Source organism: Puntigrus tetrazona, chromosome 7 (genome assembly GCF_018831695.1).
Source record: "Puntigrus tetrazona isolate hp1 chromosome 7, ASM1883169v1, whole genome shotgun sequence".
Classification (NCBI taxonomy): Eukaryota; Metazoa; Chordata; class Actinopteri; order Cypriniformes; family Cyprinidae; genus Puntigrus; species Puntigrus tetrazona.
In genome coordinates this window covers 36286803-36358891 of record NC_056705.1, presented here as the reverse complement: position 1 = coordinate 36358891, position 72089 = coordinate 36286803, and the positions used below count along the sequence as shown (strand labels likewise).

At 37.2% G+C, this 72089-nt stretch overlaps 3 protein-coding genes across 3 annotated transcripts; 2 read left to right on the top strand and 1 right to left on the bottom strand.

The window, feature by feature from the left end:
* Positions 1-19744: 19744 nt before the first annotated feature.
* Positions 19745-26410, bottom strand: dhcr7 (7-dehydrocholesterol reductase). The gene is made up of 8 exons (XM_043245563.1): positions 26271-26410; positions 24773-24884; positions 23693-23915; positions 23524-23614; positions 23232-23445; positions 22542-22746; positions 22271-22402; positions 19745-21103 (listed from the first exon to the last, which is right to left on the bottom strand). Exons 2-8 carry the CDS (start codon positions 24877-24879, stop codon positions 20639-20641), a joined length of 1437 nt encoding a protein of 478 aa, XP_043101498.1. The 5' UTR covers positions 24880-24884; positions 26271-26410; the 3' UTR covers positions 19745-20638.
* A 717-nt stretch (positions 26411-27127) lies between these two features.
* nadsyn1 (NAD synthetase 1) lies at positions 27128-37422 on the top strand. Its single transcript, XM_043244705.1, has 21 exons — positions 27128-27317; positions 27422-27482; positions 27701-27817; positions 27919-27972; positions 28117-28206; positions 28299-28350; positions 28870-28958; positions 29107-29224; positions 29460-29591; positions 29667-29738; positions 29810-29934; positions 31299-31347; positions 32283-32385; positions 32488-32656; positions 33279-33414; positions 34844-34950; positions 35042-35173; positions 35447-35516; positions 36419-36547; positions 36677-36853; positions 37042-37422. The coding sequence occupies exons 1-21, from the start codon at positions 27233-27235 to the stop codon at positions 37057-37059; spliced, it is 2085 nt and encodes a 694-aa protein (XP_043100640.1). The 5' UTR covers positions 27128-27232; the 3' UTR covers positions 37060-37422.
* A 196-nt stretch (positions 37423-37618) lies between these two features.
* On the top strand, positions 37619-52637 carry tpcn2 (two pore segment channel 2). The gene is made up of 25 exons (XM_043244704.1): positions 37619-38856; positions 40812-40870; positions 40958-41034; positions 41899-42076; positions 42272-42388; positions 43358-43464; positions 43617-43689; positions 44019-44118; positions 44424-44489; positions 44838-44902; positions 45582-45691; positions 45810-45891; positions 45976-46062; positions 46729-46848; positions 47246-47305; positions 47470-47598; positions 47698-47747; positions 47831-47930; positions 48143-48214; positions 48300-48373; positions 48648-48756; positions 49070-49152; positions 49258-49339; positions 49561-49652; positions 51591-52637. The coding sequence occupies exons 1-25, from the start codon at positions 38703-38705 to the stop codon at positions 51667-51669; spliced, it is 2325 nt and encodes a 774-aa protein (XP_043100639.1). The 5' UTR covers positions 37619-38702; the 3' UTR covers positions 51670-52637.
* Positions 52638-72089: the final 19452 nt, after the last annotated feature.

Sequence of the window (72089 nt, the reverse complement as noted above, 5' to 3'; positions counted from 1 at the left end):
GATCAGATTCATCGGTTTTACTAACTAATGGAAAATTGAGGGAGTGTTCAGAAAATGTGAAATGGTCATGTTTTAGGTTTAGTGCTGTTAAACCAGAAACCTTAAAGGAATAGTTCACCCAAAAATGAAAATTCTGTCATCATTTACTTCATTTACTCCTCAAGTAGTTTCAAATCTGAGTGATTTTCTTTGTTATGCCGAACACAAAGGAAGACATTTTGAAGAAAGTTTGTAACCAGGCTGTTCTGGGTCACCATTGGTTTCCATAGTAGGAAAAAAAAATACTATGAGAGTCAATGGTGACCCAAACCAGGCTGGTTACAAACTTTCTTCAAAATATCTTCCTTTGTGTTTGGCTATTCCTTTAATCTTTATGGGATTTATCGCAGGCAAAATTGATTACATGTAATATTTTTAAGATAGACATTTGAATTTTACATATCAACTACAAACTCTAAATAGTTACAAACTCTCAATGAATAGGTTATGTGCTGTTTAATAAAAAAATAAATCCAGCGTTATTTAAATACCAGTAAAATGAGGTATATATTTGAATAAGTTTTATTTTTATAAACTTGACACAATGATACAAATAAATATTATTATTCTAAAAGTTATTTGTGAGCTTAAGTGGCATCAAAGTAAGCATTGCACAATATATAAATGTTTGCATTTTGTTAGCAGTAAAATCTAAAATAATCTAGGAACACAACAGTAGCTCCTGAATAGTTATAATGAAAAGGTCAAAGGTCATGCACAACCGCCACCTTTTCCTTGGTCAACAGAATGTTATCAAATTGCGACGTGTGCTTTTCAGCAACAGGGCTGATCTGTTATGCTGAAGTGTGACGATATCTTAAGTTCTTTTCAGACTGGAAGGACACTGAAACCCGATGAATAGATAAATGATTAGAAAACAAAGGTGCGTTCTGCGTTAGTGCATACAGGCTCGGAGGTCAGGGTTGGGTGGGTTTTTCTTGGCTAACCTTGGCTTGCTGACATCAATACTTTGGTTACTAGGGTAATTTGGCTTAAGTGTGTGAAGCAGCCAGAACAATGGACTTCCTGTGCCTGTTAGAATGGTCACTCATCTCATGCCCTCAAGGAAGGGGGAGAGGAAAGGGGATTGCAATCCACAGATTCGCATTTCCTGGCGGAAGACTTGTGGATGACATCACTTCTGGTGTGGCAGCCTGGGTGTGAGGAGGCGGTGTGTCGAAGAGAGAAAAATAGGGTCTGGATAGAAGGTGTGCTTTCCTGTTATGTGAAGCATTTTTATTTTATTTTTATTTCTTCACTCAAAAAAAAGTGATGAGAAGAGTTTGAGTTCATGTCAAATCCTACAATGCCTGTATCATATTTGATTAGAATATTTCTAAATGATTAAAATGAAACATCTGTTGTACATAATCTACTACAGACATTTTTTTAAGTAGTTTGTTATACTGTTATAAAGATCTCATAAGTTTACATTACAAGCTATTATAATTTAATTGTTCAACTTTTTGGCTTTATAAATATCATTAACTGCACTAAGCTGCACATTTCACTTCATTTGAGCCTCTGAATAAAGCAGATTTGTTTGAACAGTTTTTCCTCCTTGCGTACACCATGCTATATGCTAAAAGCCTGATATATCAAATATAATACTCCAAATAAATAAATAACAAACATTTAAAAAATGTATATATATATAGTGTAAAAAAAAGTTCAAATAACCGTTCCTTCTGGCAAAAATACGAGACCTTTATCCTTAATCCATCATCAACATCTACTGACGTTTTTGTTTTTGGAATGATTTTGCTTGGAATATCATTGCTTGGTGATCTACATCCACCACGAGAATCCCTGCTTTATAAAGCTGCCATCTCTTTCTTTCTCCAAAGGACGTTGTAAACTATAAAGACTGAGGTGAGAAGAACACTTAGGTTTTAATGCGAGTGTTTTTGACCTTCGGCCTGTCGGCAGTAACAGATTGCGTGTGAGCACTAGTGCAATGCGATGGAGCAATAACACAGATTCCATGCTTTGCCTATGAGGTCAGGACCATTGTAATAGATCTTAATGCCTTCACTCAGGCCTGCTGTCTCTCTCTCTCTCTCTGATCCTTTCTTCAAAAAGGTCAGTCCTCCCTGAGATCCCTATCACTACAAGCCAAAGCTAACCCACCCATTGTAAAACAGCCGTAGTAAACCGTGCTGAAACTAAAAAATTCACCCGGTGGTTAATGAATAACCCACGAGTTCCCCGTTGTGATGGCCTGCTCTGTTTGCATGAACTTGCTCTGGTAATGTTTACAGGCTTCTACGCATCTTAGTGACCATGAACTCACCATAAAAAAAAAAAGATGAAAGGATCAAAAGTGCAGGAGAGGGGTTCAAGAGGACAGCTCTTCAAGGTCTGATCCCCATAAGTTACATGATGTGGGTTCACCTTGACTCTTGGATTAAAATATAGATATTGATGATATTCCAATAAGAGGCTCAAGCAGGCTGTGTTTTAAAGAATGCTGTTATGAGAAGATGAATAGGTTTTTTGCTGTGCACACCCAATTGTGAGATACAACCTATAAATCTTTGATTGGCCACTCCTATAGATTCATTAAGCCTCCCTTTTCAACAGTATTCCCAGAGGAAAGCTTTATTGCTCAGTGGTAGCTCTGTCATAGCTCAAGAGACTCAATCGAAGTCTCATTTCATTTCAGTAACAGCTTTTGACTCACAGGCTTATATAAAATAACATACTTGTGCAAACGTAATGTAATGTTAATGCTATATGTGTTACTACATATAGGTAACTGACAGGCATATTTAGCAATCTAAAATACTTTAAAGACATTTATACAGTTAATGAAATTGCAATTAAGTATGTTTATGATATATTACGTATAAATATCAATATTGAATACGGTTACAATTACAATAAATAAATGCGCTTTTATCTGTCAACACAGCAAAATACGTATACTTCTTTAAAGCACAACTAAATATTAATAAAACTATTTAACATATAGTTTAAAGTAGATTTTTTTATATGACATCAATGAAAATTGCACATTTACATTGCCTGAAATCGAAGGTTTATTTAATTTATTATGTATTTATTTGATTGTTTGCTTAGTTTACTTTTCCCCATAAGGTTTGTTTTGGAAAAAAAAATGGCTCCACTGCTGTCTAGAAAAAACGACTGAGATAATTAAGCTTAATAAAAAAAGATCTGTATACATGTAGTCTGTGAATAAGGCACGTGAACTTGGACAGAAATGTAGAAAAGTAGTCTTTTACGGCCCGCTGGCTCTAATATGGACCACAGACGCCAGCATCAGTCTGTTTGTAAGAGAGGGTATCATTATTAGTCTGATGTTACTCTTCCTGCTGCTTTGTTGTCTGTTTTGATGGAATAGGGTTGTCCAAAAGAGGTCTTATTTGCAGACTCACTTCATTCTCCTCTATTGCACAGCCTCATGCAAACCACACTCATAATACATTTTTTTTTGTCAAAAACGTTGATGATTTACCTGAAGTAACCTTACATTCCAGAGTGCTTGTGTCGGAGCCAGCTGTTTTCTCTCAGACTAATTGTCTCTCCTCTTCTTGCTCTCTGTTTACAAAGTGTTCATTATATTGGTTCTCCCGGTCGAGCATCTCTTTTCAAAACAACACCTGTAAAAAATAAGTGGATTGCTGAGTGGTGGTTCTTAAACGCATTGCGTGTTTGAGGATGGAAAGAGTCTCATAAAAAGAGCCCACTTTCAGATTTCGTCTTTTGACATTTGATGGCGTAGATACAAAGACAGTTTGAACTGGAATAATAGCTTACTGCATCTGTATTTTAGGCCTATTTTGCATATACTTTAAGGTTAAACATCTGTAGGGAAAAGGTACTGGTACTACATTTTTTGTTGAGTTTAGGTACCTTAAAACACGTACGTAAAGAATATGTTTGTAGTCCAACTTGGAAGTTAGCATCAGCCTTGTTGCCTTGACAAAAAGATTTATTTTAGAGAATATTCAAAATTTCAAAATTTATGAATCTTATGCATTTTGTAACAAATCACAAAGTGTGTTTTGATGTATTTCATGTTGTAGAATAAAATGTGGAAACGTCTTGTGTTTGTGACGCAGACCTTTTTTTAAGGGTTTAACCAAAAACAGTTGGCTTTAGCATAAGGAAACTGGAAGTGCTGAAATACTACAGTTTTTGGTCTAAAAAAAATATAACATCCCTACAGCACTCTATACAATAGTGAAAACATCTGTGAAAAATTAATACAAAAAATTCTACATGGGACTCTTTACTGATTTTTTTACATGCTGGGCTAAATGTGTACTTTTAAATGTAAATAAAACACTAACACATAAAGAAATGTAAATAAAACACTAATGCAATAGGCATTATTTAATAAAATTAAAAAAAAAAATTTAATTGCAATGTTATTTGTAAATATGTCTTGCTGTATGAATCAAAAATAAAATACATCTGATATTGCAATATAATTTGGAATGGGAGCTCAAGATGTATTGCTTTGTGGGATATAATGCCTAGTGCACTGGAAAATAATAGGTATTCCATGTATTTTACGCATACAGAAAATGTGCATACTGTGTGCAGCATACATACCATGCTAAAAATGGAGTAAGAGTACGGTGTCATGCTATTCTGCACATAGCCAAACTCACAACTCACACCTGCTGACAACAATATGGAGTTCAGAATGAATTCATCTAATTTAGAAATTCCTTTTGGCAGGCAGCAAACTGTAGCATGCTGTCACTCTGCCACATGGCGATAAATTGCCGCCCTTGCCACCCGTCCCTTCCACCCCTTCAGTGCTTTTCTTCATCTCCTCTATATGTCCCTATTTATGAGGCCTTGTCTTTTCTCGCCCATAGCGGAGTGACCCTCCCCGTCTGCTTTCGCAAATGAAATAAGTACTCTAATGTGATTGAGTGAGCTGCTCTCTCTCTCTCCCTCTCTTTCTCGCTATCTCTCTCTCTCGTCATGTTCTGGTGGAAGAGGAGGCATCCATAGACTGCCTTAGCTAATTTAATAAAAACTCCATCAGGCTAATGGAACCATGTGGTCTGAGCACATTCCCTTCCCCCTTCTCTCCACTTTGCTCTACTAGCTCCAGTGCATTGTGGGAATCCACATATTTATCATTTTTTACTCTCTGCTAACTTATCAAACAGTGGGACATAGAGGGTAAGCTGAGAAAATGCACACGGAAAGGCCGTGCATGGCACCGTACTCTGCAACGAATAATCAATCAGCATACACAAATAATTACATATTACAACTTTAAGGCTGAATATTACTGAACTGTAACAATGAAAAGCTTATGCACCCCTAAAGAGAACCATTTTTCTATTATAATTTTGTATTTGGCTCGGATTTTCTCTCTGACAGTATTGTTCACTTCCAAAGTTTACCAGCTAAACATTCACTCAAAATAAAAGTTTTTAATCGGCAACTAGGGTTTCATGAAGAAACTTTAATGGGTTTAATGGGTTTTTTGAACTGAAATGTATCTTGGTAATGTGTGCACACAACCACCCCCTAATGATTTAAATCCACCTCGTGTTTTAAATTTTAAAATCATTAGCACTTTCTGAGATCGAGCTGTTCTCCGATTTAGGCCACGGTTGTTGACTGACACTGGTGTTTTACCTTTAATGGCTGTCCACACCAAGGAAACTATAGGCTAAAGACAGGTATATTGACATATTGAATGTTTATTCTAAGTGTGCACTCATCTGCTGCTTTAAATTCTCAAACTTGTTATAGCATGGTGGATTCTGATTGGCTGTCAATGTTTCTTTGATTCATCAGCTGGAAAAAAATCTCTCTGAAAGTGATTCCAATGATATTGTTTGCTGAACTAAAATAAAATTGAATGAATTAAAATGAATAATAAAAAAAAATACATTTTTTTACATTTTAAGTCCTCTATCCATAATATTGCGTTCTCATAATTTTTAAAAGTTGAGTTAATATTAAGTGCATACTACACAGTATGCAAATTAGGGAAAAACAGCTTAAACTGAACTTCAATTTATCCAATGATATTAAATTCATAGTTTTCTCATGAGAAAATATATCCATTTTGGGGTGAATTTATATAACCTGCGTCATACTCACAAATCTTTTATATTTCTGTGTTGTACACAGTAAAAAGATGTGGTGAAATTTGAGCAACTGCCAAGATGTGAATTGAGGACATACAGCTTTATGCTGTTGTTTCAGGTTTCAGTTTTTCTCTGTAGAGTCTCTCAACTTGCAAGAACGTTTATCTTATTTTGGTTTCCTTTCTCGGCCTATGCCCTTTGTACCTAACAGTTTCTGCAGTTCTCGAATATCATTTTGCTATCTTTACTGTATCTAGGCTATTATGACAATTATGTTAGGTAAATGATCTTAATCGATCACTGACTGAATCATTATGAGATAAGAAAATGCAGTCCAGTCAGTGCAAATGTTATAGTTGTCATGAAGAGCAGGAAGGGGCAGTGAAGTGCTCTGATTTGCTGGTCTGTTTAGCCACTGAGTGGGGCCTCTGTGATTTTTCCACTAGATGAAGAGCGGAAGGTTAATTCTGTCCGTTAAAGAGGTCATGTCCCAAATTTTATGTCATTTTATTGTTTCCCTGAAGTTCACTTACAATAAGTCATGGTTTCATGCTCAAAGAACTGTCATAAATTAGTTTTATAACACTCCGAACCCCCATCTGAGCCTAAGATTTAAAGGGCCAGTTTACCTAAAAATTAAAATATGTAAAAGATATTTCTCCATACTTGGCACAGTGTTGTTGTTGTTATTATTAACTGCTGAAACTAAAACCTTAAATAATGATGATGATGATGCCAAATAGCTTGTTGCCAAACTGAATAAAAGCAAAAAAAGAGACAAAACTTGCAAAAAATGTGCAAAATATAAAATATAAATTCTAATTCTAAATTTTAACAAAAACTGCATTTTAATAACACAAGATTGATTGATTGATCAGTGCCCATTAAATGTGAATGGATGAGCTATGAATAATACGCTATTTATTAAGTTATTCTTTATCAAGCTTATATTTCAAAAGGAGCGCCACTCTTGGACACGGCACCACTAACACATGCAGTTTCACTGAAACCACAATCAAAATGACCTTCCGCTGTCCCTGACATTTTGGAGTGACCAAATCGTACTCAGCTGTTACACACAGCTTGAATTCATTTCTTGTTGGTCTCATGAAATTAAACCCACTGTTTAAGATTATGTGGAAAGAGCTGAGTGAGCAATACTTTACAAGGATTATATGCAGCTGAATAAAGGGAACGCAAATCAACATGGAGACAGTGAACGCGGGCCACACAGAGGTGACAGACAGACAGCCTCCCCTGCTGCTGGTTACCAGAGCAACATACGACTGTATCTCCACCCTGCAGTCCATTTCCATTGCCTTTTTGTGCCTGAGAGTCTTAAGAGCCTCTTCGCTGGTCATTATGGCACAGATGTATTTGTTAGGATGTGAGTGACCCTGGTAACAATCTGTCCTGGTTACAGCAAACTTGCTGCTAGGATTTCAGCGAACCAAGCAGCCCACAGGCAGATACTTAGCATATGACATGCTATTCCCATGAAATGTCCTAGATTTTATCTAGGACATGTCAGATGGCTTTATATACCCTTGCAAAATGTAAGTTTTTATCAGGGAAACAATACTAATGTGTTAACTGTATATGTAACGTCTTCAGATGCATTGCACACTAATTGCAACATGTGTTATGTGTTTCTGTGTTAAATTCAGTTAGCTGAACTTTTGAGTGCTTTTTGATTTACTTAGGGCTTAAGTACATATTTATATTACTTATATTTGTGATTAACTTAAAATGTAATAAATGTAAAATGAATAACACACTAGATTTAATATTTAAGCTTTATATTTGCGTTAGTATGCCAGTTGACATCAAAATAAGTGTACTTCTTTAAAGCATTACATTTAAAAAGCATTTTAAACATTGCTTAAGTGGCCTTTAATTTAATTGTTTCTTTATAATATCGGCATGTACAATTTTATTAACTTTAAGACACTATAAGTGCACGTTCAATATAGTTAATTAGAATTAGTGTAAAGCTATTATGATATGCAATTACTATAGGCTAAAATAAATAACACTTGTTTTTTTCCAAATGAGGATGTGCCTGGATTTTATGCAAAGTATAGCTAAATATAGGGCCTAAAACAAAGACGCATGCACACTCCCCATCCTCCCGGGCTTATTGTTGGTGTTAATAGAGGTAACTAGTAAACAGACTGAGAGATGCCACAATAGCAACTGTCAGAGCCTCACGTGGATCACATTTTAGAGCAATAAAAATACTCCAGTGGAACTCAGAGTGATGAAACATACAGATTATATCTCCCACACTGCTTGCCGCTTGCGTGCAACTTTTGCCCCAAGCCCATATGCACAAGTAAGGGTGCACTTAACCCTGGGTTATCATTGTTCTTTATCTCACTTTTATCCCTTTCATGCTTGTCATTTATTTGTTACCCCACCACTTTTGGTTGTATAAACAGTTTTTTTCAGCAATTCAAATGTCAAATAGTGACAGAAAACACTTGAATTGTTTCTGAAAAAGTCCATTCAGAAAAACTTGACAGTACAGTATGCAATATACTGTACATGTGGCATACACACAGTGATATGCAATACTGGATGGAGCCTTTATGTAAACAGGTTGCATGCACTCTCAAAAATAAAGGTACAACAGCTGTCACTGGGGCAGTACCATTTCAAAAGTCACACTTTTGTACCTATTACACTATAATATATGCCTTTTAAGTACTAATATGTACTTTCAGGGTACCAAAAAGGGCTTTTATGTAAAAAAAAAAATGCATGCAACAATGGATCAAAAATTCACTGCATTGATTATGGGATTTCATATCAACATATGAATTTGACCTCTTTGTTCAAAAGTAATTTTTTAATCAAATTAAATGGTTTAATTAGTTCCGAAATGTCACTATTCATTATGGTTGCTTACTATCACAGCAAATATTTGCACCTCTAATATAAAAAGCTGCTTATCTTAACCTGTCAGGTTCCATTCTGCACATTCTGTTTGTGGCTACTTGTTATCTATAAAATGATTATAGAATTTTAACTTTAGCTTTAGCCGGTTTTTCATTTATTACATTTTATTACTATTGATTCAAACCAGAGTAAGGAGCGAGATGGCTAAGCAAATCATTTTGACTGCGTCATAATGTGATTAAGACCAGTGAACACATCTACAAATGAGAGTTGTGGGTCTTCTGTTTGGTGTCAGTAATTCCATTCATAAATCAGACTCACAGCAGCGTTCCACATCACACGCAAGCCGAGAGCGTGAGAGGTATTGAGGCGTAGGCTCTGAACCCACATTAATGCTTCCACTTAAAGGAGTACTTATGTAAAGTCTCAGGGGTCCAGCAAAGTGTATGTTCTTTATGGAGGCCACACCTTTCCTGTATGTCACTGAGACTCTCATGTGGCACGTGGTTTGAATACTTGTTAATTGCTATGAAGCCATACTCTGCTCCATGATCTTAAAATTCTCTTATGAAAAAGGTCAATATATTTCCTGTGTGGCTCCCTCGCGTGGCTTGCATTCGTGTTTAAAAAAAAAAGATATGACAAAAATATGTAGTGTATATGTGTAGGCTTAGCTAAAACCCCATTTTAATGCGTCATAAAAACATCTGAATAGTATTAACATACTGCTGCATTGGCTTTAACAAAGGTACTGCACGTTTTTGACTGTACTAAAGCATAAAAATGCCATAATACTTTTGCAGATATTTGTTTTTATGAAAAACAATGGTCACTGCAATACCTACACTGAGTTGATTTTTAAAACACATTCATTGTGACAAAAGTGCAATTAATTATACTGAATATGCATGTTTGGTGTACTTCAAATCTTAAAAGCGGACAGTAGACAATATATAGACAATATATTAATGAAAAAAGGACACCTTATCATGTTTCTTGACACACTTAAATGCTTTCTTTAAAAGTGCACTTTGTAATAATGCCAAATTAAACATTGTATTTTAAGTACATTTGAAATCATTGTTTTACTCATCTATTATTATTAATAGATTAATAAAACATTGATTTTGACTTTTATTATCTTGACAATTATTTTCAACAAAAAGACAAAGATATGCAAGTGCTATAACAAGTCTCAGCTATGTATATCTCAGTATGTATCAAGGTTTTTTACATTATAAATAAAAAGAAAAACATAAAAAATAAGAGGAATAGAGTAAGCTATTGTTAGAGGATTTTTTTGCTTTAGTTAATTGCATAACGAATCAAAAGAAAACAAAAAAATAGAATATAAAAATATTATAAAACCTAGAGGAATGAAAGGTTTGAGGTATCATCGGCATAGCAATGATATGAAAAGTAGTGCTTCTGAATGACAGAACCTAGTGATGCCATGTAGACAGAGACGAGAAGTGGTCCAAGAACTGAGCCCTGAGGCACCCCAGTAGTTAGATGTTGAGACTTGGGCTCCTTACCTCTCCAAAATACCTTGACTGTTACATTTTCTGTGTTTTAGTTCCACTGTTTTCCTGTATGACCTTATTCGTTATGTGATTATTAGTTTATGAGGTCCAACCTGTGTTCATGCACCTGAATTGAGTTTTCCCTAATTGTTTCCCCATGGTTAAAAACAAGTTCTGTTTAGTCCTCATTTTTCCAGAATTATTTGTTATGTTTCTGTTCATGTCCTTAAGATTATTAAAGATCGCTGTTATTCGGATTACTGCTCATCTCCTCACTCCTTAGTTCCTGTGCTCCAGTGGAACCGTAACATTGACAACTGAAGACTCAAACCACTGGAGCAGTTATACATACTATGGGACAGGGCACAGGAAGACCTGAAGGTCAGTTTTCCTGAAACCTGGTGAGGTGGTGACCCTGAGAGAAAGACTGAAGGAAATGGGCCTTGTGAAAAAATGGACACCACTCATAAATCCACCTTATGTATTTTAACCATTGTATATCAGAGTGCAAACCACATACAAAACATTATGTGGCATAATTAGATTCTTTAAGATAATATGTTTTTCACTTCAGCAATATTGGCCAAAAGAAATTTGTTTCATGATATTTAGTGACCTAAAGTAAAACAAATTTGTGTACTGTATATCTGAATGTATATTGATATTGAGATCTCATGACAAACTGAATACCATTCATTTTAGCCACTGTTGCTGAACACTTTTGGTTACCAAATAAATAATTTTTTCAATGGATGGTAATTGTATTTATATCATGCACCCTGCAACCAAAAGCTTTGCTTTTTGTGTGATTATGTATTCTCGTGTAGGTAGCCTATCGGTATAAACACCAGGACCACTGTTGCTTTATTCAGCAAAAATTACTTTTACAGTAGCATCACGTAATACAGCCAAGTCATTGCATTATTAGTCATTATTAGACAGAGCCTTTAGGTTGGGCTGGCTTTTTCTGGCTTCTGTGCGTCACTCAAAGCTGCAGCTGGCACTTGGCAGGCATCTCAAAGCCGCTGGCATTCGGAGCGTCCAGAAACAGCAGCATTGTAAAGAGCATGGGCAGAGTCAAGTCTGACTGATTACATATTAGAAAGGGGCTCACTGTTGCCAATCCCCTCCCCCTACCGAATCCTGAACCAATCGCAGCCTCAACTCTGACTGATTGATGGTGTGATGCATCATCAGCTGGAGGATGTTATATTTCTGCCTGACACAGAATAAATCTTCAGTACATCCCTTCTCTGGCTGTCCTTCAGAAGACCTTTAAAGACGGAGCCGCTCTGGAATACTTACAAAGCAAGGCTCTGTGTTGTGGAAGGGATTTCCCTTTTTCATGATGTTATGTGGGTCTCTCTCAGTAATATGTGGTTTTACCGCTGCTCTACAGCAAAATGAAGACAGTCTGCAGCATATTAAAACATTTTACATGCTGTTTACTTATATGACAATGGCAACCCAAGTGGTCCTATACAGTGCATCAAAATTATTTGAACCGTATACATATTGTTTGCATATTGTTATTGGGAAAGAGCAAAGTTTGTTGTTTTCAGGAACACAGTATGCCAGTACATCTTATTAGGTCATAAAGCCTTAAAATTGATACTGTGGCAGTTTCGGCCTTTCATTTCTTGCAATTTTGTCTCACATTTAACAAAAACTCACCAATTCACTCAACAAATACAATATCGTGACATGACAATCAGCTAATCAAATCAAAACACCAGCAATGGTTTCCTAAACCTTCAAAATGGTCTGTCAGTTTGGTTCACTAGGCTACACAATCTTGGGGAAGACTGCTGATCTGACAGAAGACAATCATTGACACCCTTCATAAGGAGGATAAGCCACAAACATCCGTTGACAAAGAAACTGCATGTTCACAGAGTGCTTATCCAAGCATGTTAACAGAAAGTTGAGTGGAAGGGAAAATGGTGCAAGAAAAAGATGCACAAACAATTGAGAGTACCGGAACCTCATGAGGCTTGTCAAGCAAAATAGACAAATTTGAATGAGGGGGATGTGCTGAGGCTGGGATCAAAGCATCAAGAGCCACCACACACAAACGTGTCGAGGAATTTGGCTTCAGTTGTCGTAATCCTCTAGTTAAGACACAGACAGCGTCAGAGAAGAAGAACTGGACTGTTGCTCAGTGTTCTAAAGTCCTCTTTTTTGATGAGAGCAAGTTTTTCATTTCGATGAGAGCAAGTTTTTCATTTCGTTTGGAAACCAAGGTCCTGGAGTCTGGAGGAAGGGTGGAGAAGCTCATAGCCCAAGTTGCTTGAAGGAGTGTTTCCACAATTATTTGGGGTGCATTGTCATCTCCGGGTGTTGGTCTACTGTGTTTTTGTAAAACCAATGTCACTGAACCAACTGAAGCAAATGACCATAGTATTGGTGTGCTTGACTGGCCAGCAAACTCACCAGACCTGAACCCCATAGAGAATCTATGTGGTATTGTCAAGAAGAAAATTTTAAAAAAGAGGCCAAAAAATGCATAGAAGTTAAAGGCCACTGTCAAAGAAACATGGGCTTCCATAACACCTCAGAAGTGCCACAAATTGGTCACCTCCATGCCATGCTGAATTGAAACAGTAATTAAAACAAAAGGAGGCACTACCAAGTATTGAGTACATGTGCAGTAAAGGAACATACTTTGCAGAAGGCCACCAATTGACTAAATATGTTTTTTCATTGATCTTAAGTGAGAATATGAAGTATTCTAATTTGTTGAGATAGTGAATTGGTGGGTTCTTGTTATATGTGAGCCAAAATCCTCACAATTAAAAGAACCAAACTACTTCAGTCTGTGTGCATTGAATTTATTTAATACACAAGTTTCACATTTTGAGTTGAATTACTAAAATAAATGAACTTAAAATAAATGCACCTATATACTAAAATGGCTGCTGAAATGCGAGTGATGTACTCACTTTTGTGAGATATTATATATATACTGCCCACTAGTCACAAATTAAAATAATTTAATGACCCTTTACTGATGTAGCTGTGTAATGATTTATTTATTTATGTTTTTTTGCGATGCTATTATTATGCATTAAATCTAAATACATTGATCAAACTTTTTTATCCCGTTTTTTTCTGGTTTAGCAGTTCATTATTTTCTTCTTAATTCATCTACATATGTCTTTGCTCAACAGTCTATTTAGGGCCTACTTTCCTTCAATTAATTTTCTTCCTTTTACTCACAAGTGTCAAAACTCAACTCTCCCATGATGACCTGGTCTCTCTCTCTCTCACTCTTACGTTTCAGATTTATAAGAAGTGGGTCAAGTCAACACTGATGGAGAAAAGGAAGAGCAAAAAAAAAAAAATTAATTCCTGTAGGAAGAGCGGATACAAAAAAGGGCTCAGAATGGGTACTGAGCTCACAAAGTTGAAGGTCTCCATGGGAACTGAAGAGGAAGCCAGGCCTGTAAAAGCACTGATGACGGTGATGATGACAATGGCGAGGAAGGTTTGTGTGAGCGGAGAAGGCTGAGTCAGGAGAATAATGCTGGGATGGGAGGAGGGGTGTAGTCTGGGTTATGGATTTGTAATGGGCCCCTAGCATGTGAGTTTTAATGATTTGGCTCAACTCTAAGAGCGTTGAGCGAACGGGGCTTTACAGCACCAACGTCATTGTTTTAACAACATTTTCTCTTATAGTACCCTCTGGCTAATGGGCAGACATGATTAGGTTAGCAATTATTGATGCTGATTGTGCAAATCTTTCTACGGTGCGTTTAAGTTTATTTGATTGTTAACTTGTATTCCGTTTGTGTTTTATTCTGGGTGAAAGAGTACCTTTCTTTGTAATATTGTGTACATTTGTGATTACATAGGCACTTTTTTATATTGTTCTGATGGATTTGAATGACAAGAAAAAATGAGAGAGAGAATTGAATGGCATTAGGTTTCTGTTAATGGTTTTTTCATGTAACATCTTATTGCAATACTCTCAACATTGTTATACAGTGGTTATAGGTAGAAGAGACAGACATGGTTACTGGGCATGCGCACAAAAATATATTATTATTTTTGTTACTCTGTACAACATTAAGTTTTTGCATTATTGTAAGGGGTAGGGTTTAGAGTTGGGGTAGGTGTAGACATGAATAAACACAATCTAATACAGATATGTGTATAATCTGAGCATATGATTCTTGTGAATTTAAGTGATTTAAAAACACAAAATTACTAATCTAATATTACTCTTATATATGGCTTATACATATGGTTTATAACTAATATAATAAAATCACTGTAGTTACTGTCTGGATCACATGACAATGTGCACATTATAGGTTTTCTCAATGTTTTGACATCATTATTGGATGCTTTATTAATGTAATTGCATATATGTCACATCATTGTAGGATTAGGTAAAGGAATTAGTGCCATAAATACAAACTGTCTAAACCAGTTAGTGGAAAAATTTTGAATTGGATTTCAGGTAATAATCTACATCTTGGTTGGCCTGAGGGTGAGTGAACTAACAGCACATTTTAACTTTTGGGTGAACTATCCCTTTAACACTATAATGGGTTGCTCTGTGTTCCTACGCACACAGTCAGGATCACAGCCAAAGTCTGCTATTCTGGGACGTGAGGTGTAAAGACAAGCCCAACTGACCTTTCTGCCTGCTACCTTTGCCTGCCTCGACAAGTGGCTGGCCTCAATGTGAGCCACATTTTCTCTCGCCAGCCCATGTGGACAGCTGACCATTAGACCCACACAGCCTGTCCCAACAGTCCCCTTCCATTCCTGTGCAGATATGTCTATCAGTCACCGCCGCAACTGCCAGCCGATGTCCCTCAGGAATCTCTCCACCTGTTCCCATCAGAGAGAGAGAAAGCGATGGAGGGAGTGGAGGGATATAGGAGTGATAAAGAGCGTGCGGTATGGAAAAAGACAGAAATACTCAAACTCCCACTGACCGCACCCTGAACGTGACCCTCTCTTTAACGCAGCAATTAATGTTATAGAGTCACTCCTCCATATACAGACATCCCACACACATCAGCTGTGCTTGAAGGTGCCGTTTACAAAAGGTTAGAAAAGGGGCATTTTATATGAATGTGTGTAATGGAATGTGTGTGGTGTGTGTCAATGTCATATACAGTACATACAAAATTATGGTCGGGCTTAACAACATCGCAATACCAGTTTGGAAATAAATAGATTATTTGTTGAATAACTTATGTAAATACTACAATGCTTGTATTTATTTGGTATTATGGTAGTAATATAGAACTGAATTTTATAATAGATTGCAATATTTTTAATGTAATTATTTTTTTGCTCACTGCATGACTGTTTTTGACTTTTGACAACACTTAAACTAAATAACTAACTAAATAGATATGTAGTATTGTGATTTTTTGTTAAAAATTAAAAAACGTTATGATCACGTGATTCATATGATCCTAATAAGCTGATTTGGTGCTCAATTCTATCTATCCATCTATTATGAATGCTAATTAAAATGCATTTAAAAAAACATAGTTTAAAGTTATTTTCATAGGCTACATTAGAATCAGAAATACTTTTAATTCCCCAAAGAAAAAAATGGGGACATTTGGGTTTGATACCGCAGCTCCAGGTCACCAAAATAAGAATACAAAATAGAATTCTATACAAAACAATTTAATAAAACTTCAATATTATACAAGGTACAAGTACTGAGAAATTTCAAAATCTAATAGACAGATGAACTGGATTTTCTGTGACACAAGTATACTGTGGACGTATACATAAATTTCACACACGTCATTCCCTTCCATCTTAAATGTGTGTATGCATGTGTGTTTGCAACGTGTGAGACAGGAAATCACAAGCATTTTTGTTTTTATATGATGATGTGTTTTACTCCACCGTGGTGACAGAAGCTTACACTCACCTGTTCGCACAATTTATTTCCACGGTGTGATCCACTGCGCAGGCGGCAGAGTCTTTATCCGAGTCCTGCTCAACACATTCCACATTCCTCACAGATACTATGTATTATCGTCTGACATCACCTCTGGGTTACTAGTTTACTGGCCCGCTAACATTCCGTGCTAAATGCTGTTTCTACATCCTGTTCTAGCAGATGCCTTTAACATCGAGAATGGTTTTCAGTGTGTTAATTGTAGGGACAGTCCGCCTGGAGCAGCCCAGGGCTTAAGACCCTCGCTCATTACTCAGGAGCTCTTCCATTCTTTTGAAACACCAGATAAGACCAGATAAGATAAGCAGTCAATATATATATATATATATATATATATAGTAAACTGAATTAAACTTTTGGACAGTGTCATTCCCTGTAGCAAGACAATGCAAAATGAACGTGAATCGTACAGTAGTTCATACAACTGTATCACAGTCTCATTGAAAAACAAGCCTCTATCTACATTTTTACAAAACTCCAAAAACCTACCTACGTACAATATAGTATAAATTCAGTGCAGTTTCCAGCTAAAATAAACACCAGATGTAGCAAAATGGCAACAACTTTTTCCTTGTCACACAAATTATGCTTATTAGCTAATGGGATTACATTAATAATGACACATTCTGTACAAAAATCTGTCACGATCTCAAAACGTTTATAGCGTATAATATATTTTGATGTCTGCATCACATAACCAGCTCTATGTACTTTATATGCTGTATGGCTTTTCTAGTAAACTTGCTTGGTAGCTCACCTGGTACATGTATATTTGCATATATTATAACTGAAACTGGGATTATTGAACAATAAACACTATCAGCAAGTTTCCCCTTGACTTTTTTTACTCAAAAACAAACAAAAGATAATAGTTAATTGAACTATTTTTACTCTCCCTACCCTAATTTCAGTTATTTTTTATTTTTGAATTACTTGAAGGGTTAGCATTTGCCAATATAGGAAACAATTGCACATAAACTGCCCACCGCTGTCCATGAGGCCTGCAGCGTTTCATTCTCACGTGTGGTATTGTTTAACACAGGGTGGAGCTGGAGAGAAGCAGTCTGGTGACCTTTGGGGTCACGGTGTCATATTTGTTTAGTCTGCCTTTTTCCGATCACCCCTCGGGAGACGGACACAGAGCTCGCACCTGACAAAAGCTCACAGAGAGAGCACAAAGCATTATGGAAGAGTGGGAGCGTCTAAACGCCGCCTGTCAGCTTATGAGCAAGGCTTTGTCACATGTGAACACAGAAAAAGTGGAGATGGAGGGGATTTTTGTGTTTACGCGCGCCGACTCCTCAAGGTCACGTAAAAACCCACTACACAATGCCTTCTCTTACACCAGCTGTATCTGTGTGGGAAAATGTCCAGAGAGTGTACACAAAACTATTTTTATTGATCACTTCTCTCTGAATTTAAGCCAAACCACTAACGAGGTTGGGTAAACTCGCACACACCAAAAAAAAAACACGCAACCCTAGCTTCTTTCTTTCTTTATTCTCTTTCTAACAGATAACCTTTGCTCAGTGTCATTTGTGGGTCAGATAAAAACAAGGAAATAAAGTAGGAAAAAAACAACCGTAGGCCTTTGAACCTTCTACGGTATTGGTGGTAAATGCATTCTCACTGGTCAGTCGCATTTATCTGCGAACCAAATAAATGGGCATCAAATGTGCATTCAACGAGCAACACTATTCAGCAAGAAAAAAGCAAAACGATACTAATTTAGGTTAGTTGTGAAATGTGTGGGTTGTGAAAGGTTCATATAATGGTTTTTGGAGTCCCAAACAACAAGCTGACATACATGCAAGGTCAAAAAACACTTTAATTTTCTTATAATGCATTTATTTTTTATTTTCATTGGTCAAAACTTACCAAAGGATTCATTCAAAGATATATTTTTCCGGTGATTGGTCGATCTCATTTAAAGCAGTGTTTGTGAGCTTTTACTGCTCCAAAATCGGCACCTAGTCGCAAAGAATGAATTGGCATTTTCATTCAGACCAACGCAAAAGGTTTTTCCAAGTCTTCGCATGCAACAAGTGGGCGGGCAATATGCTAATGTTTCATACTGATGTCGACACGAAACTGCTTGGGACTCTTTTAATTGATTTTAAATCATGATTTAGAGTCGACTGTTTTTCTAAAAGACAATAACTTTATACACGGTGCACTTTGAGATTTTAAAACTTTGCAGGATTTTTTTCGTTCGCTTAGAGCTGTTATGCATAAAAGGTCATTTTAAAATCCATAAGAGGAGCACTTCAAATGCGCACAATTGTAAAAGCTTGCATTAGACACCACCATTTATCAGTTTTTATTTATGTACACTAATGTCCTCTGCTCGCCTAATACATTCCACAATCACCACAAGCGATGCGAATGAAGATCCGCTTAACTGAATGCTTTTGGTCTTTCGTTTCCTTCGACTCCCATTCATCAAACTCTGGACAGCCATTTAGCATATTGTGACGGCTTCTTTATCGTTCTGCATCAGCTTTGTCAGGAAAAAAATTAAAAAACGTGGGAAATCAATGCATATCTGATTACCATAACTTGCTTATGTCCATTATGGTCAGTGTGAAGAATATAATCATGTGGTTTTCCCATTTTATATTCCACAAAGGAACATTAAAACATCGACTTCATGAAATGTACCACAGTGCACAGAATTTTGATATGTGGTTTCTCGTCAGGTAGGCCTATACACGCAGTTCAACGTATAGATGATTTTAGTGGTATTAATGTGCATTTGTTTCAAGTATGTTTAGGTAAGAAAAATAAGCAAGATCCACTTAAATGCTCGGTGTTGCATGTTCTTGTCAGGCTTGTTGTTGCTGCTGTTCAAAATGAAAAACTCTGACTCCACCTGCTGCTGGTGGTGTAGCATTATCCTTAACCTTAAACCGAGGATGTGTACTTCAGCGCAGGTTTACTTTGGTGATTTTTTTATTTGCACATTTCCTGAATTTAAATTATTTAGTAAATTATATTGTATTAAAATTGAAGTAATTTGATTTACACTAAATTAATGTCCAAATGAGCTTTTTTCCCTCCTTGCACTACAAATATTAGCTTTAAATTCATTAGTATATTTCCTTAATTTAGTGTTTCACATTATAGAAGTAAATTAATTGATGTGATAATAATGTCCAAATTGCCTTTTTTAACCACACAGTTGCACCACAAAACATTTGAACAACGTTTTTAGCTTTAGATTCATTACCATCACCCGGAGAACGACCAAAGACAACGTGGGAAACTTTTATTTCAGTAGTTTGACTGGTAGAAAAAATATGAATAGACATATATGCTGTAGTCTGAGCATTTCTGGATTTACTTTTGTCTGTTTACATCCTGAACAATAATGCTGTTCTCTATACAATGAGTTACCCTGCCTGTCGGGGAAAAATAAACAAAACAAAACATAAAGCTTATTCAAAGGCAGGAAAAGTCTTGAGCTGATCACAATATATTAAGAGATTTTTTTAAAGTGCCCCTATTATGGGTTATGAAAGATTTACATTTTGGTTTTAGATTCAACAGGTTGAAACGCATGCGAGGTCGAAAAACATTTTCATTTTCTTCCCATATGCATTTATTTTGACCTTATTTGTGCAAGGACTCTCAAACAATTTGTTCAGTTTTTTTAAACCCCTCCAGTGATTGGCCGATTTCATTTAAAGCAGTGTTTGTGAGTTTTTAAACGCTCTAAAAGCAGCACCTCATTCTCAATAGCTTAAAGGTATGAAAGGTAATTTTCAAAAATCCATAATAGGCACTTTAACTATAATTCTGTAATGCAGTGCATTGTGTCGCCATAATCATTTTTGCACCTACATATTCATGTATAGTACATCCACACTCACTAAAATAATCTTTGTAAAACAAATGGGTTACGCTTAATTTTAAGGTGTCCTTGTTACAACGTAATTACACATTTAAGTACTGACTTACTATATGCTTAGGGCTAGCTGGCTTGCATGTAATTATGCATCATTTTATGTTACTATAACAGCATATAAAAATAACGTGCATCAAGGACAGCTTAAAATAAAGTGTGTATGAGCAGCCACATAAAATAACAAAAATATTGCCTTCTGTACGTGGTTGAAAAGCAATCTGGGATATAGCGGAACGCTCTAGAAGATGTTGGGCAGTAGACGGTAGGACACGGCCGCGGTGTAGCGCTCCCAGTCTTTGCCGTACTTGTTGCTACAGCGGTGCTCGTCGCGAATGCAGCGGTGCACCAGCAGGATGGTCATGTAGACGATATAAAAATAAGGCAGCAGGTGCTCTCCACCGCAGGCCAAGCAGTACGCCAGTGAGCCCATCAGGTCGCCCGTGTAGTTCATGTGACGGGCCACCCCCCAAAACCCAGAGGTCATCAGCTTGCTCTTGTAAATCCCGCCATCGGCCGATCGGTATGAACACTCGATGAAGGTGGGCTTCTTACCCCAGATTTTACAGTTACCCTCTGTGCGACGGAAAAGGTCTTTCTGGTGGTTGGTGGAGCGGAAGATGTAGTAGCCCACCAGACCCAGGATGAGGACTCCTGCGGCATTGGGCGTAGAAAGCTGGATGGGGTTGTAGACCAAGTAAAGGCCCTAAAGAACAAGAATGTGAGAATTACTCCTACTGAAATCAATGTGTATGATATATGTGCATGAGTCCAGGGCCCGTATTCATGAACAATCTTAGTGCTAGAGTCTAGAGTTGCTTCTAGTAACAAAATTCGAAGAAAAATTGCCAGAGTGAATTCAAACGCATTAATTCCGGGATCGATCCCGGGTTGGGGACCTAGTGACATTGCCAGGAGCCAATGCTGTAGCAGATGTGTCGTAATGATGACTGACAGTGTGTTTTCTCTTAAAATTACTGAAAAAATCCTAGTAAAGAAAACAGTAATTCTACACATTAGATCAGTTTGTGACTGTCCTTATTAGAGACACGCAAATATCTCAGACTCCGTGCAGAAACGCCTGAGAGAGAGAGAGAGACAGAGAGAGAGAGAGAGAGAGAAACAGAGAGACAGAGACAGAGAAAGAGAGACAGAGAGAGAGAGAGAGACAGAGAGAGAGAGAGAGAGACAGAGAGAGAGAGAGAGAGAGAGAGAGAGAGAGACAGAGAGAGAGAGAGAGAGAGAGAGAGAGAGAGAGAGAGAGAGAGAGAAAGAGAGACAGAGAGAGAGAGAGAGAGAGAGAGAGAGAGAGAGAGAGAGAGAGAGAGAGAGAGAGAGAGAGAGAGAGAGAGAGAGAGAGAGAGAGAGAGAGAGAGAGAGAGAGAGAGAGAGAGAGAGAGAGAGAGAGAGAGAGAGAGAGAGAGAGAGAGAGAGAGAGAGAGAGAGAGAGAGAGAGAGAGAGAGAGAGAGAGAGAGAGAGAGAGAGAGAGAGAGAGAGAGAGAGAGAGAGAGAGAGAGAGAGAGAGAGAGAGAGAGAGAGAGAGAGAGAGAGAGAGAGAGAGAGAGAGAGAGAGAGAGAGAGAAGAGAGAGGAAAACAGGTAAAAATGACACCTGTAATTTCAAGGCAAAGGCTTATAACAGACCCTACTCTTAAAAATGCTCTTTTATTTCAGCCCTGCCTCCTCAAAAAGATACTTTTTGCCTTTTTTCTTCAGAGTTCCTTTCAAACTGATCTTGAATCACTTTAAAGCTAAGCACTTTAAATGTTTAAGCTAAATTAGGAGCTCTCTGAGAGGATCCTTAGAGTCTTTAAGTATACGGGCCCGGTACTGTAGATGTCACATCTAACACATATACCGCTCAGACACACACCTGTAGTGTGTAGAGGAAAGGAAGCCACACGCAGTCTCCCCAGCCCAGGTACCAGCCAAAGTGATCGTGGCAGATGTCAATAGTCTTGAGGTACCAGGCTTCATTCCAGAAGAAGTCCAATACATAAATGGCCTTAGAGATGAAAAGGGTCAAGGTTGTGATATGAAGCAGCGAAGGGTATAAATTTTTTTAGCTGAATGTAGGCATTATATGCAATAGTTAAGCACTACTAAGTTGTATTATAGAGCCACCTAGTGGCTACATGACTCACCTGCAAAACATTGACCAGGATCATAGAGTTTGTCACATAACCGTACAGCTCCTGCTGTTTAGCAGCGTATGATAAGTTAATCAGGGTCCACGCCACGATACCTGGCCGCCCATTGAAGAAAAGCTTGAAGTCAAACCATTTTCCTATGCGAGGGTTGAACTCAATTCCCATCATGTAGTTGTAGAAGACGTTGCCTGTGAATTTACTGCAAATCAAACAAGAATCTATTTAGTGTTTACATGTATTTTACTCTTTGGACAATCCAATGGAGCAAACGACATGAAACTACTGGGATTAATAGAAAATAACTCAAACTTAAACAGTCTGTGATACAATATAATTGGTAAAAATAGTCAAATAAATAAGCAAAGTTATTGACGTTTTGTTATTGTTCTTTACGATATTTATTGGATTAGGCATTTAAAATGTTCAAATGCAAGACTTTAAGAAATTTAACGGGCAAAAGCCCTTTTAACCCTGAATAAAAATCCACTCTTTCTGTAGAACACCCTCATATTTTATTGCTGAAGCCATGGCCTGCAAAGAGCTCACTTGTCAATTCTGCTGATTTCAATATTGCATTCAATGTGTAAAAAGATCTGATTTAACTTCACCCTCAAAACTTGAGTTTACCAAAGACTGTGTACTCGCTGTGCGCACGGTAAATAAATCAAAATGTGTTTTTCTCACCAGTCCTCCGGGTTGGTAGGGAACAGATAAGCCTTAATGAAAGCAAAAGTGGACACGACATAGCCGAGGATGTTGGTGCACCATAAAAGAGGGATCCAGTTATCAATGATGATGGTTGGTGAAAACCAGTGGAAGTACTGAGCGTTAGCCACCCACAAAGCATGAGTGATTATCCAGCACTGCAGACCGTTGACTTCATACTTATTAATCAGACCTGAGAAAGAGCAACACATTTATCAAATGAATAATATTGTTATTATTATTATTATTATTATAAATATGTATTTTTTACCTGCTGGTGTTCGGGCACCATCCTGCACTCCTCCCACATAACCTGGAAGAATCTTATGCATGATATCTGGAACGCACATGTACAGCGCCACCTAGCGTAGACACAAGCCGTACGTCACAATTCAAGCTAAAAGCCGTTCGCTATCAGTGTTACTCTGAATTCTGCACACCTGAAATGTGACCCAGGTCGCGTAGATCTTGGCGGCAGCCCACGTGAAGGAAGGGGCACGGTTCCAGATGGTGAGCAGGGTGGCTTCACCGTTGTAGAGGTCCAGTAACGGGTGGCTGATGGAGCACTGGTACTGATCACATGCCATGATGAAGAAAAAGACGATGAAGGGGGCAAAGCACAGCAGCAGGATCACACCTGACAGAGAGAACCAATCCACCTCCCTACAGAGTCCAACAGATTAGCAATATGACTCAAAACCACAAAAGCAGTCATAAGAGGCACTGGGATATTTGTAGCGATTGCCAACAATTCAGTGTATGGGTCAAAATGATTGAAAATGATTAGGGTATTAAGCAAAGATCATGATATTTCAGATATTTAGTAATTTCTTACCACAAATATATTAAAACTACATTTTGATCAGTACTATGCATCTTCATTTTGACAACTTTAAAGTCAATTCTTTTTTTTTTGCAGCCTCAAATTTCAGATTTTTAAATAGTTGTATCTTAAATGAACTATATACATATATACACACACACACACACACACACACACATATATATATATATATATATATATATATATATATATATATATATATATATATTTTTATTTTTTTTTTTTTCCCCTATTTATATTGCATAATCATATAGGTTTGCAACATAAGGGTAATTAAATAATAATAAATTATTTACCCATTATTTATATTTTATATTTTTGGTAAGTAATGTCTTTAATGTTACCTGTACAGTAATTTATTCATTTTTATTTTCTTGTTTTATGTTGTTGTAGGCAGAATTACCCCGATAAGGACCCTGATAAGTTCTAAAACTAATTGCTTTGCATAACTGTAAACAATGCATTTACAAAATCAATGCAATATCAATATGCACTTTCACTTATACCGAGCTTTTCAGTGGCTCACAAAGGCACTCGTGACTGAACAGAGAAATAATAATATGACGCTTTTAATTCAATCAAATTAAGCAAATTAATTATTAAAAATAATGTTCTAATACTGAACCTGATCAAACAATGTTTTGTGTATGACTGAATGACTAGCCCAGTGGCTTACCAAGCTCTCCCCCACTGTACCGGCTCCTTCACGTGGTCTTTCTGCCCCGCTCGGGCTCCATTAGAGCTGCCCTTTTGGCGCTTTCTCACAGCGTCAGCTGTCGTCATAATGTCTGAGGGAGAGACGTTTAAAAAAATCAGAGAGAAAGAGAGCGTTAGATTGGAAGGAAGAGCGTAAAAATAACCTGTAACATGGTAAACATGTCTCTAGCACGAGTGCTCAACGGGTGAACAAAGTGCGCTGCAGATAACAGATAACAAACAGAAGATCTAGGTGTTATATATGTGCTAAATACGATAACGTCCATGGTTTTAAATAATGATTTTAACGTAATTTATCATATATAATCTCAGATCCAGGCCAGAGTTGTTTCCTTTAGTGCTGTGACATATAATGTTATCTTTCCAGCTGATATGAGGTTGGTAATTGTGTGCTTAAGTTATGCAAGCAAAGACAGATGCTCCGCATGCATCCATTTTCAGTTTATGGATTTTTAGTGCTCTGAAAACTCTTCTTGTTTTACATTACGGGCACGTTAACAAATGTGCATATGAATAGCACCAAGAGAGTCGTTCTGCTTGGCATTATTTGGTTTAAAATGGTAATGCTAAACATGCTGAAAACTATGATAATCTAAACAATTTTAGGGGAAATATTTTAATTAATAGAAATCTGGTTTACAAAGAAGACAACATCATCACTGTAGATGTTTGAGATTAAATAGGAGACACCACAATATATATATTTATATATTTTTATTTATATATATATATATATATATATATATATATATATATATATATATATATATTATTTTTTTTTTTTTTTTTTTTACAGCCAGGCTGCTCTTTTATCAAATCAATCAAAAGTAGTGTTGTCTATTTTGTAAGAAATTCTAGCTTTACCACAGCACAACACCACATAGAATAACGTTTTTTGAGTTGTGGTGGAAATGACAGTGTATAAATGTTCATGGTTGCTCTCATGTTGGAAAATGGTAATTTACTGACTTTTAATAGTTGACGCTGATGTAACGTCAGGTGTGCGTTACCCACCTGCCAAAAGGTAATGTGCTCGTTGAGCTCAATGAAAAAAAAAAAACAGGGAAATACGACTCCAGTCGTAACATACTTCCTCATATCAATGTCGATCCAGTGTGATAGTTGCAATTACCCCAATGCGATACGATAATTTAGCAGGACGCTGACACTTAAAAGTCTTTGAAAACCGCGTGTACATAAAGTGCTCGATGAAGTACGCGTACGCTTTGCAATGCATTCATGCCGCAATTTAAAAGAATCATCATATGTTGTTGATAAAGCTGTATTTGTAGTCGGACTGGAAAGGTAAGTGCTGCACATTAAACGCATACCAGAAACGTCAGTCAGCTATACATGCAATGTACAATGCCGTGAAATAAATATAACAATTTGGCAAAATGCAGATTTCAGATACATATAAGCAACTGTTTCAATAATGAAATATGACAAATGCTTACAGTCGTGGGGTGATGCTGCGCCACTTCACGCTGCCCAGATGTTCACAGTGATGTAACGAACAAAAGGCAGTCTCTGGCCGAGGTCTGGCTCCGCCCACGGGTGACGTAACGACCATACATCAAATCAGAGAAGGATGCAGCGCACACTCGAGTCAGTGATTGGACAAGCGAGACCTGAAGCCACGAGCGCCTGATGAGCTCAGCCCACGGGTCCCCCTTTCTGCATCAAGGGCGTCCACCTGCACCGCGGTTACGCAGTTACTTTACAGCTTTAGAAATGAGAAGCAAATTAAAATCGCTGCGAATTTATCAAATAGTTTATTGGAAGGAAAACGCCGACTTTTCTCAAAAACACGCGTAAAAACTTTATTTGGTTCACTGGCGAATTTGTAGAGAAAAGACCTCACTTGCTATTAAAAGCTAATAATAAGTGCACAGTTGACGTAAAAATAAATAAATAAAAGAAAATAATATAAAAGAAACACTACTTTAGAAAATAAAAAACTAAATTATAACGAAATGTAAAACGTTTTTATCTATGTATTTATGTATTTATTTTGAATTTTCTGTTATTTCATAGCACTGAAATAACAGTGTGATTCATTTGTATGTATTTATTCTTAAATATGAATAATTTAAAACGTACGTTGAAACAATATTGTTTGATGTTGACAGTTTAATATGTATGGCCCCGGTGTAGCAAGCATCGAAGTTTTTTTTTTCTTTGTCCCAAAGTGCTGTCTCTACTATATGTTTACCGTAAATATGTTTTTATCTTGTGAGGTTTTTAAATAGTTTTCCTTACTCTAAACCAATGACTATAAAATACTTTTATTTTGAAGTGCAGAATACACACCGGAAATGGAACTACAGTACATAAAAGTTTTGAGGACCCTTGCACGGCCACTGTCCAATGCGCAGAGTTGTTTTTATACATTTTAAATAATTTGTATCTGTGCAAAATGGGTCGCAAGGTTACATTAGCGACTTGCTCCTTGAATCAGTGGGCGCTTGATTTTGAAGGCAACTTGACAAGAATACTTAAAAGTAAGTTCTTATTCACCAGTGGTAATAACTAATAGTAGGCACTGAAGGTCCTATGATCTTAAAGTGACCTCGCCTCATTTTACATCTGCTATTCTCCAAAACAGGTATAGAGATAGCTAAACAGAAAGGAGCCAAATACAGACTGGGACCCGAGCTGGAAATCTGGTAATATTCACTGAAGATATTTAAACAAATATGTGATGCAATTATTATATTTGAGAATAACGAATATTTACTTTCATATATAATACAATATAAAAAAATACAATATATTACATTATAATATAACAATATCATATAATATAAAACAACTATATTTTAATGTTGAAAATGAGAAAACTGATGATATTTGTGGTCTCTCACAAATCTTTTATATGCATCAGTGGGTACGGCTGTGCAGATCATTTCTACGAGTCAGACACCCTGCTCCACTGTTTCCAGGTCCTGAAGTCGCTCTTGGAGTCTCCTTTGACCCAAGACATCATCTGTGATGTGGGAATGTAGGTTATATGGTTTAAAATGTTTAGAAATAATAATAATAATAATAATAAAGCTGTAAATGTTTTCTAATGCATTTAACTTTTACTTGCTATCTCCACAGGCCTGTTATGCATCACAACGTTCGATACAACTGCAGAGTCATTTTCTTGAACAAGTAGGATTTACAGTAGTGCACTATTATAAAGCATTTGCATTAATGACTGATGATTAGTTAATTACAATAATGTAAAAAATATACGTATAATAATACCTTATATAATATATTATATCTAATAATATGTCATTTTATATTTGACAGAAATATACTGTTAATTCGTCCTAAAATGCTTTTGGCTAATTATGGCAACAACAGGGAATTCCGATGGTTTTCACCTTGGAGTCGTCCCAGGTATATTCTACGATATACTGCTTAAAACTTTGTATAATTTGCCTAGAAAAGTCTTTAATGATAGATCACATATGAAATTAATTTTGTTGCAGACATGTTGAGGAATACTTTTTACCCAGAATGATCCAAGACGTGACAGGGCAGGTAAAATATTACGATCTTGTATTATATTATAAAGCTCAATCATGATAAATCATTAAAGGTATTTAATTATCAATAACGTTTCTCATTATTAATTTGCTGAAAAAAGTTCTATTTCGAATAAATTTAGTTCGTGAAATAATCCTGACCGAGAAAGAATCCAGAAATATTTAGCAGCAAAATATTCAACGCTTAGAATAATTAGAACCATTAATAAAAAATTAAGTGCCAAAAATAATACTATTCTTAATTATTCCTATTCTACATGGCATTTAAGACATTTGCAGTGTTAGAAAAAAAAAGTTCTAGTTCAAATACATTTTATTCTTTTTCATTTCTGTTCATCCAGAATCCTGAGAGAAAGAATCCAGAAATATTTAACAGCAAAAACTCTTCTCGACATTGATAACAGCAAGAAACATTATTCAAACTTAACCGCCACAAATAATTGTATATGTATATTTGCATGTATGCACTTTATTATGCATAAATAATAATAATCTCATCTGTCCTCACTGATAGACCACAGTGCCATTTGGAGATGGGGTGCTGTCCACCAAAGACACCTGCTTAGGGAGCGAGATCTGTGCCGAGCTGTGGAACCCCAGGAGGCAAACAATCTCATCAACTATTGTCTTAAATCCTTCCTAATGTCCTGCAGATGACATTTACACGTGCTTTATGCTGTGAAATAAAACATGAATGAAATCAAACAGCCTTTGACTGAGAAATTAACCTTTTTTCCACTCCTTTCTTTAGTCCACACGTTGACATGGGTTTAGATGGTATTGAGATCTTCACCAATTCCTCCGCGAGCTACCATGAGCTGCGCAAGGCTGACCACAGGGTGAACTTGATCAAATCTGCCACCACTAAGGTAACATTTCTGTATGATTTAAATCACAATACAATTAGCAAACAGCTTGAACAGTAATACCATGTTACGATATTATTATCGCTGCGTTTATGATCAAATAGATGGTGAGAAAACATTAAAGATCTTACATTACTCCGAACTTTTTAACTGTACATCTTATTGAACCCATTTTCAAGCGGCCTTTATAAAGATAGTGTTGACACTAAGCCTTATATATAGAGCATGTTTGTTTCAGAGTGGAGGGATCTATCTGTTTGCCAATCAGAAGGGCTGTGATGGAGACCGTCTGTACTACGACGGCTGTGCTATGATTGCCATCAATGGAGATATCGTTGCCAGAGGAGCGCAGTTCTCACTCGAGGACGTAGTATGTAGCGATTCACACTCACTCGGATACTGAACCTGGCGATTAACGTGCTGAAGTTTTCTTCTGACTTTGCAGGAGGTTGTCACGGCCACTCTTGATCTGGAAGACGTTCGAAGCTATCGAGGAGAGAGGTGTCACCCACACATGGTGAGCAACTTTAAAGGACATCAGAGGTTGAAGTGACAAAACGCGCTTTGAATGTTCTTCTTACTGCGCAGGAATACGAGCACAAACCTTATGAGAGGATCAAGGCAGACTTCTCTCTGTCTGACTGTGGTGACAGGTGTCTGCCCACTCATCAGCCCGTGGAGTGGGTTTTCCACACCCCTGAAGAAGAGATCAGGTAACTTCAACGGGGAAAAAATGAACCTACTACAAAAACCTAGATTCATGTTTAAGGGAAAAGTTCACCGAAAATTAAAAAATGCTGAAAAGTTACTCTTCCTCAGAACATCCAATATTTGGAGAAATGCAGCATTGTGTCACTTGCGTAGCTCACCAATGGATGCCCTGCAGTGAATGGGTGCCGTCAGAATGAGAGTCCAAACAGCTGCTAAATCATCATCATAATCCACAAGTAATCCACACCAATCCAGAAAACTGTGTGTTTGTAAGAAACAAATCCTCTTCTAACTTTAAATGAACTCTATGATATTAACACAAGCTTATCTCCTGATATCAGAATCCACTGACGTATTTGTTTAGAACTGTTTTGGACTTTTCATTTGTTAACAGTGCTTGATCTGTAAAAATGTTCTCTCCTACTACATACGAGGCAACCTTTTCTTTAGAGAAAGCGATATTATGAATAGAGAACTCATATTTTAGTTTAAAGGGATAGTTCACCTAAAAATTTAAATTCTGCCATCATTTAATGATCGATTTTAATCATTGGTGAACTATTCTTTTAAAGCAATGGTTTAAAAAGTTTAAAGCATCATTTTTTTTGGTTTGTTTTTTTACAAGCACAGCTTTTCACTTCACAGAATGTGGATTTATTGATAGACTATATAGTCATGTGGATTATTAGCTCTCATTCTGACGGCACCCATTCACTGCAGAGGATCCACTGGTGAGCAAGTGAAGTCATTCTAAGTTTCTCCAAATCTGTTCTGATGAAGAACCAAATTCGTCTCTGATATCCTAAGAGTGAGTAAAACTTTCAGCAAATTCTCATTAAATTTAAATACTTAATATGTAAATGTAAATGTACACAAATAATGAGGTATAAACTACACTGAATATCGGTTTATTTCCCCCCCCAAACAGAACGTTTAATAATTTAATGTGCAAATTATATATATATATATATATATATATATATATATATACACACACATGCAATAACCGTTTCTACATTACAAAATAATGTAGATATAATAAAGTAGAAGCAGTTTCACTTTCAAGCTGCATTAACAGACATGCTTTGCTGGTCTCTAGTGGAACTGCACATTAATACACCCTCAAACTGATCAACTGTAAAAAGTGTAATACTTAAGAATCTAAACCAGTTTGCAAATATATGCACCTTTATTTTTCAATAAATATTTTTATTGAAGGAAGCACACGATGACATATTACATGGAAAGATTTGACAAAGATTTGACATTTACGTCGTGAATGCACCTTTTTGTATTATAAATTTTATTGCATTGATGCACATTTCAAAAGTCAATTATTACATGTTTATTTTGGGTGTTGTTTCAGTCTTGGTCCTGCCTGTTGGTTATGGGACTACTTAAGGAGGAGTGGACAGGTGTATATTTTTATTCTACTGTGCAATATTAGTTCATTAGTGCATTAGTTCATCTTTTATAAAGCATTGTTCCAACATTAATAGTGGTTAGTAAGCAGTTTATAAATACAGCTATAAATGACTTGTTTAGGAGATTTAAAGGAGAAAAAAATAAACACAGCAAAGAGTATTAATTTAAAGATACAAAAAATCTGTACACTAGAATGTTTTTGCTATGAAATTTGAGAGGTTTTTTTCGTTTATCAAGTGTACAGTTGTACCGTTAAATGTTTTGCATCTTGAAAAAAATATTTCTGTGTTCTGTATCCTCTGTGAAGTGTTTAACTTTCTGTTTGGAAGATAAATGAGCCTTTACATCTCCTTTTGTAAATGATTTACAGTGTATAAATAGTCCTCACTTTAGATGAGCTCACAAAAACCGATGGCTTGCAGATACTAAATGTTAGTACTGAACTACCTGACCTAATCGTCAATTAAAGCAGGAACATTTATTAACACACTCAGCAACTGTTATCATGTTTCTAATTAATACAATTTATTACTGTGTATTTAAACAATTTATTATTCATTTACCTAGACTTTATAAATGTTCTTATTAAACTCCTAAGTAACTGGTGTGTAAATAACATAATAATTTAGAAATGCTAAACTGATTAATATGAAAATGCAATTATTAAACATTATATATATGTTCAAGAACAAGGCATTTATAACTGCACTTGTAAACCACTTACTAACAACCGAAACAATGGTTTATAAAGAATGAATTTACTAATGAGTATTTACTAATGATTCATTATGGGTAGTTATTATAAAACGTTAGCTTGTTTTCTTACCAGCAAATATCCTTATTTGCATGCTTATGCTTGTGGTCATAAATGTGAAGATATCAAATATCTCTAGCTAATGAGATTTGCGTGTTTTATTGATTTCAGGCTGGTTTCCTTCTTCCTCTTAGCGGTGGTGTGGATAGTTCGTCCACTGCCTGTATTGTGTACTCCATGTGTGTGCAAATCTGCCAAGCTGTTAAAGATGGCAGTAAGTCCAAAACACACACACACACACACACACACACACACACACACACACACACAAGCAGCTGATTCAAACTCCTCTGAACATATGCCCTGTTGTTCTCAGATGCTCAGGTGCTGGAGGATGTGCAGCGGGTGGTCAGTGATTCGTCCTACAGGCCCGAGGACCCACGTGAGCTGTGTGGACGCCTCTTTACCACATGCTACATGGCTAGTGAAAACTCCTCTGAGGACACCCGCGTCCGAGCCAAAGACCTCGCTGCTCAGATCGGCAGGTCAGTGGACAACGTGCCATCCAATACATTCTTTAATGTTTTTTTTAAAGAATCATCTGGAGTTCACCATGGCTGCATTTATCTGATTGAAATTACTATAACATTTTTTCTAATATCATCAGATATTATTACAAAATAAAATAACTGTTTTCTAACAGCAATTTTTCAAAATGTAATTCATTTTTTTTATGAATGCAAAGCTGAATTTTCTGTAGCGATTACTGCTGCTTAATATTTTTATGGAAACTGATACACTACCATTTAAAAATTTGTGTTACATCAAAGTAAATTAATGCTTATTTCCAGCAAGGATTCACTAAAGGGACAGTAAAGATATTTATAATATTACAAAAGAATCTGTTCTGTTGAAGTATTCATCTAAAAATCCTAAAAAAAAAAGACTAAAATAAAATTATAAAATAGCAAAAAAACTAAAAATATAAAATAGCAAAACTGCTTTCAACATTTATAATAATTTATAAATAATATAATAATTTTCATTAATTGTTAGAATTATAATTATAATAGTATCTTTCTCTGGTTGCAATTTATTTAATATATAATTATTATTATAAAAAGTAATATATATGAAAATGTTTTGTTTTTTTTCTGTGCTCCTCAGCAATCACCTAAATATCAATATTGACATGGCAGTAAAAGGCATGCTAGGAATCTTCTCTATGGTCACAGGGAAGTGGCCTCAGTTTCGTGCTAATGGAGGAAGTGCCAGAGAAAACCTGGCACTGCAGAACGTCCAGGTACATCATAGACGCTATTAATAAATGTATGTTTTTTTATTATTGAAATGTTGCATATTTTCCGCAAAGAATACAAAACATTCTCGTGAAAAAAAAATAATAATAGTAATAATAATAAAACATTACACACATTCACACACACAAACACTGGTTAACCACCATCAGAGTCTGTTAAACACCTTATGCAATAACATTGAATGTATTAATGGTTTCATGTAGTTGTTCAAGGGCATTCTGATATGATTTCATGCTGATGATTTGTTTCATATGCTTCTTACATGACCCATGACATTGCAAAAGTGCGGGCTTGAGAAAGCAGTTTCTGTCAAAGTGATGCTAATTTGCTGACCTTTTATGCGCAGTTTGCTTACATTGTATCAACCGCCACAGTTTTCACAGTAGAATGCTGCAGTTTCTCACCCTAAGCGTCAAACGACCTGCAAATTTGCTGAGTTTGGCTTCTACCTTCACTGCTTTAAAACATAACATTATGCAACTCTTTCAAAAAAATAAAAATAAAGTAATGCTGTATTAGAACCTATTTAAGACATTTAGACACTTATGATGTCACAGCTTTAAAAAAAAGTGGTATAATGTGCTTGAACAAAACTTTGCAAAGAAATAAATAGCAGTTTGACTGCTACGGTAATGTAAACTTGCATGTAAATGTAAATAGCAATTTTATTCAATACCAATTTATTTGAATAGTGCTTTTCAACAAGCTGGGGTTGCTGAGTTCAATGGAGCTTAAAGGAGTGGAGGACCTGATAAAGGAGACCTCAAATGCTCAAATTGGGAGCAGCATGCTCTAAAGCGAGGGGAGCACTACTAAGCTCAACCGACAAAGCAAGCAACCTAACTGAGGCTGCTGCTTAGCGGAGCTCCAGGGACTTGGACATAGGAACTTACTGAGACATCATAGGTCCAGTACGGGTGATGTGAGCACAAGAGGCTCCTATTTAATCTCAGGTGGGTGGCTTTAGGGGGAATTAAGGGTTAAAATAAGTGCAGATAACACTTGTTGAAGCGGCCTCGGGGCATTACCTTCCTGGTCCAGTAACCTCCAAAAACTGAGCGTACGTGGGGCAGGAGGAATTGGAGGACTCAGTCTCAACTTCCTCATCCTCATCTGACATCTCCTGCTCTTCCTGGCTTGAAGCCAGCAGAGCACTAGCTGCTGGGTCGCTCTCACCGAAATGCCATCCTGAAGACAAAGAAGAGAATGATGTGCATACTGCATACAGGAAGATAATGCACTGTGAACCAATATGAACAAAATTGGCTAACTTAACAAAGATGCTATAAAACACAGTATTGTAACATGACAAATAACACAAGATCTTATTGTAAAGTGTTACTGCAGATCCTTTTGAATCCGAAAGTGCAACGTATGTGCATGATGCATGTGTGTACGCTTATTCCAATGCAGGCTCGTATCAGGATGATTCTGGCATACCTCTTTGCCCAGCTGTGTCTGTGGGCCCAGGGGAAACCTGGTGGTCTCTTAGTTCTTGGTTCAGCAAACGTGGATGAGAGGTGCTTCTTTAATGTTGTCCTTTCTTTCAGTATCCAACTGTTAGTAAGTAACAAGGGTATACTTAAAATAAAGTATTCTTTGTCTTTGCAGCTTGACTGGATACTTCACAAAGTATGACTGCTCTAGTGCCGATATCAATCCCATTGGAGGCGTTAGTAAGATGGACCTCAAGTGCTTTTTGCAGCATTGTGTAAGACGCTTCCAGCTCACTGCCCTCATAAGGTGTGCAATCCTTCCTTTTGTCGCACATCTGGTGATCAAATAACTGAGGTAGTTACGTAATCTTGTTTGTTTTGGCCAGCAAAATGAAAAAAATTACATTGAGTGAAAATGAAAAGTGGGTCACTTTAAGGGGAGGCAGACAACTCATTGAGAAATGCCTTTTTGAACTGAGCGAATTAGCATGATTTAAAAAAAAAAAAAACGACATTACTCCAGTCTTCAGTGTCACACGATGCTTCAGAAATAATTCTAATATACCCTTCTTCTGTACAGCATTTTGGATGCTCCACCAACTGCAGAGCTTGAGCCGCTGACCGATGGAAAGATCGTCCAGACAGATGAGGTAAACATAGTCAACCTCATTCATTGATAAAGTTAAGTCTTCAATACTACTGCATTTCATCATAGTGAGTGACTGAGACAGGATGTAGGATGCAGTGTACTGTGCACATCTGTGTGTGGCAAATGCTGTCAGGTACTGTCTGAAATATATTTAAACAAATTTACAGCCCTATGACTCCTGTCAAATGTTGATCAAATTTCACATGAAAATATTTTCTTTGCATCGATGAGATTTCTGCAGTTCAAAACATAAAGCAGATTTATCACACGCAATTCTTGTTGTCATTAAATATTAAAATCTAGCAGTTAATGGGAAAACATTATCCAAAAGCATTGCATCTGTTACTGATATTTCAGTCTTCAGCTGGCATTTGTGTCATTTTTTCAATTCTATACAGTGTCTTCTGGTGTATTTAATCTAATGAATACAGCATTCTGTTTACTTCACTTTAAACACTGGATAGTGCAGAATGTGTCTCTTGTTACATGTATGAATTCAATTATAAACAATGACACAGTATGTTAAAATTCTGTTTAATTAGTGACGTTTAATTTGTTTTTTCATTTGAATAAATGATATTTCTCTCATTTGTTTTAAAACATATATTTTATGTTATTTTTTTAGATTATTTTATCACATTCAAACAATTCAGTTTTAGGTGAAGTAAGAATATACTTTATATTTATACATTAATTATTCTGTCCAAATAATGTATAATAAGGTTATTTAGGTTATTTTTTATTTTGCTATTGTTAAGTAAAAAAAAAAAATGTCACTTGTTTAAGTTGTCCTGTTTTATAGGGTGTGTTTACAGTGCTGCTGTGCCTTAATGTGCTTTTTCCATCACTGTGTGCAGGCAGGCAGAGACCTTACGCGTGTGTTTCTGTGCCTCTCTCCCGCAGGCTGACATGGGAATGACCTACTCAGAGCTGTCTGCGATTGGCAGACTCAGGAAGATCTCCAAGTGTGGCCCGTACAGCATGTTTTGCAAGCTGATCCACTCATGGAAAGAGACCTTCTCTCCCTCGCAGGTCAAACATGCCCTTACAGTACTCGCAGCGCCTGATACTTTTAAAAGCACTAATATTTGACACGTTAATTTATGACCGGAAGGGTTAATGCCACGCTTTGTGCGAATGCCATTTTTTGGGTTTCTCCAGGTGGCTGCTAAAGTGAAACATTTCTTTAGGATGTACTCAATCAACAGACATAAGATGACAACAGTCACCCCCTCTTATCATGCTGAAAACTACAGTCCAGATGATAACCGTTTTGACCTCCGTCCTTTCCTTTACAACACGCAATGGACCTGGCAATTCCGCTGCATCGACAGTGAGGTCAGCAGATCTACAGATCTGTTAGGCTGTTTTATACAAGCGTTAACACTGAAACTTTACAGAAATGCTCTATGTATATGTTATGCACAAATGCTGTTTGTATAATACTGATGCGGATGTTTGTCTGAAGATGTCTGCATGTAGTTTTTCTATTTGTGTGGAATCCATTGTGTTTTTCTGTTGTATAGGTGGCTGTGATGGAGTGATGTGAGAGGTGTATGCACAACTATCAGAAGACATTGGTCCGTGTTCCAAAGATTCGTCTCGGCCGCTGATGTTATAGTGAGCGCTCAGCGATTCTCTGCAACTCGTTCTAGTTATTGTTTTTCTTAGGATGCATAAATCCTAAATAATGTCTTCAGTTGTGTTGGCATTATAATGCAAATAATCAGGTTTGTAATTATCGATGTTGTGCATTGTTCATACGCATTTTTTCATAATTTGCCAAGAAACAACCACATATGCCCAGATCAGTTCAAATGTGTAACGTAAAATGACTCTATGCCCTATGAAATTAAATGACTGCAGCATGTTTCAACAATACAGGCATGCCAGTGCAGTAACAGTGATGACCAGGTCATTCCTTGGCTTGCAGACCTCTTTGACATAATAAATATTTCTACAAAAAGCAGTATGCTCTTTATATAGTATGCTATGGTTAAAGCTCGGGCACTGTACATTTCTAGCTTTATTTTTATAAAAAATTATTCTGCAATTTTGGAAGGGGCCTTTTTGTTAATATATTGTAGTTTCAAAGGCCAACGGGATAGAATGTGATGCTAAGGAGAAAATGCCATTAACTGATTGACGGTTAAAACATCATATTTTATTGCGTACACGTGTAGGTATTTGAGAGAGATTTTGAAGTTAGAACGGTACTTAAAGTTGTCTGAGGGCAGAAAGCACGGGAAGGCGGATGTGGACGAGTTGGGTGTTAGAAAGCTGACTTCCTCTTAAATGTGTGAAACGGTCTAAACACACACACACATGCGCTCGCACAATTGTTTTATATAGGTATAAATGAGAAGGGAACATGCTTATTTTAGTGAGATTGGTGAATGTATTATTTAACTGTTCCTATAACCCGTTTTAAGGGTGTCGCCAGTAAATTCCCACGCTTGCTCAATCCCTTTGCAGCTCGTGACGCAAATTAACTCGAAGGAAAACTTAGGCTCTTAGGAAAACACTAGACTCATAAACCCCAGCCAGTTACTTCGATTAAAAATAACTCCTCGTTAAAAACAAAGACAGGCGTCTGTTTGATCAACGGAACTCAAAGAGAACACCGGCAGGAGATAAAGCTCGTCTTTCGAGTGAGTCATTTTACGTGACTCTTTTGAACCGGTTCGCATATCACTCGATAAACACCAGAAACTAAACTAACTCTGTATAATATTTAATATGTAAAACACTGAAAAATGTAAATCAGAATGTATCACACGTGTATTGGGGGATGACCGAACGAGGGAATTTGTATGAGGTGAACTGGTTGGTTGTAAAGAATCACTCGAGCCGGTTCGCTAGAACGAAACTCACCTAGCTAGTGCTCCGACATGAGCGAGCAGAAAGTTTGAGTGAGCGAGCGGAGGACATGGGAGGAGTTGACTGCTCCTAAAAACACCCCGAGCACCGTTGTTGTCTCTGACATGTCACATTTACTGTAACACCGACCCAGTGCTGTTGGAATCAAAACAAGCGTGTCTCCACTATGGTTGCTAGCGACACTGTCACTCTATTGACAGACACGGGCAGGAGACTCGTTTAGGTTTGTCCTTCGTCGCTACCGAAAACTTTAACGCCCTGTTTGGGATTTATCTGGCACATTTGGAGACTCGTAGCGACTGCCTAGATGGAAGAAGAGCCGCTACTGACTGGCAGCATTAACCGGGGTCCAGGAGATTATGGATCTCATGATAATGGTGACCATGATAAACATGAAGAATCACCAGGATCAAGACGACCGTCCTATTCAGCGACCGACGATTCTTACCCCGTGCACGAGGGTACGTATGTTTTACCAGCCTGGCCTGACAGTAGTGTATTCGTTCACCTCTGTTTGGTTTCTGTCTTTGCTGTCAGACAAACACACCATCGTCTTCTTATTGCCTCTGCAGGTCGTCTTTGACTTCATTTGTTGCTTTTTTACCCTATGCATCAAATCACAAGTGGAGATAGACATATTGGAAACGACTATTTATTTATTTGTACGGTTAATTTAATTATTGTCAAAGATTAGGTTTCACATTTGGCGGAAATTTGGGGCAGCTAAAGCTGTTTTGGGAGAACGTGTGAAAATATTGTTATGAAAAGTGCCGCGAAACACAATTTGAACATTATGCCAAGGGAATCTGAATTACTAGTTTTGGTCTGTGATTTTGGCAAGTTCAGAAAAAGGTCTAATCTGTTAACAGTTGGTTAAATTAGGTACTATGGACTAACAAATAGCAGTGCATCCACAGCATTTAATTTTATTTTTACCACATTTTCGAAAAAAGAATTATTTGTGAACAATATATATGCTGTAAACTAACATAAACGTTGTCTTTTTTTAAGAAAAAAAAAGAGATGGACAAAATGTAATAAATGCTGTAAAAATATATCGCTGTTAGTCTGTGTTCGAATTGAGTTTTTTTTTTTAATATAAATTAAATTTAAATTTAAATTCCCTGTTATTATGTATATTAATATCGTATTCATATTTATTATTCATGTGTTTTTACGCATTTGTTCAGTGTCTAATCACCCTTCACGCACAATTCTATTGAGCTGAGTAATGCAGTGGCCAACCAGAGGCGGTCATATTAGTCATCGCTGAATTTTGTTCAGAATAAACCTTGCAAATTCCCGTAATCATAACCTACATGAGTGCAGACGTACATAAAAGTGAGATTCATTTATCACACAAGCTACCAGAGGAGTTATGAGTGCTTAAACACGAGCTAGACGAACTGTGCTTATTCAGAGTGGGTTCTTTTACTGCATGGTTCAGTATAACACAATTCAGAACGCTCTCAAAATGCAAGATGTATAATTTGAGTGATACTGATTTCATACAACAGTTCAATAAACAAGAGGTTAATACTTTCAGACGCCACATTTTGCACTATTTCGCCCCAAAAAAACCCCCCCAAGAACACAGACACAGCACTGTTTTGCATCTCTGATCAACATTACAGTGTAATGAATGTTCCTGAATGAATCAACCGTTTATATTAATCCGTTCAAACGCAGTGACTCACTTAATAACAGACATCTTGCCACCAGTTTTAGTTTCCCATTTAAAGTGTGTATTTTAAGTGATTTGACATTTTGAAAGTATTCAAAGGTTTAGGATTGAAATATCGAAGCATTTATGCATTTGTAACCGCGTTCATGTCTTGCAAGTTGCATTCAACTACGTAAATACATCTGGACACCACTTGCGAAGATGCAAAAAAAAAAGTCTTTTTAAAGGTGAAAATCCCTACAAAGGGTATAAATCACTTTAAACTTACTGAAAATGTTCATTTCAATTCAGTGGCTCTTTATTGTTCTACGTAGCGTTATCGCACAAGGATGGTTTGGATTTGCTGGCTCATATCCTGTTGAGAAGTTAAGGTTTGGCAGCTCCTGAATATCCTGTGACACTTAAAAATATGCCGGTATTGGAGCCTGAAATGTCTGCCTACACACATAGTTTTTACAGTCAGAATATTTTCTTTTTCAACTCAGGAACATAGAACGATCCAGTAAATTTTGCGAATGCAATATGGGAATATGGCAATCTTTCACTATATTTTTGTTTAGATTACAGAGAATTTAATCGTTTAACTTCATTTAATATTACAAGATCTTTAATGCAAAATATTCGAAAAATATTTGGAAAATAAGAAAATAAAATATTTGAATGTAAAACACATCAAAGTCACAATTAAAACGTAGTTTATCTTTTTGTTCATTTGTTTTTTCTTTGACACAGATGCAGATGCAGAGCTCTATATCCAACAAGCAGTTGTATTTATTGAAGATGCAATTCAGGTTATTTTTGTTTTATATAACGTTTAGAAATATATATATATTGCTTGAATGAATGTCTGATTTCCCTGTTTGTGCTCTTTCTCACAGTATCGATCCATCAATCACAGGGTTGATTCTTGGTCCTTGTGGTTATATAGATGGTACTATTCCAAAATTTGTCAGTGGTAAGCATGCAGAAATTTATACTTTTTTCTAAAGATTTATGTAATTTAATAAAAAAAAGTGGTTAGCCATGAAAAAAATTGCTTCATAGGTTTATATGAATATATAACTGTATTTCAGTTTATTTGATATCAGTATTCACACATGCGTGTATAATCTTAGTGTAGGTGAGCCAGCCTCATCAGTAACACACCAGATCATATTTAGAGAGCCTTGCTTTAGTACTTTATGTTGTTAGTAGTTAAAGTTATTTCAAACTGGTTCTCAGCTGGTGAAAACTTACTTATTGCGTTGTGGACAGATGATCTAAGTAGTGCATATAAAAGTTTTTATAAAATATTTTGTATATAAATGTATGTAATATGTATGTGTGTGGACAGTATATATATATATATATATATATATATATATATATATATATATATATATATATATATATATATATAATTAAATACATTAAACACATTATAGCATTACCAGTATAGTTCCTGTGGGTTGAATGTAAACAGCACTTTACTTAAATTAAAATTTGCCAAATGTGGGTGAAAAGCACCCATTATTGGGTTACACATATCAACTCACTAGCCGGTTTGGTGGGATGTGGTTTGTAAATCTATAATTTTACGTAACATTGCTATTGAGTCCTTCCCATACAAACTCTAACATTTCCAAAACAAAGCAAAAAGAGGGTCGCAGAGAGCCACTGTATTTTCCATTGAATTACATTAACAACATTATAATAACAACACTTCTTACTTCAACCCATTCTTACTTCCTAGGGGCCACATTCCTGCAATGATATTGCCCTGTACCCTCTAGCTGTTTATGTGATCATTAGTTTACACACTCTCTCTTTCTCTTGAAAGGGGTCTGGGGTTCACTATTGCTGTTGTCCTGGGACTGGCCTTCATTGAGAGACCTTCCTCTCTGACCTACACCTCGGATATTCGCTTCAAACCCAAGCCATGGGAGCCACCTTGTGGACTGACGGAGGGCATTGAGATGGTCTGCCTCTGTGTCTTCATCCTAGACATCACTGTGAAGGTAGAAATCCACAACTATTCAGTTGAGCTTTGGAATAGCGTCAACAGATAGTTCGCCCCCCCAAAAATTGAAATCTCTCATTATTTGTCATTCGAGCCCGTATGAAATGATGATAAACAGACTTTTTTTTAAAGATTTGACTCAAGTCGCTTAATACTGAACTAAATAATTTATTGGATGTTTTGTGTTTTGCAGAGTTATCTGATAGGATGGGAGGAGTTTCGTACGAACAAATGGCTGATTGGTTATGTAGTAGTGATTGCAGCATCAGTTATTGATTGGATGTTGAGTATTAGCATGATGTGCAGCGAGGTGAGTTTGCAAAGCTGCGTACTTATTGTGAATTTATACTATAGGTGGTTTATTATAGTTAACTTCCAGTCTGTGTTCGTTTATTGGTCTGGTTAGTGCCGCTTAGCTGCTGTTGTTGATTCTATTGGTGCGTCTACCGGAGGTTAAGTTAGGGCCACAAAAGTAACGTTTGTTTATGTTGTTGTTGTTGAAATCGTCTATTACAATATATAACAGCATTTACGCTTTAAAAAAACTGGTGTAGAAAGCTTTCATTCAGTAATTGTAAAATAGTACATTTCACGAATGTTTTCAAAGCAATGGCAAGAAAATTAAACTGAAGATAGAAATAGTATTAAGTTAAATAAACTTTAAATCTTCATATGACATCATATTCATATGAAAAATTCTATGACATAAATATACTTAATCATGAAATAAAATATTGATTTTCCCCACCTGCGATCTGCCCACTATTGTCAAAATAATGTTCTTAGAATTATAAAATTGTTCTTAAATTGAATTTTTAATTTTTAATAAACTTTAATAAACTTTTAATGAAAGTGCAGTTAACTTCTTTTTATTTAAAATTATTTAAAAAAAATCAAACATGATTAATGTTTATCTGTGTCAGCTTTTTGTCTGATTTATGTTATGTTTAATTATCAATACATTAGTAATTTATTTTCTTTTTTTTAATATTTATTTTTAATAACACTTAATAACACTCCTCCGAATACTGAAAGGCATATTTAACTCATATAAAAAACTCATAATTTACTTGCCATCATTTAAAGAGCAGATTAGAATTGCTATTTTAAATCTACCCCTCTTTTGTCATTTACATCTCATTAAGCGCATCAAATAAATGTTCATTTTTGGACATATTCCTTCATAATCTCAGTATAAAGTCAGTAGTGAGCATGTTTCAGTCAGCTGTCAGCATCGGGTCTAATGATTGTAATGCTGTCCTGTCATTCTGTCCCACAGACTTTAAGAGTTAGGAGGCTAATTCGCCCATTTTTCCTCTTGCAAAACTCTTCCCTCATGAAGAAAACTTTAAAATGCATCAAAAGGACTCTTCCAGAAATAGCAAGGTAATAACATATTTTCTGTAATAAGGGATATTCCCCATAGCAACGTCCTATAATTCATTTTTTTCACTTCTCAATTTGTGTGCAGTTCCATTCTAATATTATAATTTTAAAATGACCAGATCTGTCCTCACTATTTTTCACTTCCGTTTCAGTGTTATTCTGCTTCTGGCGCTGCACATCTGCTTATTCACCATGATAGGAATGCTGATCTTTTCCAAAACAGATGTAAGAAGTCATCACATCCTTATCGTGTAATTAATATAATAATACTTACATGAGCCCACTTTTTGATTTAAACATGGCCCTGTTAAAGAACATTACATTTTGCCACAATTCATATCTAGAGTATGTGAAAAAAAAACGTCTGTTGGTGTTGGTGGGGGAAACTGAGTCATATCTAGAGATCAGAATATAGAGACCTGGATGTGAGATCATTTGACATGTGCCAACATGAGCGGCCACATAGAAATAATGCCAGTCATCTTAGTAGAGCACCGCTTGTTCTTAAAAATGGCTTAAATAGTCTTAATCTCAATGTTTGTGTGTTTCTGTAGGACCCTAAGAAGAATGGAGAATGGGAAACGTACTTTAAAAACCTGCCACAGGCCCTGTCTTCTCTGCTAGTGCTGCTAACGACAGCCAATAACCCCGACGGTACGTACATGTTGTTACAAGTCTCTCAGGAGGTCAAAATCTCTGAATGGCTCTGTAAAGTTTTAGATGGTCGGTGACAGATGACATTTTGGCACCGTTGCGTCAGATTCTCAGTCATCTTTGGCTCATTGCAGTGGAGGCTGTGAGTCATTGCTTTTAACCACATGATATCTTGTGACTCGTCACAACGTTCTGTTAAACTTTGACAGGTATCTGTATTCATTTTAAACGTGAAACTGCCTACATTGGCCTAAGAGATTTCTTGTAATCTCTATGTGTGAAAATGTGTCTTCCTCTCTCAACAGTCATGATTCCAGCATACTCTCTGAACCGTGGCTATTCTATATTTTTTATACTCTTTAGTGTGTTTGGTAAGTTTCTACGCAATCCAGATCAGTTGCATACGCACTACTCTTCACAAGTTAGTAATACTATAAGAATTCTCAATTATTTCTGAAAGATCATGTGTCTTTGAGGAATGGAATAATTGCTGAAAAAACTTGCAGTTTAGAGTATATCAAAATAGAAAGCAGATATAATTTTTTTCATCAAATAAATTCAGCTTTGGTGAGCTTAATATTATAATAATAATAATAAAATCTATTCTTATTCCAAACTTTTGTCTGGTAGTATTATATATAATGCATTTAATATTGCATTCATAACCCCCCATCTGCATTAAACACTGACATCTCTATTTCTTTTTTTTTCCCTCTCAGGAACGTATTTGTTAATGAATTTAATGACGGCTATTATTTATAACCAGTTCAGGGGATATTTACTGGTGAGTGATATACTAACATTAGACGTTGTTTTAGGAATTTGCTAAGGGAACATTTCAGCAATCTTTATTTTGTTATTATTTCCAAACTCTGTTTTATATCTGTTTTATAATTTCCAAGCGCCTCTTTTCCACATAACAAAACTTACCAGAGGGGTCAGTCAGAAAGAAGCATAACAAAATTAACATTTTCCGTATGACTCTGGTTTTCAGTTCGTTTAAAGTGCCTCTGTTATAAAAGGTATACATTTAGGTTTTGTGGGTCTTAACAGGTTGACACGCATGCACTGTCAAAAACATAAATTTTCTTATATGCATTTACCTTATCTGTTCAAAGACTCCCAACCGATTTGTTTGACAATTAAATCTTTTTCAAACCCCCTCGTGACTGGCCGCTTTCTTTCAAAGCAGTGTTTGTGAGCTTTTAATGCTGCGAAAGCAGCACCTAGTGGCAAAGAATGAATTTGCATTTTCATTCATTCCAACACGAAAATCAAGTTTTCCCAGGTCTGCGTTCACCACATATTGATATTGATGTCAACATAAAACAGCTTCAGCTTAAGACTTATTTTAAGCTTGTTTCGATGATTCAGTGTGTTTTGTGAAGTCATGCATGTTCGGTAAAAGTTGATTTTAGGTCAACTCTTCCTTCAATTATTAATCTTATGGCCTGTGTGTCTAGATGTCAGTTCAGACGTCTATAATCAGGAGGCGTCTGGGTATTCGGGCTGCTTTTGAGGTGCTCTGCTGTCCAGGCCGAGGGCACACCAGCACTCAGTCTGAAGGCCATGTGTAAGATCCAGTCCTCTCCAGAAATTTAGTTCTTCTTCCTTACAGCAAACATTCTCTCTTTATATCTCCGATGTGGTGTTTCATGTCTCATAACACGACTTTCCCCGTTGCTGTTCAGGGAGCGAGTGGCGATGAACATGTTTCTGCAAGTCATGGAGAGAGTTCACATGAAGTTTTATTGCAGGCAGGCTATCATTAAGGTCAATGCAGACTGCAGAATAGTTTGTTATAGTAAACAGCGCGTGACATAGTTGTTTACTTTACCTGTCTTTTGTTTCCTCCAGGCTGCTCGGCAATTCCCAGACGGCTTCATTAATGGAGAGGACTTCCAGAGGCTCTTTAATGAGCTGGATAAGGATTTTATGAAAGAGGTTTGATTGCCTACATTTGTGGATCATTTTTGAATTCAGGAAGTCACACTTTCTGTACAGTTTGTACTAGTTTGTTAAATTAGTATTAGGACATAGCACATAGCAGGGATGGTTAGAATTTGAATCAGAATGACAGCTGGATGGCAATTCACAAAATTACTTTTCATGAATCCATTACAGCAACAAAACAGCAAGAATAGATTACTGTTTAAAGTCTGTTTAAAGTCTGCATGTAAGTTTGCTTCATTTTGTTTGGTATTAATACAATTAAGAGAGCATTCTTGAAAATTACGCGTTTTTCGACTGTGTTCTAAACAAATAAGTTAAATTCTGATAATAAATATATTAATAATGTAATAAATCAATGTATAATAATAGAATATAATTAATTTATAAATGTTAAATGTTAAAAAATATATTTTTTTTAGTATATTGCGTTTAAATAAAATGCAAATTAATATATTGTGTAGAAAATTATTATGCAAACGCTGAATATTATTAATTAAACCACACTTAATATTACACGGAGAGTTTGATTTAATTTAGATTTCCTCAAATTCAACCAGCTGAATTGGAGTTTTTCTAAAGACACTCTTAATTTAATTCTGAACTGAGCTTTGATGTTGACTGAGATTTTAACTTTTCTATTTGTTTTTTTTCCTGCAGCACCCTCAAAAACCAGAGTATAGCTCTTCTATCCTACAGTCAATCCAGAATATCTACAGTCACTTTTATATTACTGTTCTGGGGAATGTTGTCGCTCTGGCAAATGTCCTCTGCATCTGTGTAAGATACCATATTTCTTTTTACTTGCTTTGATTGTCATGCACATCACCCTACGAGAAGAACAGTGTGCACTTTTTCAGAAATCTGTAGACTAAAACATTGTTATCCAAATTGGTTGTGCACCCCCTAGTGGTTTATTATAGAGCCGCAAAGGGCTCTTAAAATAGAAATGCCAAATTCAACTGAAGATTTAATATTAGATAGTCAAGCGTAACACTTAACTCTTACACAAATAAGTCATTAAATGTAAACATTGACCACGGATTATACTTTAAACAATAAAATGTTTTTTTTGTAAAATGGTGCCATCTTGTGGATAACATGGAAAAAAGAAAGTTTGTTTCAGATCTCTGAATCATGAATTTCATCTCTGATATCTGTTACTGTTTTTCTGCAGACCATCTTAGTTCTGAATTCAGAGAAAACTGTATCAGAGAAAAATAACTTCTATATGGAGGTGACGGTTTCATGCACTCATAATACACTTATTATTAGTATACAAATATTAGTTAATTTGTAAAACTTAAAAAAATAGACTGGTGTTTATTCATAAATATTTGATATATGTGTTTTCTGCATGCTTCTATAAACATTAATGTGAAAATGTTTTCTGTTTTTTAGATCATCAACTGTATCTTCATCCTGTACTACGTAATAGAGATGCTGCTGAAAATAGTGGCTTTTGGTTGGAAAGGTTACCTGTCTTACAGGAATAACATCTTTGATGGATTCCTCACTGTTCTTCTTCTGGTAACTTTTTTTTTTAAGTTATCATTATGCGTTCCGTGTCATATATAGCTATTTACACGGGCTGTAACTTCTATTGTGTTTTTTTTTCCTTCTCAAAAGACAATTCAGATCGCCATATTCATCACGTACAGGATTCCCTATGAGGACGTGTGAGTGTGCTCAGTTTGAAGAACAGATCTCCCGATCCTTCCTTTGAATGCTTTAATGTGATGTTTTCCTCTTACGCTAACAGAGATCCGGTTTCACGACGTGTGATGGCTTTGTGGGAAATGGTGCGATTGATCAACATGCTGATCGTCTTCCGTTTCCTCCGAATTATTCCAGAAATCAAGGTTGGTGGCTCCTTTCATTAATAACCTCGGTTCTCAATGCACGCAAGGAGAACTGACACAGCTGTGCAAAACATACTGGCACCATTGCATTTGCAGGAGCAAGTTTTTTTTTTTTTTTCAAATAATTGCAACATTAAAAGAGCACTAATAAATGTTTAAAGAATAATAAACTCTTAATAAATCTGTAATGATTTTATTTGTGCATGCTTTAGTTGATGGCTGTTGTGGCCAGCACTCTTGTGGACCTGGTGAAAAACTTACGGGCATTCGCTGGCATTCTGTTGGTGCGTAAACATGCTCTTTTTACTAGCGTTTTTTTTTTGTTGTTGGCGAGATTGGTTTCTTCACTTGTACATTCCTCTGATGCAGGTGGTGTACTATGTGTATGCCGTCCTTGGTATCTGGCTTTTTCAGGGAGCTATAACCCTTCCGTCAAACACAAGGTACTGTTCATCAACTGCACATTTAACAGGAACGCATAAACATACAGTAAAAGCTGTGATGTTGTGAGATTATTTTTATTTTTAAGCAGACAGTCTACTAATACTATAATGACTGCTAGTTAACATGTAGTTATAAAGTTACTTACTGTTAGTAGAATTTCTAAAGTGGACTATCGAAATGAAGTGTTACAGAATAACATACGAATGCTCAAGAAATATATCTTATTCTTTTATCATTTTTACATCTTAGCCTCTTCTCTCTCTCTCCTTTCAGTCTAATCTTAAATGCCACCATAGAGAACAAAACGGACGATCCCTACAGCATGAGTTGTGGCACTTTTGAACAGCTGGAGTACTGGCCAAACAATTTTGATGATTTCGCTGTAAGTTGCACAGAGGCCTCTGGGAACTTGTTCCCAGAATGCCGTAATAAGCACATATATGAGGAACAAGGAGACTTGACTAGATTCGCCGGGTTTGTAGTATTAAAATGCGTTTGTGGGTTTGTTTTTTATTTTAATACTATGTTCACTTTCGAGACTGAAGGGTCACATTCTATTCACTCCTGTATTTTAGTTTGATCTGTTTTAGGGATAAGCATGTTAAGGATTTTTTGGTTTTGCAAATGCATGTAAATGATCGAACTCTTAAATGAAAAATAAATGCAGTTGTATTCTTCCTGTCATATTTTTCAAGTCCTCTCTGGTTCTTCTCTATAACATCATGGTGGTGAATAACTGGCATGTTTTCACGGATGCATACATCAGATACACTACAGAGTAAGCCAGACACTTTACACACACACACACACACACTCTCTCTGTCATGTGTGCTTTACCCGAAAATAGTTTTGTAAATATGTACCCATAATTCTTCTATGTCAGGTGGTCCTTGGTGTACTTCGTGGCTTGGTGGTTGACATCTTCAGTCATGTGGGTCAACCTGTTTGTGGCCCTCATTTTGGAGGTATGTAAATATTTTCCTGTAAAAAATTCAAGACTGAATATACTCAATTTATTAATGCACATTCCTAGTCTTCGTATTCCAAAAAGAAAAGCATACATAGTAGCACATCCTGTTAGTTACTTTTGTGATCATCAGATCATGAACTAAATCAATAAATTCTGACCTTTTCTTGACAGCTTTTCAAAGCATGCTAGTTAACCAGTTTTTTCCCCTTTGATTAGAATTTCACCTATAAGTGGGACCGCAGTAATGCTCTTTCTGTTGAAGATGTGGAGAGAATTGCCTATCAAAGCACTGTACAGCTTATTTTCAGGTAAGAATAAAGCCTTCACTTGAATGAGTGAGAATCAATGGAACGATTTTTAGTTTAAGTTATCAGAAGGATTGTGTTGATGATTCAATAGATAGAGCTGAAAGTACATTTGAAAAGAGTTTGAATGGTCACACTTTATTTTCAAAGTCCTCCTAAATTTTTCACAAACCATTAACATAAACCCTTATTGTGTAAGATTAGGAATTCAGAATATGTGCTTTATAAGTACTAATACACAGCCACCTGCTACCTGGTCTCATGGCAATAATTAATTAATTACAATTAATTAATTGTACAGCCCTAAATCCCATGTAACTACAATTCTTCAAAGCAGTTCAATTCTTCATATAAGGATGTTCAAATGGCACGGTTGCATCAACAAATGCGTTTTTATATCAGTTAGGTTCGGTGTAGGGCGTAGGCTAATTTCAACATGTCAGAGCATTAAGTTTTCACCACAGTCAAGGCACAGTACGTACCTGCGATATTTACCTATTTCAAGGTGATAAAAAACTTACCAGGGTTCACGTATTGAACCCATGTTTTATTGCAATTTAGTGGTATCTTTTGAAAACCGTTGGGACACTTAACGGTCTTATTTAAAAAGTGCCCCCAGGTATATTTTACGACATGAGACCAGGTTGTGTTATTAACAGGCATGTTTTATTAAAGCAGCGAGTGTTTAGTGAGAATTAGTCCCTATACTAAAGTGTTATCTTTTAAATTCACAGCTCATTAAAATGAACGCTGCTTTCTCAGTACACATGATTTTTGAATCTATTAAGTGATTTTATGAAGCGTTTATTTTTTCAGTCCTATAGCCAGTCAGTGATTTATAGTTTTATTACAATATACAATGCGATGTCTTTTATGTGGGTTTTTTTTTTTTTTTTTTTTTTTGCACAAGCGAGTACACCTTAGCTTCGATACTTGACAGAATTTGCCCGAGGCTCTGCCCAGCATTTCAGCCTACGTTCTGCTCTTTCCTCACAGCTTTCCCTCACATTCCTCTCTGATTAAGGAAGGGAAGGGTAATGATTTAATTTAGCAGAATGTAGCGGGGTTTATCCTGCCGTTGATCACTCTTTAAAATTTGAGTACAAAACATTCCCTAATATATACAGAATTTCCGATTTTTATTTATTTATGCCATTTTCCTGGATTAACATCCTTTGGTTGTTTCTTTCCAATCGTGTGCCAAATTAAGGGTATGGCATAAAAGATCATATACAGGACTTTTAATAAAACCTGAACAAAATGATGATGCTCATCGATACAGAACACTGCCAATACACAACAAATCCATGCGTTCTAAAAATAAAAACCCATAAATCTCAGAATGTTTTGCTCAGTTAAATAGGGTGCTACACATTTAACTACTTAGATTTGGAGTTACCCTGTTTTGCTAATTTTTTAAATATTCAACACACTAAAATTTATCCAGTAAATGTATTAAAATTGGTTTGTGAACCAATAGGGATTTTTATGGAAGCCTGTTTCCTCCACTGTATAAAAAAATTGCGAGATATAAAGTCAGAATTATCATAAGCAGAGCTTTGTATGGCATTTAAAGTCGCAATAACCTTTTTTTAATTTTTTATTCCGTATTATTTATTTTTTATTCCATTTATTCCGATTTTTTTTTGCTGATTTGATAATACTATTTAACTAGTAAAATCTAGTCTTTCTATGTGACGGGGTAGCCCACAGAGAATGCTGGTAAATAACAGTTGACACTAGCCACTGACGTCTGTAGTTAAAAAATCTATGGAAATTAATAGCTGCCGTCAAGCGATTAGTTACCGTTCTGCAAAATATCAAGAAGAAATAAAAGTGAGCAAATGATTTTTCATTTTGGGTGAACTCTTAAATTTAAAGCAGAGAAACGATTGTTTGAATGTGTTTTTTTGTGTTCTTTTGCCCTTCCTCCATCTTCAGAGAGCACGTTCAAGAGCCGACAGAAGAAGAGTTACTAGCTCAACTACAACAACATCCTCATCTGCACCTCTCCTGGTGACCCTAAGCTCACCCCCCTCACCTCCACCTCACAGGACGCCTTTAATACATAATTACACCAAAACACCCAGAATCCTCCAGGATTCCATCACATCTGTGTAGGCCTCATGTTTACATAACCATCCATTTTGAGGGCCTGTTTCCCATTATAGGATCTGTGTAGCTTCAGGTCGGCCTGGGAAAGGATGTATGTGTTTTTAGCAGAGCGTCACGCAATTAATGTTCGAAAGAAACTTCAATTTATAAAGAGGCTTCAGCTCAAATCACTCCTGAAGTCCCAGAGTTCTTGTTTAATGCTCGACATCCTTTAAATTATAGTAGTGTTGATGATACTGTATCCAGAAGAATTTCTTCTTTGAGTCTGAAAGTCTTTTTTTTTTCTTTTTTCTTTTTTTTTTTTTTTGTTTGGAAAAAACAAACACATTTTTGTTTTGCATTTTATAAATTTCATATTTTATTTATTTTTAAGCCTGTTACAATCCAAAAAAAACTAACTATAGATTGTTTTAAAAGTCATGGAAACAAAGGGACATGAATCATTACTGTAAAATACTTTATTTTTGCTGCGCTTTTATTGATTTGTAAATTCTAGATTTTTGACTGTTCCATTATGTTTGTTCAGTGTTTTTATTTCTGTTAGATTTCACTATATTTTTTTACAGAAATCTTTGTGGGTGAATTTCTGTAGAAGTATTATTTCACCCAAAAAATGTAAAATGAAAAGGAAATTGATTCTCATTAGTGTAATGTGAAATGCAATCAGATTTTTTCTGCATTTTGGGTGTAATATAATGTCGAATTGTAAATTTCAGTGACCTTTGGGAAAAATGTTCTGTTCATGTCAGATGGTGTTTTGCTGCAATCTATGCATTTGACCGAATAAGGGTATAAATGGTTTAATTACACCACTACATTCATTGTGTTCTTTCTATTTTGAGAACCTCCTGTTAATTAAATGACTTAAATCTGGTTTATATCATTACTTTTCTGTAGCATGCTTTACATCAAACCAAATTTAAATGACATTTTATATATAGGCAAAAAGTATATATATATATATATATATATATATATATATATATATATATATATATATATATATGTATATGTAATGTTTTGATTAAGTTTATAAAATGTATATTCAGTTTTTATACAATTTTATTTCAGTTTTAATTTCTTTTTCTAAATGAGATGAGAAACGTTGCATACATTTTTGGTAATAATAGTTTTAGTAAAAGTGTAATAACCCCAGTAAGAGGACCACACAGGCTTGCATGAGGTCTTACATAAGTGTCTCATTTCCATCACAGTCTATCTAGCAAGATCATTTTATAGGCCATTTGAAAACTCCCAGGTTATTATATGGCCTTCCTCAGCCTCCAGAAAAGTAGATCAGGGCTAACACTCAAACACACACACACACACACACACTTTGCACTGATTTAGGGGTTAAACATACAAACACACCCTCATGCAGTGGGCATGTTTTCCCAAAATCTGTTGTGGTCTGCCTGACCTTGCGTTAAACACACATCAGAGTGACTGTGTCCACACACACTGTCGTTCACCTCATCTTCCAAACAAATACACAGAGTTCCCTTCTACTGTTTGTTTACGTTTTCCTCTAGATGTGTTATAGCTTCAGCGAGGGTTTTAGTGACAAAAAATATGTCAAAGTTGCCAGTAAATTCAGTTCAGTTTGCCAGTATTCATTTAAAAATATATCAAATCTATATCTTAATTTTATGCAGTTGCTACTCACGTGACGTTACTGTCACGTGACCCTTCATGAACGTAATATGCCGATTTGGTTAGTGTTTGGTGCTTATGTTTGGGCATAAAGCAGATAAAGTCCACTCCAGAGAGAGATATTTGATAATTCCTTTCTATTAAAATTCGCGTGCGCTTTGCAAAACCATATCACTGTATTTCTGAAGGAAACAGAGCGTCTTCAGAACATTTTGGATGCCATTTTTATTCCATCTTGCATATAGCGCTACTTTGTGTACAGCTGTTACCAAGGAGACCTTTATCTTTTACCGTTCCAACAGCGCCTCCCGCTGGCAGAGAATGGATTTGCGTCTAGTCGTTCTGCCTAGCTGTTCGCCAATCACAACGCTCCGGGACAGCTAACCAATCACAACCGACGCATTTCTTATTTCGGAAGCCACTTTAAGGCAGGCTTTCAAACGCGGAACTAATCGAGACGTTTGTGCCGGACTGGGGAGAAAGGTATTGTAATAATGTAAATTATGTGGAAAGTAATGCGCTTTTCTGAACCATCAAACATGAGAGAAAAACAAAATCAACACTTTGTAAAATAGCTAATTACGACCCCTTTAATAAAATAAACTTTTAAATAAGTAATGTAGAATAAGAACCATTATTAATAATTGAGGACCAATTACAATTGATGGCATTTGAGCAACAACCAGCGTATTGTAATTATTTCTGTAGGAAATAAATAAAAATAACACAAACATACTGTTATAATATTTTACAGTATTACTGCAGCTGCTGGGTTTCTGATCAACTATATGCAGTCTTAGTAAACATTTATTTCAGAAACATTAAAAATGTAAATTATCCAAAACTTTTACACAAGTAGCGTACGCACGTTGGCCAAATGACAAATTAGCTTTGTAAACCATTTAAATTATAGCAGGCTCATTATTTTATCGATTATTATATTTTGCATTTGCCAGATGCTTCTAGTTAAACTCTGCCAATGGCTAAACAGGTACTGAAGGGCTAAATACAAATTTGAGAACTACCATTACAAAATGCTGAAAAATGCTTACTGCATTCATTTAGTCTGAACAACAAACTAGTGTTGTTAAGTCTGGATATTGAGCTAAATCGACCCTCCAATAAAAAGTACATTCAGCCCCTGAAATGCGCAGTTTATTAACCAAAAAAGGCAATCGGTTTAGTTTGGAATAGTTTCGTGCAGCAAGGTTTGTTGCAAGCTGGTTTTGTTGTGAAACCTGGCAACTCTGCATCTAATATTTAATTTCACTTTTATGTGAAAAAGAGTGCTGTGCAGTGAATCGGATCGTGTATTGGCATTTTCTTTTTTCATTTATTTTTAATTTAAAGCTAAATATTGTTCACGCATTCACTATTTCACCCAAACCTTTGAATTGACACAACTTATCCCTAATGTGGATCATTCATATTTCGAAGGCCCTGTGTTATAACTACTTCCCTCTAATCGTCAGCTCTATATTTTGCAATTGCTCTTTGCTTGCAGAGAACAAATTAAAATGTGACGCACCTTACTAAGATTAATGTATGTTTGCACCCTACGTTGTTTTACTAGCCACGTGAACGGCTATGGTTATACGGTTTGTGGATGTTCGCTTAATATTATTCTTCCAATTTCTATTTGAGTGAAAATGTCAAAGTTTAAGCAGGACCGTTGTGGTCAGAATAGCAGCACTTTCATAAATAGCTTTAAACATTCAAAACTGGATTATTGATCTTTATAAAGTGTAGTTTACACAGCCTGATTGTGAAGGCTTTAAATAATAAACAAGCTGTTCTTCTGAGGAATGCCTTTGTCAGCAGTGAGGAGATCCATATTGCTCTGGAATGTGTGGAGCTGCCAAAGAGATTTTCGACTCGGTTGTCAAACAACAGTTTTCTGTGACAGAATTTTTTGCCCAAGTACTAAATTCACTTTTTAAACAAAACCCTGAAACAAGAAAAGTACTTCTGTCATAGGTTTTTATCACACAAGATAAAGACTCATCAGTGGTCTAGGTTTAGGTGATACATATTGTGGATTACTCCTAACTTGTTAAAAATTACTAACACAAACTTGTGAGGAGTAGAAAAGGTAACACACATCTGAAGGGGATGCTTAAGTAGGAATATTTCTTAAAGAGTAAGTTTGAACCTTTTTTTATTTTAACGAATGCAAGCGCACATAGACCGACCTGTTTCAACGCCCATCTCCCTCTAAACTACAAAAAATGGATTTGTACGAGACGTGTGAGTGAAAAAAAGGCATTCCCTGCTGGTTAAGAGTAAGTCAAGTCATTGCTCAGATTTTTTTATTTGGTATATTGAAATTTTATCACCAGAAATTTAATCAACAAAATATAAACAGACATAATTGACATCATAAAGAGGTAATCGTACTACAATTTAAGACGGCTCTTACAAACTTATTAAGGAATTTCTTTAGGTTCTCAGTTTATAATCTTTATCGATATCTCATTATCTATTGTGAAGCGTTCATTGGTCAGCACAGATACAGTAATTGCGTCTTGATGGTCTGGTGGGTTAATGCCATCGTTTAAAAACATTACTGTCAATTTTGTTTTGGCTATTGAAAAAAAAATCTGTACAATTGCATCCAAAACGGCATGCATACTGTAAAATATGTGAAAATAGTAGAATGTCTGAATTCTTATTATTCATGTAGCAGTATACAAAATGTGCCCTGACTATCCCATGTTGGTGGCAGCAAGAGAGGATTTGTGAAATTTTTGAAGTGACTAAACAGATGCTGTTAGATCACATGACAGTGATAACATATGGATTACATTGATTACATTCATAGTTTGAGAAGAGCATGTTTTTACTTACATCCTCAAGATAAGGGAAAATACCTTGTCCAATGCTTATATATTTGCTTAAAACTAACTTTAAATAAGATCAATTAAATAACCTTTAATTTTCGGTTTTTAATTGTTTGCCTTTCGGAAACAATAAAATGAAATATTAAACTGAATTAGTATGAATGCATGTCACTAAAACTACTAAATGCATGATAGCATGATAATTCTTGGCATATATATATATATATATATATAAACTTGTTGTTGCCAGAGTTTTGAAAGTATCTTTTTCTGTTCTACAGAAGGGGTGTCATTTTGTCCATATAGTGAATGTATAAGTCATTGAGATTTGTACTCATGGATATTACTATAATAAGTAGTAAAACCTGCTCTTTGGAAGTGGTTGACCCAATATGTGTGTGTGATCAACTAAACCATTTGATTTGCATGATTTTATATTTCGATAAATCACCTATATGCATCGTGATTATTGTTACACCTGGATATGTTTGATACAACAGCCACTTCATGCAAAATGTTTTAAGTAAATGGGTAACTTCCACTCCTCCCACAGTGTGGCAGAAATGATGTGTGATTCCTAAATTCATGGTCACATGACAGTAAAAGTGTACCCGCTGGCTCACCTTACCCCACTATCCCCTAGTATGCAGAACATAGTAACAGTGCATACTGTGTTATTGTGACTGTAGGCAGTAGGTGGTGTTATGGTGTTATATCCAGGAAATAGTAAAGAGCAAGAGCATTCTGAGCACTTGTTAGACTTAGATTTTCCATCCAGTTTTTCTATACTACCATGCATAAAATAAGTATAGACAACCATTCTACCTCTAATTCATAAGCCAAACATTCATGATAGCTTCCCAGACGACCGAAGACCAGTTCACACGTCCAGCCTTCTCTCCAGCAAAGCTCAACACGTGTCAGTATTTTATTCAGGTGGCAGTGTTGTGATTTTCTTCACTCATTTGGTTCATCAGATCAAACAGAGTCACAGGTTTGGGTCCCCCATCATATACAGGTTGAATAATGTTGACGGTTGTAAAAAGTGATGTCAGGCACCGTGGTATGTGAGCAATGCCACTGTCTGTTAGTTGTCCAATGCTTATCTTGTCTTTGCAACCTGCTAGTTTGATGATTGAGATTTTTCCCATTGCTACTTCTATTGAGGGTTTTGCATGTGGAATTTGCAGCTTGTAAGGCCTTGCCTCCCACTGCATTCTTTACTTGCTCACACACAGAGTTCTCATTACGCAGTGCTGTATTTCAAGTGTCCTGTCCCATTTCTGTCAGCTACAGCAGTCTGTCAGAATGCAGTTCTCACCAATGGTGTTCAGTGGAAGTAAACGCATCTATAGGACAATTACGACTGCAGTATTGTCAGGATATTGAAGTGGGGCTTGGGCATGTGCTGATCTCATGAGGTTCAATGCTTTAAACTTTGAGCTGTCAGATAGCCTGGCTGGCATTCCTTTAGTTTCAGCTTCCCCCCGCGGCTGCTGATGTTCGCTAGGTCAACAGATCTATTGGGCCTTCAGCCGGAATATCTCACCTGCTTCTGAGTGCAGTGAAGGGTCATCAACATTTGTTTTTAGGTGTTTAGGTTCTATTTTCTCGCAATTTAACCAGCAGCGTCAACTATAAATTAGTCACATGTGCGTCCTCAAAAATGACACTGTAGCATTTCACATGGTTTGACATGCCATGTAAATATATACTGCGTAAACCTTGTATCAACTTATTTCTTTTATAAATGGCATTTACCTGAAGACTTTGTCTACAGCGCTTTCTGCTTCTATCAGCCTCAGTGACTCAATGACATGTATGCTAGTTGACTTTCTGTTTTTTTTAATCGCTTGACATATATACGTCGACATTATTGTGAGACCCACGAGACACAACAAAAACACAGCTCCAATCCTCCTGTTGTTCATGTTGTTATTCTTTGTTTTTGGTTGTTGAACAAATGCACACAAATGCCGTCGACCGGCTTACTCTTGGTTCGAATGCAACCCTTTAAATGGAACTGGGAAATATTTTGTGCAAAATCGTCCGAGTACTTTAGTTAGGAACTAAAGAGGCATGAAAGGCCCTAATGATGTACGCAAGGTAGTGTTGCATTTAAGCCTGTCACTTTTCGCCCTTTGTTTGGGGGGTAATAAGTTGTGTTACTCATATATGTAAATACTCATACTCATATGTCAAAATGCACAAACGTAACACATCTGATAGCACTCTGGCTGTACCTGGAGTAACTGTATATGCCATGCTGTTTTCCATTGAGCAAGACTAAAGGTTTAATCTCATCAAAGCCTGCTGATCTTTTACCAGCTTGCTTCTTCAGATGTCACCCAAGTTTTAAGTATTGTTGAATTCTTGTGTAGAACCCATTGTTTAGGGACATTTGACAGTTCTGTTGTCCTTGGTGGGAAGTTCAGCTAAACGCCTCTTTAAGTGCTAATGATGCCTCTCGTTCTTGCCTCCCTGTATTTCTGCTCTCTCCACTCACCCGCCCAGCACCTGGACCCCATTCTCGAATCCCGCTTCTGAAAACCCAGACTTGCCATCTTTTTTTCAAGCTGTAATTAAAGAGACGGCTAGCCAGGCTCTGCTGTAATAGGAGTGAAAGAAATGTCCAACCTCACCCTCTGGCAGGGCATGGCAAAGAAAAGGAGAAGGTGTCACTGCACCTACACAATGCGAGTTGGATCAAGGAGGGTCCTCGATTTGACACGTAGAGACTGGACAATCCACTCCTCTTGCTCCTCCTCTATTCTCCTCAACTGCTGCAATTCAACGCCCTTCCCGCACGCCTCCTCAACTGTAATTAGGTGGCTGTCCCTTCCACGCGGGGCCCTTTTGACTTTCGGTGTGCGCGGCAGCCCCAGCAGATGCACCTGCCCCCTGTCTTCCTCTGCTCAGGTGAGCGAGGGCAGTTAATCTCCTGCGACCCCTGGCAGACTCTCCCAAACACCTGTCTGCCAGGTGCCGCTTTATCACCTGGCCGCTCCCTGTTCTGGCCTGGTCGAGGATAAGGAGGACAGAAAATAGCGAGAGACAATGAGAGAGAGAAAGTTCAGCTCAGGCTCAACCCACACCTTTCTCCCGCTGCCCGGTCTTTTGTGAACAGCAGCTGCTTAGGTGTGTGTATGTGTGTGTCTTTGTGCTTTTAATCAAAATCTACTGGAGTGATAAGAATAGGCATTTGGGATTTGACAAAAAAAAATAACCTTATTAATAATGATGTAGCACACTTGGTTGACCACTTAATAATTATCTGTGATGTTATATTTACAGAAATAATCAGAGGCTGTGCTATATTGTGAACATAGTCATAAGAGTTTTATCCTCTGAGTACGCTCTTTTTCAGACTCAAGTCCTGCTTCGAATTATGCAGGCATCCAAGTGCACTCTTAAATATAAAGGTTTCAACAAAGAACTATTCAGTCAAAGTTTTTTTAAAAGCACCATCTCTTTCTTGACTTTTTATAATCTGAGGAACCTTCTTCCTCCACAAAGAACCTTTTGTGAAACAGAACGGTTTTTCAGGTGTTAAAGGTTCTTTATGGAACCATTTAGACAAAAAAGGTTCTTCTGCTGCATCATAAAGTACCTTTATTTTAAGAGTGTGCATCCATAGTATTTATAAAACACTGCCCAAAATGTCTGTGCTGTGAGTCAAATGATAGTGATAACGTGGAGATATTTAGATTTCTTTCATACTACTCGCATTCATACTTCATAGAACATGCTTTTTTTACACATAAGGTTGCAAAGTTCTCTTCATCAAATGTAGCACATACTTAGTATGTGATAAAAATAGTACAGGAAAGTGTCCGTTGGATGCACAGTTTAGAATATTCATTCACATGCTTTTTGCCATAGGCATATTTTGATGTCTGAAACATCGTTGTGCAAGAACAATGATCTACGAATACCATACAGAGATTTTGTAAATGGGTGTTTTCTGGATTTCAACTCTTGAAACACATCAGAAGCCAGTACTGCAGCTTTAGCCAGTCCACTTTGTAAGTAATAGTTTGTGCATGGCTGTAAGGAATGCAGAATAAATCAGTTGTGGCGTAATTTTTTCTGCATAATAACCACTTAACTGTATAAGTGACCATAAGATGTTGCCTGTATTGGTTAATTTTGTGGTGTCATAGCCATGTAACAAAAAACATAATGTTTAGCCCAATGGTCATTACTGCAAAATAAAACCTTTTCAGGGTAATACAAGACCCCTCCGCTTGGCGTCGCCCTAATAACCCTTTGTATAAAATACAGCATTTTTTCTTTTTCTTTTTCTTTTTCTTTTTCTTTTTCTTTTTCTTTTTCTTTTTCTTTCTTTCCGCTCCATCTATGTCTCTTTCTCTTTCTCAAGAACTGCCCCTTCGCTTCGTTCCTCAGGTTGCCTGCGCTCTCTGAATGGGCACTCTTTAGGGGGAATAGCTGGGGTTCAAAGCGCTGTGCTCTGGCCGACTGAATGGAGTGAAAAGGATCTTTAACAAACATCCCCTGTGCGCCAGGCGCTCCAAACCCTCCAGTAATAAATTAACTTGTGGCCAAAGTGCGGCGAACATTCTGCGGCAGCGGAAGCAATCTGCTGCTATCTCACCCTACCTCTCCCAGATTAATGAAACAGAATGCTGGCCAATTTGCATACAGGTGAGAAGAAGAAAAAGCCAAAAGAAGCATGTCTAGATAAAGGAAGCGAATGGGGTGATGAGCTTTGAATAGCAAAAGAGGGATACTTTCATGCACAGGGACGGGAGAGAGAGAGAAAGAAAAAATAAGAAAGAGAGAGTTTTTTTCCCCCTCATCCTCAAAGGCCGGGGTCAGTGCTGGCATTTGAAGAGACTGCGCAGCAGCTGTCTACATAGCTCCATCATTAGCTGCAAAGGGGGCCATTAGTCCTTGTCAACAGTGTTCTGGCTCACACAAGCATAGTGAACTTACTTCGGCCACCACTAGAGGTCGGTATGCACCGTGCCCGGAGCAACAAGTGTGCGCCAATCAGCCCATGCTCCCTTTGTTCTAAATAAACGGAGAAGTTTTAGTGCGTGTGGTGGCGGTTGATTAATTGAGCAAGAGCTACGTGTCCAAAGAGTACGGAAAATCTCTTTGACTTCTCTTTGCATTGTTTTGCAAGTGTGCACCCTGTTATGTAACAGCCTACCGGTGCAGTTCGCATTTGACTCTTGCATCCTGGCTAAACAAGTAATTTAGCCATTCCATGCTGCAAATACAGTCTGTTTGAGAGATAAAGATGCACAGCTGCACAATCTCCACCTGTGTAGTAAGATAGCGGTGACCTTTTGCCTTCACATCTTCGCATCTATGGCCCTATCAGAATGAGCGACTTATCTGTCTCCCTGCCGAGAAGCAACAGGTTGTGTCCGTAGGCCACGCTGAGAAAATTGATGTTCACACCTAGGCCAATTGATAAAGAACACAGTTAGTCTTCGTCTGGTGTGTGTCTGTGTGTGTGTGTGGGTGTGTGTGTGTGTGTGCGTGTGTGCTTCGGTACATGTGTGGAGATATGACAGGCAGATTTCTGTGTTCTTGCGGCAAATGTGAGAAGCGTCATTGATACAGCATCTTAAGTTTCCTGGTAATCGCCCTTGAAGGAAGTAATGTGGCTTTCCCACAGAGACAGGACAATAAGCCCAGTCTTGAGCAGTGAAACTCAGCTACCTGCACCTCTCTCCTCTTGCACGGCCCATCCAGGCTGTCCTGGTGTATGGAATGCATGTGTCGGCTCAAATTTAACCACTTGCACAGTATCCAGAGGTGCATAAAGCTGCTACATTGAGTATGCTTGTTGAAGTGCGCTATGGAAGCATGTCGGCTAATGTTACTAGTCCTGAAACTCCCAATCAGGAGTTCCCAAACCAGCATGTATTGCTTATATAAGTATTTTCAATCAAACCCTACACCTTCATTGTTGAGGTGCTAAAATGGGTGTAGCGTAAATGTGCTAAAAATGTGCTATCAGGGCTGGTTCAGCGCAGTTAATCCGTCTGTGTCCTGCTAAGAGATTGTTCAGTGTAAAGCTAATATCAGAACAGTTTAAGGCTGTTAGTGGTTTAGTTGCGCTCTAGTAAACTCCAGCAGTGTCAGGTCAGTCTAAGCTCATTACAGTATTTTGAGGCACACTGTGGTGGCTAGCCTAGTGACCCTGAAGGGTCAGAGGGGTTATCCTTTTGGGTCAGAGGAGAACTTTGCTGCTGTGATGACCACGAGGCAAGAGATGGTTGTCTGATCACACAGGAACAAATTTTGCTTTGTAGAGAATGTGTAGTTTACTGTTTACCAGATGCTGATATCACTTCAGGTACTTCAGACAAATGGTGATACACCTTTCAAATGAGAAAACTGCAGAAATGAATACAGAAAATAAGCTTTCAGGATATAAGATTGGAATCCAAGTGCATTGTGGGATAGTTGACCCACAATCAACCAAATCCAGATGTACATCATCCAGATGCAAGGTCAAACTGCAGAAGGTAAACTCCATATTTAAATCCCATCAAAGCGGGAAAGATCAGTGATTGTGTCTGAAACATTTACTAACGATAGACATATTGTACTCATATGAGTAATTTTCAAAGGAAACGTAAGATTTTACGTTTACTGTAAAAGATTACAAAATAAAGCACAATTTTTTTTTCTTGTGTATAAAAGTTTAGCTTTTAGTACACCCTCGTGTACTGGAAATATGGTATGAGATCCTTAAGGTTCAAAAGTTTATGGTCAGCAGTTTTCAGATGGTTCCCACTCGTTTGCACTGAGTCAGCCATCATTTATCAATTCTTTTGGCCATTCATGCCCTATCTTTATCATCCTGTCATTCACTGGTGCTGTGCCCCATTGATGAGACACAGTAAGTCTAGCTGTCCGTGACATCGGCCTGTCTTCTGAGAACTTTGACACAGTTTAACCCCCCTGTGTAGAGGCCACAGCATCCGTGTATTGGGAATAAGTAGATTTTTTTTTTGGTCGGCCCTGAGGAGATGCAGATGGAGTAAAGTCTTTGAGGAAAAGATTTGAGAAGGAGAGAAGATAATGCTAGTGAAACAAATGGGCCAAGTAAATAGAGAGAAGAAAGACAAATAATCTCATAGGAATGGGAACCCCTCGGACTGGACAGGGCGAGAGGGAGGCCGCTCTATTTCCCGCTTGCCTGCTCCATTAGCATGACGCCCCCCGCACCCCCCGGCACGACACATGCATACCTCACACAGTTGCCATCGTTAGCGACCGCAGCCTGTCAGCCGCTGCCGTGTTGTACTGGGCCGTGCTGGGCCGCGCTGGGCCAGGCAGGGCCCCCTTTGTGCCGAAACAGGGAGGAGGGGGCGAGCGGGCCTGACGGCAGGGCCTTGCAGCTGTCGCGAGGGTCGAGCCATGGACGCCTGTGATCAGCCAGCCGTGAAATCTGCCCTGAACAGAACTGCATTCAGAGCCTGACCCTCTCACACACACTCCCAAACACACACACACTCGCTGCGACACTCCGCTCTCTTTGGTGCTAAATCTTCCCCAGGCTTGTGGAGCTCGTCTGGCGCCAGCTATTCGTTGCGCCCTGCCTGTCGATAACCCTTGCTTCCCCAAAACCCCCACTCACGCCTCCTTGCTCTGCTCTCGCACAAACAGACCCTTAACCCCCACCTTTCTCAGTGCATATCCCTACAGTAGGTTTAAACAAATCGATCAGCAGGGATTAAGAAATGATGATGATTTGGCACCATAATACAGTGAGTATAAACTGTGTGAGATGAAGACTTTAACTGATTGATTGTTTTTGTTTGTAACCCCCAAGTTTATCTAATATTAATAATGGGGTGTGTACTAAAACTTCATGTTCTTGTACCTTTAGTGTGCGTAAAGAAAAATGATTTATCGCTGTAGAAATATACACTGCTTTTAAATCATCACTCATACTGAATGAAGAATCCATTTACAACAGTAGCTCAATACAAGTTTGATTTTAAATAGAGATCATTGGGCGGACATGTTGAGATCACATGATCAGCTTGGTATTACTCACTTCATCTCAGTGACCACTCAGTTATGGATGACTGCAAATAGGGCATTCTATGGAGCTAAGTGAAAGCTTGCTTTTGTGCTATGTTGCATCCACGCCACTAAGTGTCAGCGTAAGTCCAAGATGCTTGTTATATCAGTCAGCATAGTATAAACAAATATTTTGTGTATAAATCTGACATTTTTGTGTAATAATGGTGAGTAAACAGATTGTTTTCAAACAGGTTTCCTGAAATCTCCTTCCATCTGCCTTCAGTAATTCAACAGGTAGATCTACCCTAAAATCACACCACTGGTTGATGTAATGTTGCTATGTCAAGCTTGATATATCAATGTGATGTACCAAAGACTTTTTTTGGAGATATCATCCTACAGGTAGCTAATTTATAGTTTTATCTACATATTAAGTTGGAACAGGAGAATGTTAACATTTAAAATTAAAGTATATACTTTACATTTGACCCTAATAACTTTAGGTGGACAGTTTTGTTCTTTGTGGATTTTTAAACAATAACTACCGTATCAAAGTTTCTGAACTGTGTCCTTGCTGACCCTGAAGAACACTTTCAAAACCCAGAGGCTAAGAAGTGATTTGCATAAAGCAGCAGCAGGGTAATGATAAATACTAACATTCCTTCTTAACGCATTGTAGGCTTGTAAAAAAAATTATATATATAAATACATTCTAACTGCTAACATTTTATTGTTATTAAATTTTACATTTTGTCATGTACCAGTTAGTTTGGACTGGCATGAATCTAATTCCTCTAGAATGTGTGATACGAGAGGTTCTTGAACTAACAGTAAACTTCCTGGTCAACTGAGCTGAGCATTAACGCGCTACTTGCCTTGTAATTTGGTCCAATTATTCTTCTGTTTAAAAACACGCATTGAGATTAGCGCAAAAGAGTAGCATCTGGCTGCTGAATTGTCTGGCCATGAGAAAGTAGCATGGTGTGTATTGCCAGGAAAGCAGTTCAATGGGATAAATTTCAGCAAGTTAGCTCTTCGTGGTTTGGATTTCAAGAAATTCATTCCTGACTGAACCCAAAGTTTGGGAACTAAACTTCTTGCTCAGCCAAGTAGGTTAGCGCAGAAATAAAATGGGTGATTTCTGAATTTAAAAATGAAGTTAACTATAAAGAATTACATTTTATATAGTACATATCTAATTACCATGTATCGCATACTAAACAAAAATGAACAAGAAATGTTTTAAATTTAAAAAAAATGCTAATTTGCAGTAAATCAATGGAAGTTAAGTGGGGATATATGAAGATAGACATGCCCTGATGCCCATTTATCCACAGGGGCCAAGGCATATGGAGAGGCTGGGTCAGCCCACCCATGCTGCTGAGTCAGCCCACATCCTGGGTCCTGTGCCCTCATCTCTTGGCACTTGTGCATGGCTTGGAAGGAAACCAAGATGGCTGCTGCATGTAGTGCCACAGTGGCCCTTTGCTGTCAAGTCTTGCCAGTCGAACTCAGGTTTTTGTGTTCCACTTCCTCTGCTTTTAGCTTTTCCTGTCAGACAAAATTCTGCACGCCCCTCCCCCAAATTTACATTTATTTAGTTATAATATGAATTTATTACAAACATGATCTTTTACTTTTTATGTGGTCATTTGGCAAATAAAGACTGTGGGTGTGTGCTGACTGAAGATCACATCCGAAAAAGCTGCCATTTAAGAAAAAGGGGAAAGCCTCTTTGGATTACTCTTTGTTTATGCTGATACTCAGCGCCGGTTAGAGTAAAGTGTATATTGTATTATGGGAAGATGTGGAGGAGGATATGGAGCTTCTGAATAGGCAGGGTGTGTGAAGATCAGTGACTGATAATAGAACAAGCCACTGCAGGCAACCTCACCCTGCTTTGTGCTTCACCTGGAAACTGACTGTACCTCTGGAATGCAATATTATTTCATTTGACTACTGGTAAATACCTTGAGGGCTGAAGTTATAATATTTAAAATACATCTGGTTGTATCCAACAACAAGGAAAAACCTGACACTCTGGTTGTATAAAAAAATAAGCTTCAAAGTATGTGAAAAGCACCCATTAAAACTGCTGAAGAAGAGAAAGCATTTTTTTCCAGCAAAACAATTGGGATAGTTCTAACTGACAATGTGTGCTTGTTAGATATACTTCAAACACTCTGGTTAGGTTTTCGTTTTAGACCCTCTACTGTAAATATTAACCTTCTACAATGATTTAATCTCTATTCAACATTGTGTTGCTGACGACTAGTCATAGTTTTGTTAAGAAATGTATCAATAATAAGCTATATCCATTATTTTGAGTCTAAACAGTGTTGGCATTATCATTATATTTGCATATTAGGTTTGGATTGTTCTTGACATTTTTGTATGTTTGAACACCTTTAAAGTGATTATGATCTCCACTCAGTGTTCTTTACAAAAAATACCTAAAAGTAACATTTCTGTTTCCTACAAATGCAAATCTAATTGATGACTTAAAAAATGCTGGGTTAAATACCACCCACCGCTGGGTATAGTATGAACAGAACCAGCCTTTAGATAACTATTCAGAAGGTTGGGTTAAAGATTTAATTTAAACTGCTGGATCAAAACAACCCAATTGCTGGTTTTGTCCATATTTTACCCTGCACTTTTTAGAGAGTAGCAACATGTTCTTGAGCACTTTAACTGCTTATATACCGCAGATCTGCAGCGTCGATTTGAGAATAGGGGTCCTGTTTCTAAACCCCTCGCACCCTGACCTGTTCCTGCTCTACAGACTTCCCCAGTTGCACACACATTTACTTAAACTCAAATTTCAGGAAGGTTAAAGAGGGTCAAACGGGCAGGAGGTTTTGTTGAAGATATGAACAATGATAAGACCTGAAAAGCATGTTGTGTTCTTGAACAGATTAGTCTTAAATTTGAATATGCGTATTTGAAGACAGGGCTTCAGCAATACACGGTTTATTTACCCCACACAAATGTCTGGCATTCTTAAAAGATGTGATGTATCATTGTTTGCTACACAGGATTGCCCTGTGGCCTTTCAAAACAGCACCTAGTTTCTGCATGTGAAAACAGAAATACACCTGCGTTGTTTTTGTTGTCAACGTTTATAGTCAATTTAAAAAAATTCCATTTAAATAAGATTTCATCAACTGACTTAGTTGTGTATATTTACCATTGTCAGGGTCCAAGGCATGTGAGTCACACCTGAGATTTTAGTAGATTCAGACCACACGTGTTCTGTCGTTGCCTTCGGCTCCGGAGCTGAGCTTTTTGTACATTACTAGTAACTACAATAACTACTGTCAGGACGTCCTGACTGATTTATTAATGCTGGTTTTCTGCTACAAATTCCTGTTCATTGTGCAAAGGCATAACTTCAAACCGAGGATTTTCATTTTACCCTCGACCCAGACGCCGGAGGCTCTTCAAACAGGATACAGAGGTAGATGGCAAAAGAGATTTGAAGTGATAGCCCATTTTAGCAGAGAAAAAGGCTCTGATTGTCTCCGCTCCCCATCGCTCCCTCCCCGTGACAGCCTCGCATGCCACTGGAGAAAGAAAGGAAATAAAGCAGCTGAGAGAAAGACAGAGAAAGTGAGGGAGAGAGTTAGAGAGGACAGTGTCGCTGTGCAGCTGCTCCTCTGGATGTTTTTGGATTACATCAGTGCTGCGGAAAGAAAGGAGCGAAGGACGGATAGAAAAGGGATCAGAGGGAGAAGGGAGCGGGGCACACTCCACAAATCAAGGCTCTTATTTTGGGAGGGGGCTGGGGCTCGCTCTGGAGTTCTGTAGGACAGAGCTGTCATTGTTAGCAGGTTGAAGTGGGTAAAGCCAGGGCTCAATAGTGTGGCGGGACCCCCCCGAAACTGTACCCCCTACTACCACATCCTGACAACACAGTAACAGCAACCCAACCTGGCCCTGTCAGCTGCCCGCGCCTGTGGATGGCATGCAGCTGAGATCACATTGCTTTGGGTACCCACTCCTGTCCCCCCTTCGGAATTAATACTCCTACATCTTTGTTTGGCTGGCGAGCGCTGGCATTGAAATGGGCAGAGAGAAGGAACAATCACAGAAGATCAAGGAAAACTGGGGGGAAAAGGGGAAGTTGGCATTTTAAAGCCACGTTATTTAGCACCTTATAGTTTCAGAAAGTTTTATGGTGTTCTAATGGTCGTATAAGATTTTTACTTCTTTAAAAGACAGGCATTTAGAAAATAAAATTATGAAGACTATCGTGTGAAAAAATGTGGATTAAAGGAATACTCCACTCTAAAGTGGAAATTTTGTCATTAATTACCTAACCCCCATGTCTTTCTAAACCCGTAAAAGGTTTGTGTGTGTCTTCGTAACACAATTTACAATATTTAGATGAAAACCAGGAGGCTTGTGACTGGCTTGTGTAAAGGCCCAGAAAAGTATAAAAAAACATCCTCAGAGTACTCTATCTGCCATTAGTGGTCAAATCTGAATTTTATGAAGCAACAAGAATAATTTTTTGTGCACATAAAAAAAATATTCATTCAGTTATTCGTCTCCTATATGCCTCTGTGTCATCATTGTGGCATCATCCATCCATCCATCCATTTGGAGAATATTCACTTCTGTTAGCCAGACAGAACAGTGTACGTACATAGTGTGCTTAATTGCAATATCAAAATCATTTGCAAACAAACACCATTTTCATCCAACACGTCAAAGAGAACAAAATCGTCACTTCCTGGTAAATTGACACTAAATAGAAAATTAAGATAAACTATGGAATATAATCGTTTCATATACAATGAATTACTTGCGCATCAGAACGAACTGACGAAAAACGATAAATGCTGTCATTGCTTTGTGGATGTGGATGTTTGCTGTTTGGGAATGCAGTCATGTAAGACAATTACACAGAAGTACTTTAATGACATACTTTGCTCAGCCATTTCGGAATGACCATAACAACATTTCAGATATCTATCCGCTGCTAGGTCAAGTTATTCCGTCTCATAGCGCAAAGTCTCCTCTTATTCACATTAACCCTTTTTAATCAAAAACCACCTTAAGCAAGTCTAAAAACTTTTTGTGAATTAAGGGATTTTTATTTGAAATTTGGCAGGTCTATCATTTGTTTCTCATACTTTAAGAACTCATTAAAACAGGTTCATGGAAACATGAGATTTATTTAAAACCTTCTTTATTCAACCATATCTCCAAAAGCAACTATATAGTTCGCAGTACAGATATACAGCACAGATATGGCATCATGGAGGCCAGCAGTTTCATTATCGAAACTACTAGTGTAATCTGCACTCATTGGGCTGTTACAATTTCTCCATCAAGATGAAGAGAAAGTTGTGATGGTAATACATTTAGGGCAGTTTGATAAGGACAAAGACTGCAAATATGTGGTTTGTAAGGTGTTGTTTGCAGTTGACTGATACAGTTGTCTTTGTATGGATATAGCTAACAGTGTACACGGACTGTGGGCTTAGCCATGGGAGAGTATTCCATGGAATGTGCTCCTTTGCATTGGCTCTGACCTTTCTCACTGATTGATTGGTGTGCTGTCCATGCTCCAGTGGACATTGAAAGGTGAGAGACCTTAAGCACCACACAATTCAACTTCCACCCTAGAAGGACCAGACTTCAGCTTCCTTTTCCTTTTCATGAATTTATAGGTTTAAACATTAAAACGCTCTCATTTGGTGTTGATAGATATTGGCAATTGTTCAGATCCTGTGAAGCAAGAGTGGGATTTGATTGACTAAAGAGTATGGCGCTATAATTCACACAAAAAGAATCAGCATTTACGAGGGGATGTCAAGGCAAGAATGCTCTCCTTTTTTCTTGGGATGTTCTTCTTCAAATGGCTTTTGAGAGCATTTATACCTCAATTGAGTTAAGAATAGGGGGCATTGTAAGACTGCTTCTTCACCCTTTTTTGTTGTCTTGTGACTTATATTATGAAACTACTCCTCAGTTGTCCAACAAAGCTTCAAGTGATCACCACAAGTGCACCCTGCATTGTGACACTGGTTGGTGTGACCTCTTCCCCTCCTTCAGATTCTTAGTGATAGCTTTTAGTGTCTTTTTATTGTTTTATTGGCTTCCAAAGTCAAGGGCTCATATTTTGAAATGCCCCACCTCTGTGTCTTCTTGTCCAGACCGAACCGCGACATAATGTTAGTAGAGGACCTGTATGAAAGTCATCATAAATGAATGGGCAGATTGATATCTTTAAACCTGCAGAGTGTTGAAATTTGCTGTTAAAAGATTCACGTAGTTGGTGGCTTTGACATGGTTTATGTGGTATAAAGCTGGTAGAACTGGCAGACCATCTTGAACTTGGATTAAAATCAGCGCATTTGATTCGATTTTTTGCCAAAGTAATTTGGAATTAGGATGGGTAATAGTTCGGATGTCATAGTGATGAACCTATATCCAAACACACAGACATTCACAATATCAAGTTCTGTGGAGGGCCTTGAGGAGTTTAGTGTCTTAGTGGTGACCTCTGCTCCATTCTTGCCCTCTCTACACTTCTCAGAGTATTTACTTTGCCTCAAGTGCATGGATTGGGTGATAGGACTGTCATTGCTGTAGTATGAGCTAGGTTTACTGACTAGATAGAACTAGATTGCTTAGTTGTAGTGGTTGGGAGTTACAAATAGTAGAAGACCATGCTAGGGAAACCATTGAAGATCAGTTGAAGACTGTAGAGCTTACACATTTACCATATAATTTCATCCAAGAATATGTCTTAACTTAAGGTTCTATTGACCCTAAAGTAAATATTATAAATAATGTCCTCGGGTTTAGAATGCATTGTATACATTTCCTGTCCTGCAGGTAAGATTACTATTTTTCTTAATTAAACAGACATACAGATTGCTCCAGATAAATGGTACAGGTTAGAGGTATTTTAGATGTGTAGTAGAGACAAACACCAACACCAAGATTAGGGATAAGAAGATTTGGCTAGAGTAAATTTAGGTAATTGCAGCTTCATTATAGTCTTAACAATTTACATGGACTCTACTTGATTCAAAGCACCTGACAATAGAGGACCTTTTTGCAGTTTCAGTTAGCTTTTATGTAGGTTTTATGCCTTTGCCACTTTCTCAGTTACAAACTGTCAATCGCTATCTAATAAACTACACAGACTGGAAGACGTGCACTTGACCGTGAGGAGACCAATGATCCGTAGTAATCCCTTTACCTTCTGTCTTCCGGTAACCCTCACTTCCTTAATGCTTTCTTGATGTCTTTGTCACCTCTAAACAAACCTAAAAGGGATTCCAGAGATGCCAAGGCTAGACAATTTCCAAAGGGCCACTCCCCAGTGCTTTGATGATTCTGGAGGTGTAAGCGTCTCCTGCCATGTTTATAGGAGTGGTCAGTGATGGTGGATGTTAAGCCTGCAGTTAAGCTTCAGGTCAACTCGGATGCCAAGGCCTTAAAAATTATCAGTAAAACTAATGGCCCCTAATGGGACCACCATGGATTGAAGTTGCCTGTAGCAAAACCGGCTGGCTCACCAGCTCAAGCTTTCACACACACCGGGAACACATGACCAGTCCAGACAATGCTAATGTTAAAGGAATGAGTTTATGAATGGAATTGAGGCCTCTTTTATTGGACGTAAAGCTATACACTTCTCAAAGGGGTCTGTTACTTTTACAGCATCTCTGACCTACTCCAGAAACCATGAACAGATGTAGGCCTATGCCTAAAAGCAGCTCAGGGGTAAACAATATGTCGCTTGCTTTTTAGAGATATTTCACTGTTTGTTTAGTTTATCCTTTCAATTTGC

Coding starts and splice junctions, on each gene's coding strand:
- dhcr7 (XM_043245563.1), bottom strand. CDS start 24,879: ATGACGACAGCTGACGCTGTGAGAAAGCGCCAAAAGGGCAGCTCTAAT. Junction 23,916..24,772: donor GTACAGTGGGGGAGAGCTTG/GTAAGCCACTGG, acceptor TGGACTCTGTAG/GGAGGTGGATTGGTTCTCTC. Junction 23,446..23,523: donor TGGTGCCCGAACACCAGCAG/GTAAAAAATACA, acceptor GCTCTTTCTCAG/GTCTGATTAATAAGTATGAA.
- nadsyn1 (XM_043244705.1), top strand. CDS start 27,233: ATGGGTCGCAAGGTTACATTAGCGACTTGCTCCTTGAATCAGTGGGCG. Junction 29,935..31,298: donor ACCCCTGAAGAAGAGATCAG/GTAACTTCAACG, acceptor GTGTTGTTTCAG/TCTTGGTCCTGCCTGTTGGT. Junction 35,174..35,446: donor CAGCTCACTGCCCTCATAAG/GTGTGCAATCCT, acceptor TCTTCTGTACAG/CATTTTGGATGCTCCACCAA.
- tpcn2 (XM_043244704.1), top strand. CDS start 38,703: ATGGAAGAAGAGCCGCTACTGACTGGCAGCATTAACCGGGGTCCAGGA. Junction 47,306..47,469: donor AAAATAACTTCTATATGGAG/GTGACGGTTTCA, acceptor TCTGTTTTTTAG/ATCATCAACTGTATCTTCAT. Junction 49,340..49,560: donor TTGTGGCCCTCATTTTGGAG/GTATGTAAATAT, acceptor CCCTTTGATTAG/AATTTCACCTATAAGTGGGA.